Source organism: Schistocerca nitens, chromosome 3 (assembly GCF_023898315.1).
Source record: "Schistocerca nitens isolate TAMUIC-IGC-003100 chromosome 3, iqSchNite1.1, whole genome shotgun sequence".
Taxonomy (NCBI): Eukaryota; Metazoa; Arthropoda; class Insecta; order Orthoptera; family Acrididae; genus Schistocerca; species Schistocerca nitens.
In genome coordinates, this window is record NC_064616.1 from 63,008,654 (window position 1) to 63,080,742 (window position 72,089).

A 72,089-nucleotide genomic window follows, 5' to 3' on the forward strand; every position below is an offset into this window, starting at 1 on the left:
GGACTCGCATTCGGGAGGACGACGGTTCAATCCCGCGTCCGGCCATCCTGATTTAGGTTTTCCGTGATTTCCCTAAATCGCTCCAGGCAAAGGGCACGGCCGACTTCCTTCCCCGTCCTTCTCTAATCCGATGAGACCGATGACCTCGCTGCCTGGTCTCCTTCCCCAAAACAACCAACCAACCAACCAACAACATAGGTCCAACGCTTCGTGGGGTCTGTGCCACCCTCGAACCCTACCATCACCTCTAACCAACTAAAATCGGGACTTATCTGAACAGGCTACAGTTTTCCAGTCGTCTACAGTCCAACTGACACGGTCACGAGCCCGTCAGAGGCATTGCAGGGGATGTCGTGCTATTAGCAAAAGCACTCGCGTCGATCGTCTGCTGCTATAGCCCATTAACGCCAAAATTTCGGCGTGTTGTCCTAACGGATACATTCGTCGTTCGTCCCACATTGATTTCTGTGGTTATTTCTGGCAGTGTTTCTTGTCGGTTAGAACTGACCACTCTACACAAACCCAACAGCTCTCGATCGTCCAGTGAAGACCGTCGGCTACTGCGTTGTCTGTGGTGAGAGGTAATGCCTGAAACCTGGTATTCTCGGCACATTCTTGACACTAGATCTCGCTATATTGAATTCCCTAGCGATTTACGAAATGGAATGTCCCATGCGTCTAGTTCCAACTACCATTCCGCGTTTGCAGTCTGTTAGTTCCCGTCGTGCCACCATAATTACGTCGGAAACTTTTTCACATGAGTCACATGAGTACAAACGACTGCTCCACCAATGCACTTTCCTTTTATATCTTGTGTACGCGATACTACCGCCTTCTGTATATGTCCATATCGCTATCGCATGACATTTGTCACTTGAGTGTACATGGCAATGACAACCAGAATACAATAATGCTGCCGAGAAAGCATACAGCATCATATCTGGTGTTATGTGTTTACATTTGTCTTCCTCAGATTATTCGACAGTGTTACCTTCTTCCTAAGCATAGGTAAATTATGGTTCCATATGCTGAACATTCTTCTATATCACTCTGTGGGGAGTAGCAGAAATGTTTTATCTTCGTCTTCCTTTTTTTATAAATGAGCAGCTATACACCGCACATTAACATGGTTAATTTATTTCTGGCAAAGACTTTATGATACAACGTAAGGAGTCTTCAACCGACCGAATCTTTCATTAATAACACAACTGAAAATTACAGTTACAATAATAAAATCATTTGCAAGTATGGCTGTCATTCTCATCTGTCAGAGAGTACAGTAATGGGATGATGAATAACATTTCTGCTTGTGGCTTGGGCAGGATATTGCTCCATTAGGTAGCTTATGGCATGTAGCGTGCTTCTTCCTTTTCGGAGGCCGAATTGATTCTCTGGTATTTGGGACTCTATCATTTTGTGAGTCTGTTGGTTAAGATTTTCACGAATATCTTCAAGGATGTATTTGATAGTGCTGCACTTCAGTATGAGTCAGGATCGCAGGTTGGGCAGCATCTTAATACTTAGTCTAAGAGATATAAACTTCTCCGAAAATTCATTCTGTACTCGTTACTATGTACTCTGTAACCAGTACCTGTAAGGTGGGTTTCACGGGCAGTGTTCACCCGACAAAGGATACGCTTGACTAAGTCTAACACATTAATTCCCCTTAATACTCTAGATCCACAACGTAACGGTAGTGCCTCTCTGTGATTCTGAACGAACGATAAGGAACTAGTACTAAGTACAAGATTGTAGTCCGATCGTGAGACAGTCCAATCTGTAACATCAGGATTTTACGACTGTACTAACGTTTAGCATCAGACATGTTTTAAAATGTGTTATAATAGAACGAGAATTACTATTACTGACAAAATACTGGGACTGCTCAAAGCAAAGAAAGTAATACTATCTGACAGAATTTGTTATATAATACAGTGAGTTCGCTACGGATTAGCCCTTCTACTCACGAGAAGACGAGGTCGGATGTCAGTGCTCCTTCGTTCACATACAAACCAACGTCGTGCATCAAAATCCATAGACCCGTCATGTCATTCTCTGTGACAGGTTGAATGGCCACCAGGTAGTTTACTGTTGTCCGTGATTAGTGTTGCCAGAAGGATTGGTAGAATATTTAAGGGGCGTGAACAGTGTAAGATTTTGACAGATAACTGTGAAGGACACAGTGATTCCGTGTACTCATCTGAGATGGCGTTATCAGCACTCGACAGACTGTAAAAGGGACCTGATTGTGGGTCCCCATTTGGCCATTTGATCGCAACGTGCAGTACACAATGGCCCAACGTTACACTGCATGGGACGGGAGGACACGAATACTCCGGGCGACCACGTCTGGGAGGATCGCCGTATTGCGCACCAAGCACATCGTGTCACCTTCACATCTCCCGATAACAAGTCATGTACTCCCTGCACACATCTTTGGTCGGAGACTTGAAGCAGGGAATTACCGTTCCATGCTGATCCTTCCTTTTCAGAACGGACAAAAAATGAGAGGAGTGACCGTACTTTTTAAAAATCATTACTAATTATTACATATACCAGTTACTGTAAAATAAGACACTCTTCATACAGTTATCTCTTAAACGTTTACTAGATTTAGAGTTAGATTTCGGTAAGTTTCCACTATTTTCCTAACGCGATAGTTTGTCTCTCGTGTAACTCATGAACTTCATATTGGATTTGAGTGATCTACGTTTCGTTTTGAAGCTGGATGTCTGTTGCTGATGGAGGTATATAACAATAATGTAAAAATACCTATTACGATTTCTAAGCTCATTTTATTCATAGATTAAAAGATTAAACTTACACAGGCATGAAACTTGTTTTTACACGTTGATTCCCGTTTTAAGTTTTATGAGGACCGTTGTGTGAAGCGTGGAAAAAAGTAACCAAATAACAAATATTTCCACTCGTTATGTACTTAGGTTGCGAAGGGCTGCCGTCTAAAATTCAACAAGGGGAGACGCATCGAAACTAGTCAAGGTCGCCAGCAGGCCTCAAGAACTGATTGGTCGCGTCTGCTCACGTATCGTTATCTCTGCCAGCATCTCGTGGTCGTGCGGTAGCGTTCTCGCTTCCCACGCTCGGGTTCCCGGGTTCGATTCCCGGCGGGGTCAGGGATTTTCTCTGCCTCGTGATGGCTGGGTGTTGTGTGATGTCCTTAGGTTAGTTAGGTTTAAGTAGTTCTAAGTTCTAGGGGACTGATGACCATAGATGTTTAGTCCCATAGTGCTCAGAGCCATTTTGAACCATTTTTTTTATCGTTATCTCTGTGCCCTCTGTTTCAAGTGAATATGTCGTTGTCAACATTGTTCACTTCGAATGTGTAATGCAAGCATGTGTTGTTAGGGTCTCTGGAACTACACGTGCGTGTTCGAACCGAACACTTGCTCTCCAACATTGTACTCCTCCTTCCGAACGTAATAGTTACAGTTGCCTAACTCGATGCTGCCCACTGATACAATTTATAAGGTATGGTTAGTCGATCTTGTCTTGGAAATTTGTGGTATGGTCTTATGGGACCAAACTGCTGAGGTCATAAGTCTCTAAGCCTACACCCTACTTAATCTAACTTAAACTAACTTACGCTATGGACAGAACACACACCCATGCCAGAGGGAGGACTCGAGCCTCCGATGGAGGCAGCCGCACGGACCATGACGAGGAGCCTCGGATCGCGCGGCGCGGCTACCCCGCGCGGCTTGTCTTGGACGTTAGAGACTTGTTCAAGCTGCTAGTCTTTTGGCAGTTCCCCCCAGCCCCATCTCATGGCCCTTTTTTATGAGATATTGCAAAAAATTGCCATTCTGTATCTCTTCCAAAGTCTTCTAGGTGGCTGCATACATTTTTAAAGTTTTTATAATTGGATGAAACATCATTAGTAAAGGTTTTGAAATTTATCTTTGTTGTACATTATTATATATCTCTGAAACTGTGAAATCTCACTGTATCCCGCTTCAAACACTAAGAAATTGCAACGCATCACAGGAAATTGACAGAACCGCCATCACTGTAGTAGATAAAAAAAGAATGCTGCATGACCTGGTTGATGTTCCTGTGAAACCCGGAAAACTCTTCTTGTATTAAAAATGAGTAATTTTGCGAAAAGTGCATTAAAACGCGAATTTCCGTTGCTTTCAGGGTGATTTTTGTTTCCCGGTAGTATAAATTTCGCTGCGACGCTATAAACGAGTGTTTTCTTCAGTACTATCAATTTCTCCAGTAAGACGTCAATAAATTCACTCCAGAGTGTATTGGAAAACAGATTCCATATGTAGTTCAAGTCTTGATGGGCCAGAGCACATTTTACACTTATTAAAAAAAGCAGAATGGTTGAGGTGGATTACAAATCATTCTTTCAATGCAATGGTGGTTCGTTCTTAAGGGAAGTTTTTCATGGTGAGTTAAATGTACTAGTTTTGCGCCAGCCACCCTAAGTTCAATATTTTGATGAAACACACACATATATACTCACGAAATGCCTTTCAAATCTCTAATTCTGTATTTATGTTCACCGAACAACGAATAGTCATTGTGTGTGAGGAGAAAGAGGAGAGGGAGAGAGAGAGAGAGAGAGAGAGAGAGAGAGAGAGAGAGAGAGACGGCTTGGGTGCCACCAGCTTCCCCTATAACACGTAGCACAGTTCGAAGTTGTGCAGATTTTGAGAGACCTATCTTCCTGGTAAATTGTGAGTAGATTCACATTATTAATAACTTCTCTTGTAAATAGTTTTATTGGTTCAAAATCCCGACCGGTTTCTGGTAGTTACAAGCCCATTTTCAGATGTACAAGACGGCAAAATGGAAAATGAAGAAACTGTAATTCAAGACTGTATCAGACTTAGCACTTATTTGTTATAATAATAGTGAAAATTCACTGTCCATCTGTAAATATGAGGTTCGTACGGTCGGGTTAGTCAGAGTGAAAACACGGGTGTTGCACCAGATAGCCACAAAATAACCCATGAGGATCGACCAACCAAAAGAATGGAGAAGGGAGATGAATACTGAGAGAACTTCATGGAACAACGTAAGATAACTTGCACGGTGGGGCGTGTGGGCGCTACACACTAAGAACACCACGCTGCGGGCAGGTGACAGCCGCACGTGATGCCGAGATACAGAATGACGCGGTGGTTTTGTTTGTTCTTGAAATGACAGAGTTCTTCTTGAGTTCACGGTATGAGTTTCTTCTGCACTTGTTCTCTTTTACCGTGCTTGTTAACTGTCACGTAATCTTTTAATCTAGGCATTTGTCGGCTAACTTCTTGCGACTTGTAAAACACGGTAACTAAATTTCTAGTTTCGTCCAGAAGGGTATGACCTGTCTTTCTTCTCAATGTACACATTAGTAACCCCTTTGACGCCAAGTCCTTTGCCACTGAAATCTTGTATTTTGCTGCATTAAAATGATTTTTTTGTTTTTGCAGCAGATCTGTGTAGCGGAAGCAGCGTAAGGATCTGAATTTTAGAGTTTGTATCCTGAGCAGAAATAAATGCTTTTTTTAGATTTTCTAAAACGCCTTTGTTATGTTCAGGTATCTGTGATTCATCTGTGGCTGACTGCTAAATAGCTTAGCTTTTAACGAAACTGCTAGTTTTCTAGCTCAGCTCACGGGATCAAAAGAGGGTTCTTTGTTAATTCACGGTCTCAGCGCCCCATTTGTCGGCATCCACTCACAGTGACACATTAACAGCAGTCGATCGAGAATGGACTCGCCATGATTCATGAGTGCTGTGTACTAGGGCGTAGCGCAGCCAGCGGAATTTATCGTTATTTCTATTTACTTTCCATATTTTCTACAGCTCCTCATAGAAGATACCATAAAATGTTTACTAATATTATTTTCAAATGAAATGCTGCACGATATGGTACAATTTTTATTCCATTTCAAATGGCATTTTTGAGTAAAAATATGACAAATTACGAAAATTACATAAATTTTACGACATAAAAACACCGGATAAATACACCTCAGACTAAAGGGTATTAACTTAACGTCTGCTTTAGATGACAGAAAACTGAAACCCCACAAAAAATTCAAGATTCCTTGCTATTCGAATTGGAGTACCCCATGCGTTGGCTGCCGTTAAAGTCAAAAAACAGAGGACTGCGATTGGAAAAGTTCCTTTGACCGAGAGGCATGGACTACTCATAAATGGCATCGCACTGTGTTCAGCGTGAATCGCGGCTATGCACTACCCCAGATCGCCATCGTTGACGATGATGATGATGATTATGTGTTTAAAGAGACTAAACTACTGGGTCATCACTCCCCATCGACATCGAGGATGATGGCGACCTGGGAGAGCTGTTATTCTTCCAATGTTTTGCAGAGGTACTCACGGCGTCATGGCAGATTATACTGTTGACGAAAAACTGACGACATGAACGTTGGTCGCGAACATCCTGCGTCCTCATATGTTATCACTCGTAGGACAGTGTGGTGGTAACAGTACAACGCTCGTCCACACACGGATCGCGCCTCTGGTACTTCAGTGGCCAACAACATTACCAGATGTATCCTCGATAGAACATGTGGTGGAGCAACTCAGATGTCAAGTCCGGCCCAGTGCCTGTGTCCATTTACAACAGTTGTAGGCCAGCTTGCCCCACAAGAGGATACGACGGCTATATGACACCATTCGTTTATTCTTTTCCTCGGGTATGTATCAGCGTAATTCATGCCTCAATTACCATAAATTCCATATCATTCTTCTTCCTCACTCATAGATTCTTACTGTTTGTATCCACATTAGCTTTTATTACGAAATCTCAGTCAATATTACAACCAGCGAGAGGTGAATTTTGTTTTGTTACGTCTTCAGACAATATGAAGCATAAAAAGCTTACTGCCAGATTAAAACTGTGTGTTGGACCGAGACCCGAACTCTTGAACTTTACCTTTCGCAGGCAAGTGCTCTACCTACTGAGCTACCCAAGAACGACCCTCGACCCGTCGTTACAGCCCTAATTCCGCCAGTACCTCGTCTTCTACCTTCCAAACTACACAGAAGCTCTTCTGTGAACCTTGCAGAACTAGCACTCCTGGAAGAAAGGATATTGCGGAGACATGGCTTAGCCACAGCCTAGGAGATGTTTCCAGAATGAGATTTTCATAATTAAATAATACAGAACAACTATAATATAAGTATATATGACGGTAGTATCTGCTCCCGAAAGAACACATACCGTGGATGACCATGCAGCTTTGCTAGAATGAAATGATAATTAATTAGACACCCTAGCTGCAAACAGGCGTTGATATACTTCACTGGGGACATGTTGAAAATGTGTGCCCCGAGCGGTACTCGAACCCGGGATCTCCTGCTTACATGGCAGACGCTCTATCCATCTGAGCCACCGAGGGCACAGAGGATAGTGCGTCTGCAGGGACTTATCCCTCGCACGCTCCCCGTGAGATCCACATTCCCAACATGTCCACACCACTACATTCGTAGTGCGCCAAATAGATGTTTGCCCATCATACTCATTACTCATGGCAGATTAATCTAACAAGTCCCGTAAGAGTTTGGGCATAGCGTGTGCTTTCACACAAGAAGGTCAATGGCCGGGAAGCCATATTTTAACTATATATGACGGTAGTATCTGTTCCCGAAAGAACACATACCGTGGATGACCATGCAGCTTTGCTAGAAATGAAATGATAATTAATTAGACACCCTAGCTGCAAACAGGCGTTGATATACTTCACTGGGGACATGTTGAAAATGTGTGCCCCGACCGGGACTCGAACCCGGAAAATGACGTTTCTAATTGTATACGGGTTCAATCCGAACTCCATAGACAACATTTAGGAAGCTATTCAAAGGCATCTTCGGAGTATTTTGGTAAAAGGGATCCGCTGATCTGCGGTGGTTCGTTACACAGTAACTGCAATCCATTACGCTTCCTACACTGTTTATCTTTGGATTTGTATTGCATTGAATACATCTGGACAACGGTATGTGCTGTGTGACTTGCTTGAAAACAAACTCGTTCGATTCAGTCACGGCACTTGCTGTGGACAACAGTAACGCCCACTTCACTCCACGCCGTCAGACTTGCATTCAGCACTGTCCGGTTTGTTTCTCAAGCAGTGTCAGCTTACATTAGCAGTGTTAAAAAGGAGTGTAGATATGTCTACTGATGAAGGTTTGCACTTTTCACTCGGTGATAGAAACCGCACTGATGTACAGTTCGGACAACAACAGATTGGTCGCAGTGCCGCATGGCCGATCATCAGAAACGAAACCAGTGGACTTCCTCTGGGGCATGTGTTTACGAGATTCTGGTCGATGCACACGTGGACCCGATTGTAAGGATTATCGCAATCGCAGAAGTGGTACACCAAACTCCCGAGCTTTTTCAGCGTGTCATAGAGTCAACGCACGCATCGTTGTACTCTCTGCCGTGATCGTCGTGGTTGACAGTTTGTAGAATTACTGTAAGGGAACAGTTCGACATTTACACACATCAAAGAAGTTTCGCATCACCCCGGTTCCCAGAACTCCTGAAGATTGACGTTGACTGTGGATATTGTATCACAGACACAGTCCCTTTGACTGCTCAGAGATGTCACTAAGCCCGCTCAAAGGTCTAAACAACCATGAATGAGCAGCGCCTATTAGACGGAGGGGGCCGACAGCCCATCAGTTCCGGTCATTCCACTAGGAAGGAGGTACACGGCTCCTGTTGTCTGTAGTTCAACCATGCCTAGACGGTCAGTACCGGCGTTCGATCGCGTCCGCATTGTTACTTTGTGCCTGGAAGGGCTCTCAACAAGGGAAGTGTCCAGATGTCTCGGAGTGAACCAAAGAGATGTTTTTCGGACGTGGAGGAGATACAGAGAGACAGGAACTGTCGATGACATGCCTCGCTCAGGACGCCCAAGGGCATCCATTGCAGTGGATGACCGCTACCTACGGATTATGGCTCGGAGGAACCCTGACAGCAACGCCACCATGTTGAATAATTCTTTTCGTGCAGCCACAGGACGTCGTGTTACGACTCAAACTGTGCGCAATAGGCTGCATGATGCGCAACTTCACTCCCGACGTCCATGCCGAGGTCAATCTTTGCAACCACGCCACCATGCAGCGCGGTACAGATGCGCCCAACAACATGCCGAATGGACCCCCCAGGATTGGCATCACGTTCTCTTCACAGATGAGTGTCCCATATGCCTTCAACCAGACAATCGTCAGAGACGTGTTTGGAGGCTACCCGGTCAGGCTGAAAGCGAGTGCAGTAAGGTGGAGGTTCCCTGTTGTTTTGGGGTGGCATTATATGTGGGCGACGTACGCCGCTGGTGGTCATGGAAGGCGCCGTAACGGCCGTACGATACGTGAATGCCATCCTCTGACCAATTATGTGCAACCATATCGGTAGCTTATTGACGAGGCATTTGTCTTGATGGACGACAATTCTCGCCCCCATCGTGCACATCTTGTGAGTGACTTCCTTAAGGATAACGAAACTGCTCGACTAGTGTCCAGCATGTTCTCCAGATATGAACCCTATCGAACATGCGTGGGATAGGTTGAAAATGGCTGTTTATGGACGACGTGACCCACCAACCATTCTGAGGGATCTACGCCGAATCGCCGTTGAGGAGTGGGGCAATCAGGACCAACAGTGCCTTGATGAACTTGTGGATAGTATGTCACGACGAATACAGGCATGCATCAATGCAAGAGGACGTGCTACTGGGTATTAGAGGTACCAGTGTGTACAGCAATCTGGACCACCGCCTCTGAAGGTCTTGCTGTATGGTGGTACAACGTGCAATGTGTGGATTTCATGAAGAATAAAAAGGGCGGAAATGATGTTTATGTTGATCTCTATTCCAATTTTCTGTACAGGTTCCAGAACTCTCTGAACCGAGGTGATGCAAAACATTTTTGATGTGTGTATTATGTACCACATGAAACACTGACGAGACGGATAAGCACACTGTGGTAAAATTGTACGTGTTTGGTCTGAGGGTTGTTGCAATGCTCTGCATTTATTATGATTGCATGTAAAGCGCTTTTAAGCTTTATGACGGTATTTAAGTAGAGAAAAACGATATTAGGGTAGCAAAACTCTGTAACGAGCTAGCAGAGACCTGGGTGTCTTGAACCATGAAGATCACAGTTAGGGTTCATTCTCTATACTATCATTTCTTTCTTTCGGCTTTTGTCCCGCTCCAGCGAGTGGTCAGCCATGTTATTATGGATGTGGCAGTTTTAGATGCAGAGGGTGGCCGGATGGCCTTCCTGACGCCACCTCAAACCCCCTGGGACAGACTTACTATACACCAGCTGTCTGAGTTTAGCGCTAATTGGGAAAGAGTGTGGAACGTGTTTCTTATGTCTGCGAGTCGTGCAACTGAGGCAGGATGTGGGGACCAGCCCGGTGTTCACCTAGTGGGATGTGTAAAACCGCCTAAAAACCACATCCAGGTCAGCTGGTTTACCGGCCCTCATCGTTAATCCGCTGTGTGGATTCAATCCGGGGCCGGCACACCTACCTGAGTGCAGGAAGCAGCGCATTAGCGCTCTCGGCTACGCTGACAGGTCAATCTGTATAATATCAAAAAATGGCTCTGAGCACTATGGGACTCAACTGCTGTGGTCATTAGTCCCCTAGAACTTAGAACTACTTAAACCTAACTAACCTAAGGACATCACACACATCCATGCCCGAGGCAGGATTCGAACCTGCGACCGTAGCAGTCGCACGGTTCCGGACTGCGCGCCTAGAACCGCGAGACCACCGCGGCCGGCGTATAATATCATATCAAGTCAAAATACAATACTAAATAAAAAGTTTTTAAAGTAAAAAAAAGTGTAATGCTTAGACCCTAATTTTCCCGTCACAATTAAAGTACGATAACTAGTTCCGGTTGTTATCTGCAACCATCTTCACATCGTTCAAAACGTGAAAAAGTGGTGAATATGCATTGGGAAACATTATTAGCTGAAGTCATGCAATTTCATGCATTCGTAAATGCCAAGATAATAACAGTACATACGAGGTGCATTCAAGTTCTAAGGCCTCCGATTTTTTTTCTAATTAACTACTCACCCGAAATCGATGAAACTGGCGTTACTTCTCGACGTAATCGCCCTGCAGACGTACACATTTTTCACAACGCTGACGCCATGATTCCATGGCAGCGGCGAAGGCTTCTTTAGGAGTCTTTTTTGACCACTGGAAAATCGCTGAGGCAATAGCAGCACGGCTGGTGAATGTGCGGCCACGGAGAGTGTCTTTCATTGTTGGAAAAAGCCAAAAGTCACTAGGAGCCAGGTCAGGTGAGTAGGGAGCATGAGGAATCACTTCAAAGTTGTTATCATGAAGAAAATGTTGCGTAACGTTAGCTCGATGTGCGGGTGTGTTGTCCTGGTGAAACAGCACACGCGCAGCCCTTCCCAGACGTTTTTGTTGCAATGCAGGAAGGAATTTGTTCTTCAAAACATGTTCGTAGGATGCACCTGTTACCGTAGTGCCCTTTGGAACGGAATGGGTAAAGATTACGCCCTCGCTGTCCCAGAACATGGACACCATCATTTTTTCAGCACTGGCGGTTACCCGAAATTTTTTTGGTGGCGGTGAATCTGTGCGCTTCCATTGAGCTGACTGGCGCTTTGTTTCTGGATTGAAAAATGGCATCCACGTCTCATCCATTGTCACAACCGACGAAAAGAAAGTCCCATTCATGCTGTCGTTGCGCGTCAACACTGCTTGGCAACATGCCACACGGGCAGCCATGTGGTCGTCCGTCAGCATTCGTGGCACCCACCTGGATGACACTTTTCGCATTTTCAGGTCGTCATGCAGGGTTGTGTGCACAGAACCCACAGAAATGCCAACTCTGGAGGCGATCTGTTCAACAGTCATTCGGCGATCCCCCAAAACAATTCTCTCCACTTTCTCGATCATGTCGTCAGACCGGCTTGTGCGAGCCCGAGGTTGTTTCGGTTTGTTGTCATACGATGTTCTGCCTTCATTAAACTGTCGCACCCACGAACGCACTTTCGACACATCCATAACTCCATCACCACATGTCTCCTTCAACTCTCGATGAATTTCAATTGGTTTCACACCACGCAAATTCAGAAAACGAATGATTGCACGCTGTTCAAGTAAGGAAAACGTCGCCATTTTAAGTATTTAAAACAGTTCTCATTCTCGCCGCTGGCGGTAAAATTCCATCTGCCGTACGGTGCTGCCATCTCTGGGACGTATCGACAATGAACGCGGCCTCATTTTAAAACAATGCGTATGTTTCTATCTCTTTCCAGTCCGCAGAAAAAAAATCGGAGGCCTTAGAACTTGAATGCACCTCGTAGTTTAAAACATCACTATGAGCAAGCCAGGTTGAAGACCGTAATCTGACGGGATGATGGTAATATAGGAAAATGTCCACTTGCAGGTGTAAAAGTTACATCAAAGCGCATTATTTGCAACAATACAGCAGGTATTATCGCGAGAACGATATATACAACGGCGCCAAAATTGGTCAGCAGTTCCGTAGGCTGGCATACAAAAGAACGATTCTACATGGCGTATTAAGTAGTCACCATTATAAAATGTGCACAGATTGAAAAACAATAGGGAAATGCTCTCAGATTGACAAGACTGTCATAATATCAAGCTTCTCCAGAATACAGTAATTAAAGACGGACAACAACAGGTGGAATACAATACTGATTGCCAGTTTAATATTAGGAGAAGCCTTTTAAATTGCGAACCCGGGATTTATGTTTATCAAATAACGAATAGCTGTATTCCATTTTTTTTAACTCGGTTAACTTTTTTGTACGGAAACTCAGAGAGGACCGACAGCAGATTTGGTGCGAAATCGCTGAACGGAGCGAGAAGACCACCAAATGCAACGCTGTAGCCGGCTGGAGGGAGCTGCAACCGGCAGTGAAATTGCTTCAGCAAGCAAACCCGGGCGTCGATCACGACCTGGAAAGGGCACCCCGCGAATGGCGGAAACCTTATTCGGTGAACCTGCCGATGAACCGAACGAGCGGAGGTACAGGTGGCCGAGAAAAGCGTCTGGGCAGATACGTGAAATGAGCGCTGGTGTGGGCCGATGTGGCGCGTCACGGAATTGTATTTGCGCGGCTGAACGCGCGCGGCGGTCGCGGCCAGACGACACTTAATAACTGCGCATGCGCTAAATGACGTACCGCCCACGCCGAGCCGCGCCTCGCACAGCCCCCATTCCAAAATTAAATTACCGTGCTGCTTCTGCTTCGACAGCCAGAAAATCCGTCGACGAAGCAAATAAGAAGATTGCGATACTTCTGTACCGAAATATTTATCGTCAGGCATTCCTAAACGGATCAAAGATCATCTGGCGAGAAGTTATACGGCACGTAACATCAGTATTTTTACCTACATTGCGTGAATTTTCTCAGTTTCTGTTAGATCAATCGTATCAGACAGAAAGAGCGGTGTTGGTTTTGAATTCCATTTGCAAATCAAAACTGGTAACTATTTTCTCACTCTTTCCTCCCTCCTCTTTTTCTTTCTTTCCCTGTGTCTCTGTTACGCTTTCTGGCTTTGCAGTTTTAGGATAAGAGAAGCCTCTTCCCGTTTCTAAATCTTCACATCGGTCTAAGGTAAAGCTGATGTTCAAATGGCTCTGAGCACTATGGGACTTAACTTCTGAGGACATCAGTCCCCTTGAACTTAGAACTACTTAAACCTAACAAACCTAAGGACAGCACACGCATCCATGCCCGAGGCAGGATTCGAACCTGCGACCGTAGCGGTTGCGCGGTTCCAGACTGTAGGGCCTAGAACCGCTCGGCCACTTCGGCCGGCAAAGTTGATATTCTCGTGAGGCATGATACACACTGTGTTGTCCTACAACATATTTATTCATTATCGATTTCGATCATGGAACACTTCCATAGTGGAAAAATATCTATTGTGACGATTTCACGTGGCATGACTTGAAATCGTGACAAAACTGATACTTGACGTAGTAATACAGGCTTAACCGAGGAGAAAAGAACGTTGAAAACATGTAAGAGCAGTAAGTGCCTAAGCAGTGGTGCTTTTCTTCTGCTTGGTTAAACGTGTATTAGGCGTTAAGTATCAATTCTGTTATGTTTTCAAAGTCAGCAATGGTGTATACTTTTCTGGTTCAAAAATGGCTCTGAGTACTATGGGACTCAACTTCTGAGGTCATCAGTCCCCTAGAACTTAGAACTACTTAAACCTAACTAACCTAAGGACATCACACACATCCATGCCCGAGGCAGGATTCGAACCTGCGACCGTAGCAGTCGCGCGGTTCCGGACTGAGCGCCTAGAACCGCTAGACCACCGCGGCCGGCTATTCTTTTCTGGTTAAATAACAAGTATGGCATGTGAAGTTGTCACAATAGATATTTTTTCCACTGTGGAAATGGTCCATGATGGAAACCGGTAGTGAATAAATGTTCTGTATTTTAATGCAGCACAGTGTGGAGCATGCGTTTCTCCAAGTATATGGATGCTGTTGACAGTTTCCTGAGAAACATTTTTGCTCTCGAAAAGATTTACAGTATAAGACTTGTTATTTATTCTAGGTCCCGATCACATGCGGAACATCTTCCATTTATTCATTTTGTCAGCTTTCTCTGTTGTAGATCTGACACCTAACACTGCAGCCTTGCAGATACTGTGGTGCAGCGTTTTACAGATATAAGGAATTTCATTTCTTATGTTTCCATCTACGTAACATAGTTTTCATCGAGAGTAGCAGTCTCCTCCGTACAGTAAGGTGGAAACTGCCATTAGGTTATATATATATATATATATATATATATATATATATATATATATATATATATATATATATATATATATATATGTTTATCCCTTTCCCTTTTTTGTAAAAAAATCTTTATTCTTCATCTGTACAATATACATATGCAACCCACCACCTTACATCACTAGTGGGTCCTAGGATGTTACAATGTCATTATTGTTAGCAGCTGATTACAGTTATTACAAGTGAGCTACAGTACAGTTTTACAATGGGCAATTTCTATTCTATTAATACTCTACTTAATTCTAATGGCTAATTATGACTAAAGCCTTTACTGCATGCAGCGTCACAGGTGTGTCAGTGATTGCATAAACCTCCTGTGCGGCCTTGCTCACGGAGCTAACCCCGATGAGCGTGCCCCTCACACTAGTCAGGCCAACGATGACTTGAATCGCTGCAGGTTCCTATTTGTATTTCCTATTTCTAAACCCTACTAACTAAGATCCTTTCCTACGTCAAGTCCGGTGCATGTCTCATTTCGGTTTGTTGTACCCTATCCTCCTAGTCCTGCACGTGGCGGATCCCAACTGTACTGTGAGTCGACCTATCCATGCACAGGCGGTACTGGATCAGGGTACTGGGACACATTTAGTTATTTGCTGCTATTACCGATTTTCACTCACATATTCTGTTAAAACTTTCCGCGATACCTCGTTGGCTAGGTTGTTCAGAGTTTGAAATGCCTCCTCACGTCTTAATAGGGAGTATGTGCCATTGTCGGGTAGCTGAAGTCATAAAGCGGCAGCTACATCATTGAAAAGGGGGCATTCGTAAACCACATGGGCAGGAGTACCCTCCGGTATGCCACAGTCACACGCAGGTGTAGCCCTCCTCCCAAGCCGACATAGATATGTTGGATAAGGCCCATGACCAGTAAGAAAATGGAACAGTCCCCGAGTTGGCTCAAAATACTTCATTCCTAGCCTTTCTTTCACACCCGGCAGAAGTTGAAATGTTCTACAACCAGTATCATCAGCCTCCTACGATTCCTGCCACAGTTCCTCACCTAACTGCACCCTTGTCTCCAGCCCGAACACTTAGAATGTCCTCTGTATTCTCAATATTCCCTTTCTTGGCCCATAACCATGCTGCCTGCTCTCTAATCTTGATGTCCAGAGGGCATATTCCTCTACACCCTTCTCACTGACATGGCAGGCACCACCGTCGTGAGTAGTAGGACAGAGTATGTTCTTCGCCACTCTGCATTGTTGAAAAATTTATTAAGGATGGGGGCGATGACGTCATCCAAGATGGCGGATTTTGGCGGAAAAATAGGCCAATTGGGCTACCTCCACTATTCTAACCCCCAGAAAATTGGCGCGAAATTTGAATTTGGCGGGAAAATAGGTCAATTGTGCTATGTCCACTAACCTAACACTCCAGAAGAAATGGCGCCTAATTCAAATTCCAACAGGATAATGGCTGCAAACCTGTACTTGTCTTTAATACTATTCATTATTATCCATTATCACTTATTATCATTCATTATCATATATTATCACTTATTATTATTTATGATTATTATTATTTATTATTATTGGCTTACCTCCACTAGTAAATTGCCCCAAATTCAAATTCCAACAGGATAATGGCTCCAAAACCGTACTTCTCTTTATTATTATTCTTTATTATTCACTATCATTTCTTATCATTCATTATTATTTGTTGTTGTTGTGGTCTTCAGTCCTGAGACTGGTTTGATGCAGCTCTCCATGCTACTCTATCCTGCGCAAGCTTCTTCATCTCCCAGTACCTACTGCAACCTACATCCTTCTGAATCTGCTTAGTGTATTCATCTCTTGGTCTCCCTCTACGATTTGTACCCTCCACGCTGCCCTACAATACTAAATTGGTGATCCCTTGATGCCTCAGAACATGTCCTACCAACTGATCCCTTCTTCTGGTCAAGTTGTGCCACAAACTCCTCTTCTCCCCAATCCTACTCAGTACCTCCTCATTAGTTATGTGATCTACCCATCTAATCTTCAGCATTCTTCTGTAGCACCACATTTCGAAAGCTTCTATTCTCTTCTTGTCCAAACTATTTACCGTCCATGTTTCACTTCCATACATGGCTACACTCCATACAAATACTTTCAGAAATGACTTCCTGACACTTAAATCTATACTCGATGTTAACAAATTTCTCTTCTTAAGAAACGCTTTCCTTGCCATAGCCAGTCTACATTTTATATCCTCTCTACTTCGACCATCATCAGTTATTTTGCTCCCCAAATAGCAAAACTCCTTTACTACTTTAAGTGTCTCATTTCCTAATCTAATACCCTCAACATCACCCGACTTAATTCGACTACATTCCATTATCCTCGTTTTGCTTTTGTTGATGTTCATCTTATATCCTCCCTTTAAGACACCATCCATTCCGTTCAACTGCTCTTCCAAGTCCTTTGCTGTCTCTGACAGAATTACAATGTCATCGGCGAACCTCAAAGTTTTTATTTCTTCTGCATGGATTTTAATACCTACTCCGAATTTTTCTTTTGTTTACTTTACTGCTTGCTCAATATACAGATTGAATAACATCGGGGAGAGGCTACAACCCTGTCTTACTCCCTTCCCAACCACTGCTTCCCTTTCATGTCCCTCGACTCTTATAACTGCCATCTGGTTTCTGTACAAGTTGTAAATAGCCTTTCGCTCCCTGTGTTTTACCCCTGCCACCTTTAGAATTTGACAGAGAGTATTCCAGTCAACATTGTCAAAAGCTTTCTCTAAGTCTACAAATGCTAGAAACGTTGGTTTGCCTTTCCTTAATCTTTCTTCTAAGATAAGTCGTAAGGTCAGTATTGCCTCACGTGTTCCAGTATTTCTACGGAATCCAAACTGATCTTCCCCGAGGTCGGCTTGTACTAGTTTTTCCATTCGTCTGTAAAGAATTCGTGTTAGTATTTTGCAGCTGTGACTTATTAAACTGATTGTTCGGTAATTCTCACATTTGTCAACACCTACTTTCTTTGGGATTGGAATTATTATATTCTTCTTGAAGTCTGAGGGTATTTCGCCTGTTTCATACATCTTGCTGACCAGATGGTAGAGTTTTGTCAGGACTGGCTCTCCCAAGGCCGTCAGTAGTTCCGATGGAATGTTGTCTACTCCGGGGGCCTTGTTTCGACTCGGGTCTTTCAGTCCTCTGTCAAACTCTTCACGCAGTATCGTATCTCCCATTTCATCTTCATCTACATCCTCTTCCATTTCCATAATATTGTCCTCAAGTACATCGCCCTTGTATAGACCCTCTATATACTCCTTCCACCTTTCTGCTTTCCCTTCTTTGCTTAGAACTGGGTTTCCATCTGAGCTCTTGATGTTTATACAAGTGGTTCTCTTATCTCCAAAGGTCTCTTTAATTTTCCTGTAGGCAGTATCTATCTTACCCCTAGTGAGATAAGCCTCTACATCCTTACATTTGTCCTCTAGCCATCCCCGCTTAGCCATTTTGCACTCCCTGTCGATCTCATTTTTGAGACGTTTGTATTCCTTTTTGCCTGCTTCATTTACTGCATTTTTATATTTTCTCCTTTCATCAATTAAATTCAATATTTCTTCTGTTACCCAAGGATTTCTACTAGCCCTCATCTTTTTACCTACTTGATCCTCTGCTGCCTTCACTACTTCATCCTTCAAAGCTACCCATTCTTCTTCTACTGTATTTCTTTCCCCCATTCCTGTCACGTGTTCCCTTATGCTCTCCCTGAAACTCTCTACAACCTCTGGTTCTTTCAGTTTATCCAGGTCCCATCTTCTTAAATTCCCACCTTTTTGCAGTTTCTTCAGTTTTAATCTACAGGTCATAACCAATAGATTGTGATCAGAGTCCACATCTGCCCCTGGAAATGTCTTACAATTTAAAATCTGGTTCCTAAATCTCTGTCTTACCATTATATAATCTATCTGATACCTTTTAGTATCTCCAGGGTTCTTCCATGTATACAACCTTCTATCATGATTCTTAAACCAAGTGTTAGCTATGATTAAGTTGTGCTCTGTGCAAAATTCTACCAGGCGGCTTCCTCTTCCATTTCTTAGCCCCAATCCATATTCACCTATTACGTTTCATTCTCTCCCTTTTCCTACACTCGAACTCCAGTCACGCATGACTATTAAATTTTCGTCTCCCTTCACTATCTGAATAATTTCATTTATTTCATCATACATTTCTTCAATTTCTTCGTCATCTGCAGAGCTAGTTGGCATATGAACTTGTACTACTGTAGTAGGTGTGGGCTTCGTATCTATCTTGGCCACAATAATGCGTTCACTATGCTGTTTGTAGTAGCTTACCCGCATTCCTATTTTCCTATTCATTATTAAAGCTACTCCTGCATTACCTCTATTTGACTTTGTGTTTATAACCCTGTAGTCACCTGACCAGAAGTCTTGTTCCTCCTGCCACCGAACTTCACTAATTCCCACTATATCTAATTTTAACCTATCCATTTCCCTTTTCAAATTTTCTAACCTACCTGCCCGATTAAGGGATCTGACATTCCACGCTCCGATCCGTAGAACGCCAGTTTTCTTTCTCCTGATAACGACATCCTCTTGAGTAGTCCCCGCCCGGAGATCCGAATGGGGGACTATTTTACCTCCGGAATATTTTACCCAAGAGGACGCCATCATCATTTAATCATACAGTAGAGCTGCATGCCCTCGGGAAAAATTACGGCCGTAGTTTCCCCTTGCTTTCAGCCGTTCGCAGTACCAGCACAACAAGGCCGTTTTGGTTATTTTTACAAGGCCAGATCAGTCAATCATCCAGACTGTTGCCCTAGCAACTACTGAAAAGGCTGCTGCCCCTCTTCAGGAACCACACGTTTGTCTGGCCTCTCAACAGATAACCCTCCGTTGTGGTTGTACCTACGGTACGGCTATCTGCATCGCTGAGGCACGCATTTAATATCATTTATTGTTATTATTTATTATTATTGGCCTACATCCACTAGAAAATTGCGCCAAATTCAAATTCCAACACGATAATGTCTCAAAAACTGTACTTCTATTTATTATTATTATCACGTATTATCATTTATTATTTATTCAAGATGTCTGATTTTGGTGGGAAGAAACCCATTTGCGTTACATCCATAACAAAAATCTCTCACAAGTTCAAATTCAAACACCATAACCGATCACACGTATGAAGTAGTCCACATCCTACGAACTCTGACTGTCACTTATGTTTTTTTACTGCTAACCTATCAAAATCGCGTCAAATAATAAACTGCACTTGTTCTAGCCTAATTTACATGCTCTGATTTTGCAAAGAAAAAGGACTGAAGTTTTTATTTCAAGCAGTACATTCATCACTTGTTCTCCAACAGTCTTAGTACACATCTTCGACATGGCGACACCCAGTGGACTCGCCACTAGGTCCCGACTCCAACTGACTTAGTTCAAATCGTCGCTAGCAGAGGCGGATACCCCTGGCACCACCGATCAGCGGTAGCCCGCCACTGGTCCAGCGGCCACTCACACCTGGCGGGTCCAGCAGCGTAAACATGTTTTGCTCGTTCGAACCTGCCGATTCTGATGTCACAACAGTAGGTTGTCCGTTCACCATGTGTATTTGTCCCTCTCACACGTTTCGTTTCAAAATTGTTCGCCTGAGAGTGGAATCTTCCCCCAACGTCACAATGGTCGGTTAGCGATCCGCCACATGGTTTCGTGGTGGACAAAGATCACGCTTGGCGCCAAAATTGTTTTCTGGAGAGTGGAATCTGCCCTGGCTTCACACAACCACCGGTACGTCACGTGGCGTGCTCGACAGAGAACGTTCTCACTAAGTTAACTGACTCAAGATCGTCTGCTCTCTTGCACGCGCGTTATAACCGGACACTCACCACGCCACTGTCCCGCGATTGTCCGACTGCTTATGTCACACACCCTCGATCGTCACCTCCATACACGCGCCAGACACAGTCTTCTGTAAATATGCTAACACCCACATCGTGCATGTATGCTATCAGTTGCCTAAGTACTTAATTGCATTTCAATTTTAATCATATTAAATAATTCAATTTACAGTTTCATATAAGTATGAAAAGCGGTTTAATTATTTCAACTAGTTTCAAGGTCCAGACCGCCACCTGTTCCTAGGCACCAGCGCCGAGTTTGAATTCTGGCAGTAAAGAAAGGTCACTTGCGCTTTCTCTACCAAACTAAGAAAATTGTTGAAAAGAAAGGACACTTGTACTAACCTCAGCCACCCGATCGCCACTTTCTCCTAGGAACCAGCGCCAAGTTTGAATTCTGCCAGTAAAGAAAGGCCACATGCACTTCCGCCACCAACATAAGAAAATTGTTGCAAGCGAAGCTCATCACCACTAACCTAAGTCTCCAAGGCGCAACCTCTTCCTACAGGTTTCTGGTAAAAGGACTCAGCCTGCACTAGGCCCACGGATGGAGGAACGAATGTACTTTATTTAGGGATGGAATATATGTATCACAGAACACACACACTGACATGTCCCACATCATACAGACCTGCAAACAACTCCTACATAACTCATTTATAATGCTCTACATACAAGCTTCCCAATTGTAAACAGTTAAAAATAACGCATCGCACAGCCTACTGACATGTGAACCGCTTGTAAATAAGGCAAAACATTTACGTGCAAATAGCCAAACAACTCCTAATTTTCCGAAATAATTTCAGTGCACACCTGCAAACTGCTTCTAAATAATACAGCACAATGATGTGTAGACACGCTAAGTACTCGTAAACTATTCAAATAGCGCATATGAAGGCCTACAGACCTGCTCCCAAAATAATGCAATCAATGCGTACAAGCACAGTCCACAGCCCCCCCCTGTCCACTGAGTACACAGGAGGTAGCGATAAGTGATGTCAAACAGCGCACAGACCCTGCTCAACTTCCACAAGCATGAGATGGCGGCACCTCCCATTCATATGTAAGACCTGGTCAATTCCTATCGCCGGCCGAAGTGGCCGCGCGGTTCTGGCGCTGCAGTGTGGAACCGCGAGACCGCTACGGTCGCAGGTTCGAATCCTGCCTCGGGCATGGATGTGTGTGATGTCCTTAGGTTAGTTAGGTTTAACTAGTTCTAAGTTCTAGGGGACTAATGACCTCAGCAGTTGAGTCCCATAGTGCTCAGAGCCAATTCCTATCCAAATACGTGTTCACCTACACACACATGCTGATGTGATTTGGCGAGAGCACAACCGCAAGCTGCAGCTGAACGCAGGCCAAAGTTGTATGTAGGCGCCGTTAATGACGAGGCGTTTATTTACACACAACGTGTACTCCCATCAGAGCCGTGTGCGTTCGGACTTCCTCGCTACTTCACTCTAACCGCAGTCCGGCAAAGACGCTTCAGAATTTCATTCCACAACAGCAGAATCTGCTTTCCCCCCTTAGTGATTCTAACACACCATACGTGACGACTGACTGCCATTTGACCGCGTGCGCCACAACCCCCGCGAAGTGAGGCAGCCGCAGCTCGGGCCCTGCACGCTCCGTCGCAGCCGACAGCTGCTGCCGCTGAACACCGGTAAAGTTGCATTCCAAGCAGCGATCACACCGGTCTCATATTCGAGGCATCTTCAGATGCCGCTTGCCTCTGCTGGTGAATGCAAAAATGGTTCAAATGGCTCTGAGCACTGTGGGACTTAACATCTATGATCATCAGTCCCCTAGAACTTACAACTACTTAAACCTAACTAACCTAAGGACATCACACACACCGATGCCCGAGGCAGGATTCGAACCTGTGACCATAGCGGTCACGCGGTTCCAGACTGAAGCGCCTAGAACTGCACGGCTACAGTGGCTGGCGGTGAATGCAGGGCGTGTTGACACACACACACACATTTAACCATACTTAACTACCCAGCATGGCTCTCGCCTCGCCACGAAACGTCTGCGTGACGACTAGCCATCTAAATCGTTATTAAGTACTTGTAGGGCTCTTTGGGTTGCAGTTTCAATGTACTTCCCAAAGTTCCACCTTTCGTCAATGATGATTCCCAAGTAGTGGTGCCCCGCGTCACCGAAGTACTGGTGAGCCCTCATTTCTTACTGTGGGGTTCTGTATGAGTGTTCCCTTTAACAGAAGGTATTCTGGAATTATTCCGTGAGATTGTCATTTTTGTGTTCCTGCACCATAGTTGTAATTTTTCCATTGTCCTTTCTGTTTTTGGTTTTATGTCTTCGCGGCTACAGCCGCCAACCAACAGGAGGAGATCATCTGCATAGGCTATCACCTTTAGCACCTCTTCGTTCTGCTGTAGATTAGCCAGTAGTGGCTCCATATGGATGTCCCAGAATAGGGAGCCTAACAAAGAACCCTGGGGGCATCCCTTTGTTATCGTTTTTCCAATTTTACCGCTAGGAGATGATAGTCAGACCTCCCGATTCTCATAATAGCTCCTCAGGCAACCATATAGCGGCCCTAGACACTGTTTCTCCCGTAGACAGGAGAAGATCGAAGGCCACCACAGGTTGTCGAAGGCGCCACTGATGTCCACCATGTGGCTGACCACGTACTTGTATGGAGCTGAGTCACAGACCCCAGCCACCAGGGCTATCGCATCAGATGCAGACTGCCCCGGCCTAAAGCCCAACTGCCTGCCTCTCAGCCCGCACAGATCTCGATGTGCAATCAGTCTGTCAGCCACCAGTTTCTCTAGCAATTTTCCAAATAAGTCCAACAAGCAAATCGGCCTGTACGACTTTGTTTCAACTGGGTCTTTATCGGGTCCTTTTTTGATGATTCCAATGTTTGCAATTTTCCAGATTTTAGGGAATTTTTGCTGTCTACGGCATTCATTGAATAATTGGGTGAGTGGTGTTACCAGCTGAGGGGCTAAAAGTTGCACCACCTCCACCACAATGCCATCTGGCCCGGGGTCTTTTCTTTTCTTTAGTAATTTAATGTGGGCAGCCATCTCCTCTTCAGAAAAGGGGTTAACTGGCCTATCATTAATATATCTGTCAAGGTCATCATTTTTTAATTGGTGCTGGCTTTCGCTATCCCCATTCGCATTGTTGTCAGGCAGTAAATACCAGAGCATGACCTCAGCAGTTTCCTGCCAGGTTTCCATTATCCTGTACCCATGCTCTACTGTTGCTATCACCATTGGAGACCTAATCTTTTCCCAAAATAATTTGTATGGTACTCCCCATGGGACTATAGCTAATTGGTTACACACATAGCTTTCTTATATGTGTACTCTTACTGCACGAAGTTCGTTTTGGAAACTTTCCTTTGCCTCCCGGTACTGCTGCAGCCATCTTTGCCTTTCCCACCAAATGACACTGCGCTGGTAGTGCCACCTCAGCCTTCTGACATACTGGCGCGTAACCTCTAAATCAGCTGATCTTGATGACGGAAAGGCCGCCATGTACTTCCTCCTAGTTGGTACGGCTGCCTTCACCACTTATCGCACTCACCAGCTCTTCGGCATAATTGTTCATGTCAACATCATGGTGTAGGTCACCTTCTGGTAATGCAGGAGTGTCGCTTTCTCGCTAGGCGCTCCCAATCTGCTTTGTTATAGTTAAACTGAACCTCCCAGCCCATGGTCCAGTGGCACTCTCTGTCACCAAAAGTAAAAATGATGAGATTATGATCGCTTGTGGTGACATTATCCCTGACCTTCCAATTTTTATGATGTTGACGCGTTTGGTGTACTTAACGTTATGTCGATATTTGTGCCTTGTCCCCCTCCCGCTGTGTAGGTGGGAGGGTTACCAGGCTTGTTGGCAACCACAAGTTGCAAATCTATGATCGATTCTTCTGCTTTCCCTCCATTTGTGTCTCTTGTGCCACTGTACCATAGGGGGGACTTCGCATTTATATCTGCAGTTACAACTACATTCGTCCCCGCAACGCCGTGATTGTTCTTGTGAGATGGTCTAAGTGTAACTCGATATTGTCTCCATACTGAAAGTAAATGTTTATGAGAGTTATTGCTCCTGCTGGAGAGTGTATTTTCGCGACATTGTAGTGACTGTTAGTGTATCGCCAGAGAGTCGTTACCCACAATGAGTTATTCGTGATTATTATTGCCGCTTTGGGGTCATGCCCGCTGCTAACAATTTGCCATGTTGCGGTTGTGAAGGCTATTCTCCCAGCTTGAAAGTACGGCTCCTGCAGACAGTCTACATCTAGTCTCTTCTCCTCCACCACCTTACGTAGCTCCTGCATCACCAGTCTGCTGTTGTGAGTGTTTAATTGGCTAATGGCTATTTCAGGCATTATGAGAAATATGTGTATATGAGCATCTGGCCAGTTCTTACTCCAGTCGAAGGCAATGTGACCATTTGCCACGACTGATTGTGTGTAAATGTCATCGAGATCGAATTTTTTGCCTCGTCTTTCAAAAACTTTCTTACGGAGATCTCGCAGGGCTCCAAAGTCAGTGGGGAGATTCATCGACTTGAGCTGTATCTTGTCTGCAGCCTCCATCACCGAGAAGGTGACCTTTTTACCATATTTATGCCCCACCCGGACCATATGTCTCAAGGCAGTGGTCAGGGTAGCCGTCTGCTCCAAACTTGACAATTGTATGGCGTGTTCTATATTTGGATACATCCTAACAGGGTCATCAGGCGGCAATCTGACCAGAGTGGTGTCCTGTGTAGATGGAAGCACACTTGTGCTTGTTACTATATTTTCTTGGACTGGCTGGTGTTCCACTCTGCGCTCTGCAACTGGTGGGGCCACTACCACAGGATGCCTTTGCCACTCTAGGTCTTTTGTCGGCCTAATTCCCCGTCTTTGGGAGGAAGGAGCTGCAATCATCGGGGGAAGCTCCGTTTGTATCCCGCTGTCAATGATTTTGATTTCATGGGTGCTCGAGAGCGACCTCAAAAATGCTCTAAATTTACTTGCTCTCATAGCGACCCTCCTCCTCTTGCTAGGGGATTTTGCTTTGGTATCCTGTTCCCATTACCGTTATCACACATAGTCTGTTCTTGAGAGGAGCGTTTGCTCAAGCATCGTGCATGTAGGGCAATTCCAACCAGTGGCTCCGCATGATCGTTTGCCTCTCTCCTTGCGTGGGATACATACCCCTGCTGCCTTGAAATCCTTGCTGGTATGACCTTCCTCACCACATTTGGAGCACGCCAATACCCTGGTGCAGTGCCTGAGAATGTGGTCAAGGTCACCACAGTTGTGGCAACGAGGTACTACGAGGTAATTCCTAATATTGATCGCGTGGAATCTTATATACAGCTTGCCCATTGTCATGACGTTCTTCCACATTTCTCCAGTGACCTCAGCATCGTGATGGACGACATCACGCTCCCGAGGCCCCGTTTTAAATCTCAAATTAAAACTCTTTTTGAACTACTCATCTTCCATGTCTTCAAAATTATGTCTTTTTATTGTCTCTTACAGCCCTTCATCCTTCATTACGGTAGGTACATCGTACAGAATGACTAAGGGATGTCTTTCCTTAGATGGCTCACATTTGACTACCTTACTCAGCTTTTGATTATTTAAGAGTTTTCCTTTATCTTCCTCAGTGGCTACGTCTACAATTACTACATTTTTACTAGGTTCCACTTTAGTAATCTTTATTTTGTCTCTAACAGGGTTGATAATAGTTGTGAATGGTCCTTAGACCTTTTTGATGTCTTATCCAGGCAGGGGCCTGAGAAAGACCGCCGTGTCGGGCCGCTTCGTTACTTTTGATATTGTGTCTTTAGTGGTCTGCGGCTTGGATGGCGCTTGCGCGACCACTCCCTCCCAGGTCTTGATCGGTTGTTTCCTCAGTCTCCCGTTTCTTTTTTTATAATTCTTCAACCCGGCCCTCGAGTTTGGCATTGGCAATAGCCCATGCAGCCAACTCGTTTTTGACAGTTAACAATGCCGCTTGACTGATTTTCCTATTTTTGATATTTTGCTCCAAGAGCAGTGTAATCCTAGCATGCCTCTGCGTAACATTTTCAACTGTCGCCTGTACCAACGCGTCCTGTGGAGAGGGGATCAGACATCATAGATGTCTGTGAAGGCGCATTCACATCACTCGTTTCTATTTCAGTCATATTTGAATAACGACTGATAAAAGGTGGGAGCCCGTCTATTACCCCGAACCGGCTCCTCTGGCATGGGAGAGGGGGGGGGGGGACAGATGCAGTCTGCAGCTCGCTCACCGACCTCGCCCCTAGGCCAAGGGCAGTCCCGAGCTGCCGGGTTCAGCACTGGTCCCCCTCTATGGCCCCGTCGTGAAGATCCCGTTCTCCGGAGAAGCGGATGCACTCCTCGTCCTTCCCCGCCTACTAGCCCGAGCTTCCACCTCTCGACCAGGGACCCACTAGTACTCAGCTGGTGGGCCGGTCACCCAGTTGTTCAGCGGTCTGGACCCAGTTAACCTGGCCCAGGCGATGTCACCACTCCTGGGTTCAGCAGAACACGCCCCAGGTACCCACGGGCGTGGCGAAGCGTCCTTGTCGACTCGCGCCGTATCCCACGCCGACAAATGAGGTCGCCGGCATGCAGAGCAGCTGGTGTTCTGTGCTCTGCGCAGAGAGGGAGAGGAGCAGCAGCCTCCCAGCGCACAGGGGTCGCACACAAAGTGAGCAACACCCCCCACAGCCTAGCAGCCCCGCTCAACCCTCCCTTTCCCTTTGAGGGTTCTGGCAACTGCCCACATATTCTCTGACGTGAGTGAGTTTTATGTTTAATATCTGTATTCTCTTGATAGGATATGTCGCGGTCGAAGTACTGGAAATGGGACTTGCTCCAATGCTGTTCCAGAGATACATACTTCCGATCCAACTGTTTCCTTTCCTGGAAAGCAATTGCCTCAGCAGGCCTAACCACTGAAATGTTTAAGTTACATGACAAGAGATATAGCTTATATGCAGCAATCTGTAGTTTGTCTTAACTTGTTTGAATAATTTTCAGCATAGAGTAAAATGTTCATAGTGAGGATCGTAGAATTTCCAAGTTCTTAACAAGCCACCTGTGTATTCTCTTTCCTGTCACTACGAAACGTGTTCGAGGAGTGCGCATAATGAGAACTTGCCTCTACTGAATTGTACAGTTTTGTGGACATTTGTGGTTCCTATCGTTACATCGCCATTTAATATAGAAGGAAAGAGGTGTGTACCATCAATCTGCGAATCGAGATCTCCGTGTATTTGCAGTTGAACTGTTTCTGTGCTATGTTCCTGAGACGGAAAAGCGGAATCACTCGGAGCTTTGCATTACCTTGGTCGAGACGGTATCCAGTAACCACATTCGGGCTCTTCCGAGTGTCTGGCTCAGTTCCTATTCGGCGAACTACCAAACTATTCATCATGATAAACAGGCAAGTAAATTGCACACTGAAGGGAAAAAAAATCGCAACACCAAGAAGGAGTTGTGATACATAAACAAAAGTTGGCAGGCCCGTTCCATATCTGAGAGATGATGTCTATTAAACTTTCATACGACTCGCGTAAGATTGGCGCTAGTAGCGCCAGTATGAGGGTGCAAATCAGGTTTGATTAAATACACGAAGTAACGGTCGAGAGCGATACTTACCCATGAGATTGGACGTGATGAGTTGTTGTTGGTCAAGAATGCCTTTCAGGCGAAAACACCTTTTTGGTGTTCTGATTTTTTTCCGTCTGTGTTTACACAGAATTTGGCAGATCCATGAGATGTGTTGGCAGCGTGCATTTATCAGTCATCTATCATTTTTGTACCGTGTGTAGCCGAGAGTACTTTTTCTTTTGTAGCATTTTTTCACCTTTCTCGCCTTTTATTCATAGGCAGGATGTTGGGATAACAACCGTCGTTATTAATCCTCATGTACATCATCCGCAACTCCAGCAATATGTAGGGGACTGAAGTACAGGAAGTTTCACAACTGCCCCTCCCCTCTCCAACCACGCTGCATGCTAACCAATACTCCCATCACAGCATGACTCAACGCCCCTTTGCTTGGTGTGTGGCAAGTGGCGTGCCTGTTTTATGTGAGAAGGACCTAAACTAGTTGGGAGATTCCTTGCAAATAAATCTGGGAAACTTTCTGCACAATTTATCATTTAAGACTAGCCTTTTAGAGGTATCAGCTCACAGAACAGAACTATTTAGTGGTTCTCTGAAAGTGGACTCATCCTTAATTTTGGGGAAACACACTACATTCAGTGCTGTACAGCAGGGCCATACCAATAATTGACACACCCTAAAACTATTTCTTCTGGACAGCTCTTTCTATTTCACAGTGGATTTTTATTTAAAACTTTTACTCTCTGAAATCTTAGTTCAAGTGCAGCGACATGAGGAGCAATGAAAAATACCCTATCGTCATACTTGCTTGCCCACTTGCTACATTACTTGTGATTTCCTTCAGATTGCCTGTCTTTTCTTGAATAACTTCCCTTTTAACTTTTCATTTCCGATTTTAATTACAGAGTCTATTTCAGCATTTGTGTGGAGTTCAGATTTCCTGCACTACTTCTGTGCTTCAGTTCATCCCCCAAGTTCACCTTCTACAGTCTCCACTTTGGTTCGTAGCTCCTTTTCTACTTTGTCTATTTGTTTACTGACCCTTCCACAGTTTTTTCATAAGTTTCTACGTTATTTTCAAGTTATTCAAATGTGATCTCCAACAACTGAAACTATTGATTTACTGTATTTATTTTATCTCCAAGTTCAGTTTTTAAATCCCCAATTTGAGATTTTATTCTTCGATCTAGCTCAGTTTTTACGTTATCTAGTGTTGAATCTAAACTTTCAACTAATTTCTCACTTAGTTTGTTCAATAATTGAGTGAGTTCACTTCCTGGTAGCTAACGATGCTCCTTTGGGATACCAGGGCTACTACACTCACAGCTAACATCCTCCGATCCACATGAATCACGTTGAAACTTATTTACCTATCCTGTAATGATCTCTACCTACTTCATTTCAGTTAAAAAAATGGTTCAGATATTGTACCTAAAATATAACTAACTAAGAGCTCTACCCAAAAAACAAACTGAAACTTTACATAGAAATGGTAGCAAAAATGGTTCAAATGGCTCTGAGCACTATGGGACTTAACTTCTAAGGTCATCAGTCCCCTAGAACTTAGAACTACTTAAACCTAACTAACCTAAGGACATCACACACATCCATGCCCGAGGCAGGATTCGAACCTGCGACCGTAGCGGTCGCGCAGATCCAGACTGTAGCGCATAGAACCACTCGGCCACCCCGGCCGGCGAAATGGTAGCGTATCGACTGACCATTTCAGATACAGATGCTCGCCAATACTAATGCAATTGACTATTACAGTAGTACATGATACAGAGATTGATCCCGCAGTACTCTTTTTTTCTGATGAAGCATGGCTGCATGTATGGGGATACTTCCGTTCGCAGAACAATCTACGCTGGGCTTCTGAAAATCCTCATACGTCAACAGCCTGTGCATCACTTGGAAACAGTAGCCTGGTGCAATTAGTGCAACAAGAGTTATTGTACCGATCTCTCTCCATCAAAGATCAGTTTTCATAGGTACGTGAACAACTTACTGCAACCTTTTTTCAGAGAACAAACAGCTAATTAAAATACCAACTGGCATTTCAATTAGTACCACGCAAGATCACCCATTTTATATACGTCAGTAGTAGTATCAAGAGATTTTTAGGTGATAGGGAAGTTCAGTGTCTGAGTTCATTCAGACCGGAACACTAGCCAGTGGGCACCAGTGTTGAAGTAATCGGCCATCGCCTCGCCGGATGAACCTCTTTCGCCTTTCGCTTGGCGTAATTTGGGGGAATGAAAAGCAGGATGACTGGAAGGTGATTTGGACCCTAATTTCTTAACTCTGATTTCAGTCTACTGGAGCACGGTGTGGTGGTGCAGACACACGTTCAGAAAGTGGGTGTTCAGATACCCGGCTCACTCACACTTAGCTTTTCCGTGGTGTTCCTACACCGATTAAGGCAAATGGCAGTATGCTTCCTTTGGTAAGGACAAGGCCGATTCCTCCTCATCCGTGCTTGTGCTCCTTTCTAATGACATCATCGTCAACGGGGCGTTAAAACAGACCTTTCTTCTTTTCTTAAAGTGCTGTGAGTAGAAGAAGTACCGAAACGCAAAAACAACAGTTAAAGTGCTAACACGTTTATGGAAGACAAGGCGGTGTAAGAGGAAGGTCGAAGACAAGGGCCGTTTCTGTTGAGCACGTGCGGAAAGGACCAGCTCTGGTGGTGGTCACTTCACCATCATCTCAAACTATGTCGGAATCATTTCGTCAGTGGTTAGTAGCGGTCCCTGGACGTGAGTTAAGAAGGTTAGGCATTTCATGGTATATATTAGTGATTTGTAGATAAGGGACAATGTATGAAATGACAGAATATAAACTTCTTGACGATTTTGTTTAAGACGACGAATACGCGTAAATAATATCTTGGAGAATGGCTGCAGAAATCATTATTTGGAACGACGGTCGATTCGTGTATAGACCTTATCTGCATTACTGACAGTAATACTTTCCTAACGATGTCCGAAATAACTGTCCCTGAGCATATAAGAGAGGTTTTCAATAAGTAATTGAACACATTTTTTTCTCAGGCAATTTCGGTTGCAAAAAATGTGGAATTTGTTGTGGAGCATCGTGGAAAATACCTGCTTCGGCCAAATAGTACCATGAAGTAACGATAGGTGGCGGCGCTATACGTAGACTTCAAAATAGCGTCTGTAACGGAAGTGCGTTCTTAGCAGACAGCTGCCATTGAGCCATTGAGTTTCTTTTGGCGGAAAACTAGAGCATCACAAATACTCATAGGTGTTTGCAGGATGTCTACGGACAGCTGGCAGTGAACAAAAGCACGGTGAGTCGATGAGCGAGGCGCCTGTCATCATCGTAACAAGGTCGTGCAAACCCGTCAGATCTCCCGCGTGCCGGCGGGCCGCGCAGAGCTGTGAGTACTGCAGCGTTGGAACGTACGGACACTCTCATTCGAGGTGATCGACAGAGCACAGTCTGACACAACTGGACGTCTCTGGTGGTAGGACTGAGACGCTCGACCACCAGTTGGGGTATTCAGAGGTGCCCGCTGGGTTTCTCGATGCCTAAAAGAAGACCACAAAGAGCAACGAAGGATCATTTGCGGAGAACTGCTTGAGCGTTACGAGGCTGATCGTGACAATTTCTTGTCGAACATCGTCACAGGTGATGAAACATGGGCTCATCACTCCGAACCCAAACGAAACGGCAGCTCATGGAGTGGTGCCACACCGCCTCCCTTCCGAAGAAAAAGTTCAAAGCCGCACACTCAGCCTGTAAAAGTCGTGGCGGCGGTCTTCTGGGACTCTCAACGGATTATCCCGATGGATGTCCTCCCTCATAGTGCAACGATCAACTCGGAAATGTGTTATGCTACTCTCAGGAAACTGAAGAAATGACTTCAGCGTGTTCGTCGCTAAAAAATGCAAACGAACTTCTGCATGACAATGCAGTGCTTCACACAATTCTATACAACCGAGAGGAGCTCTCACATTTTCATTGGACTATTCTTCCTCATTCACCCTACAGTACGGATCTCGCAATCTACGACTTCCAACTGTTTGGCGCAATGAAGCATGCACTCCACGGGAAGCCGTACGTGGATGATGGGAAGGTAATTGATGATGCAAGACGTTGGCTCCTACGTCGACCAACAGAGAGGGTAACGTGGGGGTACACAGGTCTTCCGATTGAGGTGAAACAAGGCCGTCGCACTGAACCGAGATTATGTGAAAAATAGGGTTTTGTGTCCAGAAGAATGGCGAATAATATGGTGCATTGGAGCCCTGAATAAAACCAGCCTGCTTTCAGAAAAACATGTGTTGCATTACTTATGAACGCCCCTCTAAAATCGAAGTCGGTACCACATTTTCCTGTATATGTTACTGCTAATTTCAGGAACAACTGTATGGATTTTGCTGTAATTTTCAATAGGTACATTATTCCCGAGTAATATTTCTGTATATAAATCTTCCGCCCGTAGATAGTATGTCATAACCGTGCGGAGATAGCACAGGTCGTTTGTACTTAATAAACTGTACAAATAAGGATCTTTCGTATTTCTCTGATGTTTGCAACCGAGACAGAAAATTTTAACATGAAATACAATAGAAATAATAGCTATTTATTGGATGCGATGCAAATGATTTCTCTGACAGTCCTAAGATTTTCCAGAAAGTGTTGCTGCGTGATTCTGACAGTAATTACTAACAGAAAATCTGAGACCAGATCTTGTTATCCTGTAACTATTAGCCGCTGCATTGTAAGCCTGATTTCTGTGACCTAGTTGTCAACTAATGTCAAGTTGGTTTAACGTGTCGCTATAAATCTACCCCTAATGAATCTAAGTACAGCTACTATAGTAATTTGCATTAAATCTTCGTCCTGAAAACTACTTAATTTTTTTCAAAAACCTTTCCTCTGGTAGGTCTATTTATATCAACTATGACTTTTTAAAAGTGTCTTACATTGACAGTGGTACATTACTTGACGACAAACAGTATCTAAATACACTCCTGGAAATGGAAAAAAGGAACACATTGACACCGGTGTGTCAGACCCACCATACTTGCTCCGGACACTGCGAGAGGGCTGTACAAGCAATGATCACACGCACGGCACAGCGGACACACCAGGAACCGCGGTGTTGGCCGTCGAATGGCGCTAGCTGCGCAGCATTTGTGCACCGCCGCCGTCAGTGTCAGCCAGTTTGCCGTGGCATACGGAGCTCCATCGCAATCTTTAACACTGGTAGCATGCCGCGACAGCGTGGACGTGAACCGTATGTGCAGTTGACGGACTTTGAGCGAGGGCGTATAGTGGGCATGCGGGAGGCCGGGTGGACGTACCGCCGAATTGCTCAACACGTGGGGCGTGAGGTCTCCACAGTACATCGATGTTGTCGCCAGTGGTCGGCGGAAGGTGCACGTGCCCGTCGACCTGGGACCGGACCGCAGCGACGCACGGATGCACGCCAAGACCGTAGGATCCTACGCAGTGCCGTAGGGGACCGCACCGCCACTTCCCAGCAAATTAGGGACACTGTTGCTCCTGGGGTATCGGCGAGGACCATTCGCAACCGTCTCCATGAAGCTGGGCTACGGTCCCGCACACCGTTAGGCCGTCTTCCGCTCACGCCCCAACATCGTGCAGCCCGCCTCCAGTGGTGTCGCGACAGGCGTGAATGGAGGGACGAATGGAGACGTGTCGTCTTCAGCGATGAGAGTCGCTTCTGCCTTGGTGCCAATGATGGTCGTATGCGTGTTTGGCGCCGTGCAGGTGAGCGCCACACAGGGCCAACACCCGGCATCATGGTGTGGGGAGCGATCTCCTACACTGGCCGTACACCACTGGTGATCGTCGAGGGGACACTGAATAGTGCACGGTACATCCAAACCGTCATCGAACCCATCGTTCTACCATTCCTAGACCGGCAAGGGAACTTGCTGTTCCAACAGGACAATGCACGTCCGCATGTATCCCGTGCCACCCAACGTGCTCTAGAAGGTGTAAGTCAACTACCCTGGCCAGCAAGATCTCCGGATCTGTCCCCCATTGAGCATGTTTGGGACTGGATGAAGCGTCGTCTCACGCGGTCTGCACGTCCAGCACGAACGCTGGTCCAACTGAGGCGCCAGGTGGAAATGGCATGGCAAGCCGTTCCACAGGACTACATCCAGCATCTCTACGATCGTCTCCATGGGAGAATAGCAGCCTGCATTGCTGCGAAAGGTGGATATACACTGTACTAGTGCCGACATTGTGCATGCTCTGTTGCCTGTGTCTATGTGCCTGTGGTTCTGTCAGTGTGATCATGTGATGTATCTGACCCCAGGAATGTGTCAATAAAGTTTCCCCTTCCTGGGACAATGAATTCACGGTGTTCTTATTTCAATTTCCAGGAGTGTACTTTGGTCATTAGCGACAAGCACATTTGGACAAGGTTGAGGAAGGGAATCAGCCACGTCCTTGTTGAAACACCCATGCTAATTTTCGCCTCAGGTGATCCATGTAGTACGCGGAAAATAAATCTTCAGGGGCCAAATGGGAATTACAGCCCCAATTTCTGAGTAGCAGTCCAGTGTCACTTCTCCCTATACGTCTAATTTAATTTGTTGTTAAATAAATCACTCAGCCTAAATTTATATTCTACACACGCTTTTTATCAGTAGTTTTTGTAACTTTATAAATAAAAAAAATATTCTTATGTGGTTTGCTTGTGACCATCGCCTGATCAACAAACGATGGAGCCAGGCTGTATTCCCGGTTTCTACCTAGACTTCGCTTTTTCGAAAGAGTAGAACAGTCTTCTTGCTGTCATGTGAAGACAAATAAGGAAACTATGGCCTCACAAGACTGCTGTAGACACCTCCAACATTTGGGAGGACGACGGTTCAAGCCCACGTCCGGCCATCCTGATTTAGGTTTACCGTTATTTGCCTAAATCGCTTGAGGCGAATGCCGGGATGGTTCCTTTGAAAAGAGCACGGCCGACATCCTTCCTCAACCTTCCATTAATCCGATGGGATCGATGACCTCACAATTTGGTCCTCTCCCCCAAATCAACCAACCAACGAACACCTCCTACACTAACGGCCATGAGAACAACGTGCATCCCACAACACCACCAGCCATTGACGCTTTATGCCGAGTAAGGAGCATCTTTCTGCAGCGGCCCAACAGAGTCGCGGATATTACACTTTGTAAATAATACACAGCTGCAGTATTACACATTACTCCTCGCATGGAACAATATGTAATGTTGTTGTTGTGTCTTCAGTCAGAAGGCTAGTTTGATTCACCTCTTCACACCAGGCTTCTCCTGTACGCCTCTTCATCTCTGAATAACCACTGCAACCTGCATTAGTTTCAACCTGCTTACTATATTCATCCCGTAGTGTCCCTCGACAATTGTTACTCCACACACACATGCTTCTGTTACAAAGCCTCAGCGTATGTCCTATGAACCGATTCCTCCTTTTTTGTCACGTTGTGCCACAAATTTCCCTTCTCCCCAGTTCGATTCTGCGCAGTACCATCAAGTCTTCATCATTCTTCTGAAGCGCAGCATTTGAACAGTTATTCTTGCCTGAGGTATTTATCATCCACGTTTCACTTCCGTGCAAGGCTGAACTCCAGACAAATACCGTCTGCCAGTCTGCTTTTTACATCATTTCTACTTCGGCCATCGTTAGTTAATTTGCTGAAAAAAATACAAACCTCATCTACTGCTTGTAGTGTCGAAGTTCCTTTACATTCATCATAACTTCTTTCGCGTTTTATGTTTCTCTTTGGTTACCTTCACAACTTGCTCAATATACAGATTTAATAACATGTGGGATTGGCTACAAGTCTCTCTACATCTGCATTTCATACTTAAGTGCCTGGCAGAGCGCTCATGGAACCACCTTCAGACTATATCTCTACCGTTTCACTAACGAACGACGCGCTGAAAAAAAGATATCTTTCCGTATGAGCTCTAATTTCTCTCATTTTTTATCTTGATAATTTTTCTCCATTGAGTGGGCATCAAGCAAAATCTGTTCGCATTCAGAGGAGAAAAATGGTGATTGAAATTTTGCGAAAATATCTCGCCGCAATGAGAAACGCATTTGTTTTAATGATTGCCATCTCAACTCGCAAATGATATCCGTGAAACTCTCACCTTATTTCGCAGTGATACGCCTTCTTTGTACTTTTACGATGTCCCTCGTGAATCGTACCTGGTAAAGAATCGTACCACTCAGCTGTTCTCCATAAGAGGACGGTTTGTTACACCTTCCGTGTTTTGCCAACAAAACGCTGTCTTTGCTCCACGTCTCCTCCTAGACCACAAGACCGATATAAACTAAACTTGGTACACATATCACTCGCTGTCTGGAAATCATCGCTGTGGCGGTAAGAACCACCAACCTACCAAAGACATGGAGGTGGGGGAAGCAACGTAGCCCTCGACGCGCGAATGCCCTCACTTTAGTCGCAGCACTTAGAGACTTGCAGGAAACTTTACACACGACTGCAAACCTTTACGACACTTTTTGTCTCCGTTGACATATACCACTGAATGTATCACATAAATTATATCGTTCAGGAGATAAGACGTTATAAATATTGACGGGAGTGGAAAACTGTCGTATCATGTAAGATGTTAAAATTTATTACTTCGTTGCTACCAATTGTATTCGCAACACTTTTCACAGACAGTATCGGCATCTACCGCTGCATGTACCTACAAAAAGATAGAACTGTAGGACACTTAGTTCAGATAAAGAAATGCGTGAAAAACTGCCGTATCGCGTATGTCGTTTTAATTTAATACTTCTTTACTATTAACTCTGTTCACACAGCATGTCGCAGTAAGTAGCCGCATGTACCTGCACAATTGTATCATTGTATAGCTCGTAGTTGATGAGGTACGACGTTATAAACTGTAGTGTACCACACAGATCCAAACGCCAGCTCCGGGAGCGCGCTACCGATGTCTGCAGACGCAGCTGGAAGTTCGACAATCATCAGAGGCCGTCACTTGCGGATGCGCGCACAGCTTTCCATCTGCGCACTCTACCGGCCCGGCCGACAGCTTTTAAAGACACGGCTGACTGGCTCTAAATCAGGCACATGTTATACCTCTGCAGATGTGTTATCGGAATGTTGTTGTTAGCCATTTAAGTTGTTTTATGGACGTAATAAAGGTTGTCATTCATCGTGTAGTTGGTTATCATTCATCGTGCGGTGTTCCTTTGTGGGGTTAGAGCACATTGGAGACGAGGAACGTATTTGCATGTGTTTTTCGTTTTGCCGTTGCTTTCCCCATTTTGTTGTTGCACGGAGTCACTGATTCAAACGTTTGTGTAGCAACAGGACGAAGGCATTTCGGTTGTGCAACAGGCTTTGCCAGCGTTGCTGTCCAAAAATTCATCTCCGGCTCCGTTTGCTCCTTAGTCCTCGTCGTCCGACGAGGTGGCGGAAGGTTGGGAGGCGTACAAACAACGCCTACTGCAGTATTTTCACGCCTTCCAAGTTACGGACGCGACGGTATCTAGTACATTGTTTTCGTCGTAGATTTTTCCCACCTGATATCAGGTGTTGCGGCAGTTGGCCCTTTGCACGAACTTTCCCCGTTGTCGTTTGACACCTTACGTTCGTTGTTGTCTTCCTATTATCGCCACCGCACGCACGTCGTGGCCTCCAGGGTAGAATTGCAAGAAGCAGCTCCATCAGTCTTACCGTGCCTGGGCCGCGATCCTTCCCGTCCCCAGTCGCAAGTGCCACTTTGTCACGGACAAGACAAAAAAGTCATACGCAGACGTCACGGTTTGCGACGGTATCACCCGATCCGCCCCTGATAAGAAAGTCGAGGAAAGGGCCCTCCAGTTAGAGAAACCCTCCCTCGAAGTAGTTTTTTCAATTGCCCAGTCGTATGAGGTCTCAGAAGTAGTTTTTGAGCAACTGGAAGCGTGGCGGTACAGGGTGGCCCGGGTGCGCCAACTGCGTCCGGGGAGGACGCCTTAACGGCGGTGCAAGTCACGGATACGGCAGCTCCCGCACAATGCGCCTACAGCGCTGTTGCCGTCGTGAGCGTCGAGTTACTCCAAATATGACACATCAGAGTGTCCCCAGCGTTGGGCAGTCCGTCGTAAGTGTCGGAAAAATGGCCACATTGCGGTAGCCTGCCACACAACTGCACAGCACGAGTATCAGAGACCTCGGATACAGATATTCAGGAAGTGTCGTCGTCAGGGCCTGCTCCCGATACTGACTCCAACAAGCTTTTTATCGTCGTTTTGGCTCTGCGCCTGCAGGTAGCCACCTGCTCAATGCCCAGACATGTCTTCGCTAGTCATTAGGGCTGAGTTCGAAGCGAGACAATTCTTATCTACTAGATGAGATTCCGTGTCGAAGACGTGTCTGGATACGCCCTGGACGGTGGTGGGATACCAACCCGACAGTCGCCTAGCATTCGGCCCGACAACCAGGAGTGATTGTCTGGGGTGCCATTACAATTCGTAGCAGCACCCATTTGGTTGTCATCCGCGACACACTTACAATACAGCGGTACGTTTACGGTATTCTACACCCCATTTTGTTGAAATTGATGGAAAGCCACCAGGACTTACATTTCAGCAAGATAACGCATGCCCGCACACGACGAGAGCTTCTACTGCTTATCTTCGTGCTTGACAACCCTATCTTGGTCAGCAAGTTTGCCAGATCTCTCCCCAATTGAGAAAGTTTGGAGCATTATGGGCAGCGCCCTCCAACCAGCTCGGGGTTTGGACGATATAACGCACAAATGAGACAGATTTTGGCACGGTATCCCTCAGAAGGATATCCAACAACTCCATCAATCAATGTCAAACCGAATAACTGCTTGCGTAAGGATCAGAGATGGACCAATGATGCGTTATTGACTGGCTCAATTTGTAAAGCTCTTTCTGAATAAATCACCTATTTTTTATGAAATTGTAATCATTTGTTTGTCGTTCATATACATTGTATCTTCCGATTTCCGTCCCATTCAGGTAACTTCTTTATCGTGTGTTCTTTTCTTTTTGTCCTAGAATGTAGATGCTCCAACATCCTCCTGAAAATCGATGTCAGTGATATGAGTCTGTAACTCCGCGGTTTACTCCTATTTCCTTGCTTGACTACTTGCATGACCAGTGCAACTTTACAATCCATGGTACGAATCTTTCGTTGATGGAATGGTTATGCATGATTGGTACAGGCTGACAATTATTGAACTATATGAAAAAAACGTAAATTAGTTAAAAACTACGGCGTGCACACACTTAATGCAACATGTAAACGTCGCTGTAGATATTCTGATTTAGGTTATAAGATGTTCGATATAGCTGTCATCCTTGGCGATGATGTGGCGCAGACAAATAGCGAAATTCTGCATGACTCGCTGAAGTGTTGGAACAACGATGCTTTCGATGCCCCTCTGAATGGCTGTTTTCAGCTCAGTAATGGTTTCGGGGTTATTTCTGTACACCTTGTCTTTAATATAGCCCCACAAAAAGAGTCTCATGTGTTCAGATCCGGAGAACATGGTAGTCAATCGAGGCCCATGCCAGTAGCCTTTGTGTACCCCAGGGCCAGAATTCGGTCCCCGAAGTGCTCCTCCAGGACGTCAAACATTCTCCTGCTTCGATGGCGTCGAACTTCGTCTTGCATGAACCACATCTTGTCAAAATCAGGATCGCTTTGAATAACTGGGATGAAATCATCTTTCAAAACCTTTACATATCGTTCGGTAGTCACTGTGTCATCAAGGAATATGGCACCGATTACTCCGTGACTGGACACTGCACACCACACAGTCCCCCGTTCAGAGTGGAGAGACTTCTCTATCGCGAAATGTGTGTTCTTCGTCCCCCAAATGCACCAGTTTTGCTTATTGACGGACTCATACAAGTGAAAAACCCATCAAAACAACAAGGCACGTTCGCATGCGCATACATATTCCCATCACACCCCCGGCCAACTGTGCAGTTTGAACGTCCTAACGCAAGCCGTTCAGAAGTTTTTATTTCATATAGTTCAATAATCGTTAGACGGTATTTGTGGAGCTGTTTCATCTGCGTACTCTGAGAAGAACCTAATTAGGATACAGCTGGACTGGAAGGCTTGCCTTTATTAAATGATTTAAGTTGCTTCGCTACATCGAGAATACCTATTTCTAAGTTACTCATGTTGGTAGCTGTTCTTGATTCTTATTCTGGGATCTTTACTTCGTCTTCTTTGGTGAATGGATTTCGGAAAATAGTACTACATAACTCTGCTTTTGTAACATTACCATTGTTATCGAGCGTGAAGGTGTTTACTGTGTCTTGTCGCAGGTATACTTTACATATGACCAGAAGCTCTTTGGATTTTCTGCCAGATTTCTCACTCCTTTCTAAACTACTGATTCCCTTTCATGTCCTCCGACTCTTATTGTTACAATCAGATTTCTGCACAAATTTTCAACAACCTTCCACTTCCTGTATTTTGTCCCTGCTAAATTCGGATTTTCTAAAACTGTCTTTCGCTCAACATTTCCATGAGCTGCCTCTACATGCAAAAATGATATAAGCTTAGTTTTGCTTTCAGTAACCTATTTTTGAAGTCCTCGAGTCGGTACTGCGTCTCGTGTTCCTACATTTCTCCGATATCCAAACTTATCTTCCGCAAGGTCGGTTTCCACCAGTTTTTTTTTTCATTGTTTTGTTCAGTAATTCGTGTCAATATTATAAAACCATGACTCATTAAAATTATGCTCCACATTGCAGAAATGCTTTATGTACTCAAAAGTCAAACTGGAGTCTAAGCATTATTCAGCTTGGAAGCAAGTTATAGCGGGGAACTGAAGGTAACCAGTATGTGTTATCTATTACTATATTGTTATAGCATTGCATCACTTAATTTTCACGTACTGCGAAAATTTCATGAGTTTCTGCACATAAGTGCATATGCTCTCACAAACGTATCAACCTTAGGAACAACACACACACACACACACACACACACACACACACACACACACACACACACACACACACAGACTGATCTGACACGTACGGAAGGTACAAGATTATATTAATGTCACAATACACAATGAGAGAAAAAATTACCGCCTCATTATCCCCGCATTCAATCATATGGTATGTGGCTACAAACAATGTCTGCCCCATTTGCGAACTTAAATAACGGTTTTGTTGAGTTCTGTAGAAGTTCTCAGACTACTAGCTTTGTACAGCAAAAATAAAAAGAGACGTGTTTACCTGATCAATTCGAACACTGCCTCACATCCAACTGTCGTTCGATTTATTCCCGCCTTAGTTATTACTTCTGTCATCAGTTTACTTGGTTCACTGTCGGGAAAGTTATCATTCTCATTCTGACTGTTATACTACACCAACGGTTTCAGCGAAGCACGTACCTGCCGAGCGATTAAAATGGTACACAGAAGATAATTAAGTCAGAGTAATGTAGCACTGTGTAGATTGGGATGTATAGGTATGAGAAAATAATGTTCGCATTCTTACGGCTGAGTGTTAATAATCACGTTTCTTGATTCATACCACTACAAAATAGTAGTGACCCCTAATTCATGTTTTTTTCTGTAAATCAGCTAAATTCTCCTCCTTGCCATTAAAACAATGATTCATTTGAAGGATGCAGATGGATCTTACAGCTCCCTCAAGCATATAATGGGCCCATATGTGCAGCGCACGCTTGGTTCAAAATTATAGCATCCACAGTGATTTAAATGGACGACCGACATGAGCTGAGGTGCAGAGAGACACCGGTATAAATTCGCCTCCCTTTACGATCTCCTCCCCACTGACCTTATATCCTTAACCTTCCTACTCATGTAAAATCACTTTAAGCGGCCTCCTGCCGTCCTCCCCCAGCACACCAGTACTACCCTCCCATTTATCTCTCTGTTATACCATACCACTGGGACCAGCTGCTGTCCTGCCGTGCTCACTAAAACCATTCCATAACAGCCCACAAGCAGCGTCAACAGCCCGCTACATCCGCCAAGGGCTATTTCTAACCTCATATTATCAGGGCTTCAATACTGTATAGAGGCAGTAATTGAGAACGGAGTGAGACAGGGCAGCAGCCTATGTCACTTGTTACTTAACCTGTAGACAGAGCAGTCACTAAGCAGTTCGGAAAAGGACTGAAAGTTCACGAAGGAACAAATTAAATCTTTACGGTCTGACGCGATAATTCTGTTAGAAACGGCAAGGAAGTTGGAATATCATTCGAACGGAATGGATAACACTTTGAAAAGGATGTAAAATGCAGAATCGCGGTAGAGAATAGAAGCTTTTGGTATAAATAATACAGAAAACCGCAACAAGTAATTTTTTGAAGTATTCATGTATTTCACTAACTAGTTTTCGAACCTTTTCAGGCTCATCTTCAGATGGTTAATATAGAAGTTTAATTTTTATTTCCATGGCGTGACACTGGGTACTCGTTCTTTGGCAAGAATACAGTAAAAAGATGTTAGTCTATCACCATGACTAATGTTTACACGGCGAGTTGTACCGGAAAATGAGTTCTATTACTGCGACGGTATGGGCGGCTTTTTAATTGGTATACACCTGACAGCTTGCACTGTGATAGGCCATGGATTCTCACTTTTGAGTACAAATGCAAATTTATACCGAATTTTGCGATAAGTCGCCAGCATCCAGAATTTGTTACAAACATGTTCACACAAAAATATGGCATACTTCGCAGACAGACAGTTATTTGGGTTTGTATGCATATAATACAGTCGATTTATGGGCTAAAACATTGATCTGAACTGGGGTTACCAACAACAGTTAGAGAGAATTGTTGCTGTTTATTATTTACATTCATAGTGAAACGTTAGTGGTCTATAACCAGTGGCAACCACAATGTACTCTGCCGGGTGGATATTATTTAAAAAGCCACGTATACTGTCGCAGTAAGTAACAGATTTCATCTACGATACAATTCGCTGTATAAATATTTGTCGTAATACAGTGAAGTCTTTTCATCTATTTCTTGTAACAAAGCTAGTACCCAGTTTCACGCTGTGGAAATTAACATGTATCTTCCACTTGCACCATCTGAAGATGAACCTGAAAAGATTGAAATACTGGTTAATGGAATAAACGAATATTTAAAAAAACTGACTCGTTGCTCTTTTCTGTGTTTATACTGAATACGTAGCCACAGGTTCTAAAACAGAGGTAATGGACAAACTTAATCAGAAGGGTTTGAAACGTCGTGTTGCAGCACAGTGCTGAAGAGTAGATGAGTAAATCGAAGGTTAAAGAAGAGGTACTGAACTGAAGTAGGGAGATAAGTGATTTATGGTGAGAATTGAGTAAAATAAGGGATGAGTTGATAGGAGACATCCAAAGGCACCAAGAAATAATTAATATACAGGGTGTTTGGAAAATACCTTCACGAACTTCTAGGACTTATAGAGAGGAGTGAGTATATCCACTTCTGCTCGAGGAACTGAATTAGGCGCCAAATTATTAGGTAACAATTCGAAAGGAAACGTAACGAAACATCCATTTATCAGTTAAGCACATTTGTTTGACTTAACACTTAACCATTACGTGTTTATATTATTCAAAAACAAGAAAGAACCCAACATTCTGTATGTGAAGAACAGTACTGATACACTACAATAGCGACTCGATGTGGCGACCACTAACGTTGCTACAGCCATCATTATACCTACGAAGCATGTTCAGTGGTACGAGAACTACATTGGAGGAGTTCTCCTGGGTTTTGATTTGTAAAGGAACATTTGAAAACTGTGTTAAGCATTTCAGATTTTGGTTTGCTATCCTCAATTTCAATTCCTGTGTCATTCGCTAGGGACTGGACATTAACTTTGGTGCCACTAACAGCCTTTGCATACGACCGGAATTTCTTTGCGTTCTGTGAAATATGACTTGACAATATTCTGATACGGTAACTATTGAAGGCATCACTTATTGCTCTCTTGACAGCCACATGCGTTTCATTCAGCATCTCTCTATCTACAGCCCTATGCTTTGTTTTATACCTATTATGCAGTCATCTCTGTTTCTTTACAGTGACTGTATACCATGGAGGTTAGCTACCATTACACTATGCAACAACAAAAATTTTCCCTGCTACTGGGTTCAAAACACGTTCCTTATAATAATTCGTATGCGCGGAATACAGAACTGCTGTTGGATTTGCTCTGGCACGACAGGGAAAAAAGATATGTACGTGTAAAGCTTACCAAGGATAATGCTATTAACCACGTTGAAATGTGAATGGGAGAAATTTTAGGGAAATTAATTTGATTACATTGGGATAAATACACTAAATATTGTAATTAAGAAGTGAATTATAAACGTTTATTTACCTGTGTAATGAGTCAGGGGCCCTTAGTTACACTAAGATTGACAATGAGTTGGTTTAAAAGTGTGTAAAGCGCGTACACTCTCGATCCCAGTAGAGCGGCCGGGACTGCGCCAGCAGATCTTACACTGTCTCTACAGGTGACCGTCTGACGTAATACACGTCGTCCTGTCTACCCAGAACAAGCAGCTCTCAGACTTTTCTCTTTCCCTCAGTGAACGTGGACGCGTTACACGTCTGAACTGAAACCGCCGTAGAAATGCAACGGACATGGGTTCCTATTCAAAATATCATGTACTCACTCCCCTCTACAAGTCCTAGAAGCCTGTAATGGGAATTTCCGAACACTATGTATAAGTGGAGGGAAGAGTGGGGATAAAAACTGCAGGAGGCCGAGGCTCGAATACAATAAGCAGGTTCAAGACTATGCTTGCTGCAGTAGTTACGCACAGATTTGCTTAGGGTAGAATTTGCTTAGGGTAGAATAGCGTCTAGAGAGGCATCAAGCCTCTCTACCACCACCATCACCACCACCACTAACAACAACAGCAACAACAGCACCAGCGGGAAACGCCAATGCGGTCACACATGGAAGCGATAATGCTCACGTACTGTCACCAGTTTTGATATGCTTTGTACTATAATATCGTATTATTATTATTATTATTATTATTATTATTATCTGTATTGCTGCGGCGAAAACAACCACCTGTTACCACCTTAAAATGTGGAAATTAAATGATAAAAGGAGAGGGCCGACGTTGTTTGAAAGAATGTATGAGTCTCTCTACTACAAGACTTCGGGCAAATTTTAGAAATGACGTTCATTAACGGTTGATGTAGTGGTGACATAGAAACATCAGACACTTATAAGAAGTTACGCTTGATCCGACTTCATATTTTCAGATGCTGTCAAAGTGTGGTGGATCCATGTTTGTAATTTCGTCGGATTCCAAGCCCAAAGATACTTGTGACTGCTGACAGTACATCTACCGTTAGCTAGGAGATAGTTACGCTTTTATTTGATGTGGACCTGTACCAGATGCCTAAGATTCAGTTAACAGAACTTTGGCTGCCCACGGCATTCGTGTCTTTCATCGCCCGCCAGAGAAGAGAAGACTTGATGTGCATTGCGTGGAATGACTTATTTGGTTACTCCTCGTGGCAGTGCGATGAACGCCTATGCACTTGGGAATGTTAAGTGAGCGGTGCGTATCGGAGAGCATTAGCACGAATGAACCACTGAACGAGGCCACAAATGCGTCTCTCGCATCTCATTATCATTTACAGCTACTGTTCCACGTCCAGTGACCTGGATTCCGACGGCCCTTTCCCCGCTTCCTTTCCATCTTTAATGACCTCGTACTCGACGGAACGTTAAACCCTAATCTTCCTTCCTCTCCATTTCTCCTTCAGAGAGAGTTCTTTAACCTGTAAAAATAAGGCTTAAAAAGCATTACGCTAAAGGGTCTTTGGTCGTGTTCCTGTATTTTGTCAACTATTTTTAGTGTGTAGAACTGTCAATGGCAAAGCCTTCCAGGCAATACTAATAGATTTATTATTAGGTAGAGTGTTTAAGCAATTCTAAAACAGCATTTATCAAATTTACTATGAGACAATTTCAATTCAGTCTGACAAATAAAAGTTGTATCAAGTCGAATTGCTTGTTCAAAGGTCCAACCTTACCCGAAACAAGAATGGAGTGAATTATCGCGTTAGTTGAAAGCCACATTCAGGTATTAATGCACTATGTTCCGGAGTTAATGGAATATACATAGATGCCGATACTACCAGAACACGCGGAAATCCATTTCTGAAACCGGAAATGCTTATCATCGAAATCAGAACAACTTCATATGAGAATTTATTCATATACGTTCTATCAATAATATAATTGTGGCATCTACACGTAATAGATAAGGTGTACTACAGAATCTACATTTTAAAAATCTATCTAAAACGTATCTAGCGTTAGCGGTTAGTTCGAAATAGCTATGATTCCACTTCAGTAGGAATTTATACCTAATAAAAAAGAACAAGCTTCGTAAACACTGGAATAGGTATACTAACGTTATTTTAAACATTCACACACCCCACACACGACGTGCCAGGTGGCTGTTCTTTGCAGACGAGTGTTGGGGAAATACATGTGGAGTACTCGTCACTCTTTGTCACCAACAAAAAGGGGCAGGGAGAGAATATGATGCTATATTCAGCTTTGCTGCTGCTCTCCTTTGCATCGTGCATCAACACAAGGAGAATCGAAAGCTTCTTCATTTGTTCGCTCCTCCGATATAATCTGAGCCTACACAACATGTACTTCTAATATAGGTAGCTAAATAGTAAAGGCACTGGATTCGTACTCAGGAGGAGAAGAGCTTATATCACCGTTCAGTCATACTGATTTGTGTTTCTCGAGATCTTCCTGTCACCAGGCCGGCATGGTTCCTTTAGTAAGGTCATGACCGACACCAATTTTTGCCCAACTGAGAAACTGCTCTGGCTTCGACTTCGAAAATGACGGGACGTTAAACTCTAAGCCCCGGACTTTTATGAAACACGAAGTCATTCTTTTGAATAATCATCGCGCCATTTGTTAAGTATAAAATAGAAAGATGTTGCTTTGTAGTGTACATGAAGTGCATACATATACGTTTAAGGCGTCTACAACAAACGCTATGAGAGAAGCGCGCACTTCACGAGGAGGCTTACGGTTCGTCCAAGGAAGAGTTAACCACTGCTTCACTTCCTCCTACATAAATCTGACGACATGCCAATAACGGTATAGTCACACGCAATTCAGTTCATTCCCTGGACTGCCTGCAAGTTATATGCACACGAGCTATTCGTGACTGGGGCGGGGGAAATATGGGTCAGTGACAGTGCCGCATGATGCTACATGTGCCTAAAATTCTAAAATGACTTGTAGAGTAAACGTAGACGTTCATATAGAATTTTGTTCACTCTTTGTATCTGTTGACGACAGGTGTAACCATACAAATAGAAGAAATAAAGGGAAGATCTGTCACATCATATCTAAGTCAAATCGCCATCTCTTGCTTCTTCCCTTAAATACACCATTACATTTAATTTAAAGTGCATCAATAACATTTTATATATCTTATTTACTATCATTATATGAGTTATCAACAAGTTCAAACGAAATCGTATGTATACATTTCTACTTTTTTACACATATTTATTTGTTATTTTCTTTTTTAATCTTTCGTAAAATTCTCAAAAAATGTGCTAGTAATAAAACAGACTTTGTATGATATAACATGTAAGATCACACAATGTACGACCTACTATATAACATCAGGTAACAGGTCTTTACTTGAGAAACACATAATAAATAAATAAAATCTGTTGACGATATGTAGAGCTTTATGACTTTTACTGACATTGAGATATGCTGCTACTTCGAGATGATCGTTGTCACATGACAATAAATAGGAAATAACTGGCGAAGTACAACTTCATATTTTGTCCAGTATTTACGACATTATCTATAAGCAAACGAAATCGCAGACTGGCAGTAACTTAGATATTAGATTCTTGTGCCAGACGTCATGAGAACGCCCTTAGCAGGTCTCAGTACTGAAGCTGGTATTGGAGAAACTAGCTGTAACTGGTGGTGAATCTGCGGGAAGCGGACTAGCAGCTGTCTTGATGGCAGCAGTGAGGCCAGCTTGTCTGTCTGGCTGTCACGCGACAACGAGCGACGTCAGCTGCCTGTGGCATCACCTGTTCCGCCCGTCTGCCCTACAAGATTCCAGCGTGCGAGTGCTGGTATTAGGCCAAAGCGTATCTCACTAATCGCTATCTCGTGTTCACTCTCCAGAATTTAGTTGCAGCGCCTCATTGAAGAGCCCATGACAGCAAATTTAGTTAGGAACACATCATAAATATACCGCTTGTAATTTATTTGCAACACAAATAGCAAAACAAATGGTTCAAATGGCTCTGAGCACTATGGGACTTAACATCTGTGGTCATCAGTCCCCTAGAACTTAAAACTACTTAAACCTAACTAACCTAAGGACATCACACACATCCATGCCCGAGGCAGGATTCGAACCTGCGACCGTAGCAGTCGCGCGGTTCCGGACTGAGCGCCTAGAACCGCTAGACCACCACGGCCGGCTAGCAAAACAGACTGAACTATTTAGAAGGTGGTGCCGTTAGGGGAATTTGCTCGAGACAATACCCAGTAATAATTGGAGCTACGTTACGTAGAATGAATTGCCACAAGAAGTCGGCATCTGGCGCACGGGCCTGAGGAAACTACCCAGAGCCTACGGACGACCACCGTGTCAGACACTTAAACCTCACCCTCGAAGCTCGAGGATGTAAATGCGGCGCGGGACTCAGGTAGCAGAATTCTCATCGAGAATAAACTAATGTTTCGAGACAGAGCCATAATGCATACGACTGAAATGAACTTCACAACACAAGATAGTGTATCTGGGAACATGTCACTATGTTCTTTCTCGGTACTTAAGTCTAACGACTGATTTCAGAATCACTTGAAGGAATGCTCACTAGAGACCGCCATAAGCAGTTCTGAGAAGCTAGCTTGTTCGTCGCAAAGCATGTTGTTAACTATGTTATGAAGTTATAAAGATGCCCCCACGTAATTAATATTGCAGTAATGATCGCAGATATCACAACAATGAATCTGGTAAGTGATAGTACGCAAACGCTTACTGTTAATAATGTTCGCCATTTTGATACTGAAACACTTATTACTTTCAGTCGTGATGCATTTAGAGAATTCGAGAGCTCTTAAAAACGAGTGCAGTTGTGCAGTGCGAGTCAAAGTTTTAGTCAAAACTTCTCGCAATACTAGACTTAAGACTCGATGAAAGTGAAAGTAAAACCCGGTATTCCAGCCAGATACCGGTGGTTGTGACCGCCGGCTGGTACACGTTACGACCCAAAACACACGCCCTAAACGGCGCATCACGACGGAATTATCCAAGTGCGACGGAAATAAGTAGACGTGATGCATATGAACAGACAAACAAATGATTACCATTTCAATAAAATGGATGATTTATTCAGAAGGAAGAGCTTCAAAAACTAAGCAAGTCTATAACGCGTTCGTCCACCTGCGGCCCTTATGTAAGCTGTTATTCAGCTTTGCACTGATTGACAGAATTGTTGGATGCCTCCTGCGGGACGAGACAAATTACGTCCAATCTGCGCGTTAAATCGTCAGAATCCCGAGCTGGTTGGAGGACCTGCAAATAAAGCTCCAAATGTTTTCAATTGGGGAGAGACCCAGTGGGCTTGCTGAACGAGGTAGCGACGAGAAGCGGTAGAAGCTCTCACCGTGTGCGAGTGGGAATCCTCTCGCTGTTATACAAGTCTGCTATGGAGGTAAAAATACGAGGTACAGAATATCAAAATTGTTGAGGCTTTCGTGGCCACTTGTTGACAAACTGCCTATTGGCTTCTGTCTCGGGTTCTTCGGCCGACGTTCATCTAATGATTTTTCTGACGTTTCGCCAGCACGAGTGGCTGGCATTGTCAAAGCTTCACCCTCCATTGCCGGTGGTGAACTGGAGCCGAGCTCGCGGGCGCAGACTATATGTACCTGGCGCGCCAACGTCCGAGGGCTTCTCCGCGGTCATTTCCGGTGCGGTTCTCCTCTTGCTACCTGCGACGGTCGTTCGCTGCAGTACGGGAAGCCAGGATCCGTTGACCTTAAGGCTTTCCTCTTTCTTGTTCAAACTGTTCGCGTGTTTTTGTATTTCTACAGCTTCTCTGAACAAGCGCGTGTGATAGTGGTTCTCTACAGCCAGAACTTCCGTGTCGGCGAATTTTATTACGTGGTCGGTCTCATTCAGTGCGTGTTCTGCCACGGCCGATTTCTCCACCTGCCCCAACCTGCAATGTCGCTTATGCTCCTTGATCCTGGTGTTAATGGATCGTCCAGTCATCCCGACATAAACTTTTCCGCATGTGCATGGTATGCGGTATATTCCCGACATTGAAAGTGGGTCTCTTTTCTCCTTCGCCGATCTAAGACACTCTTTGATCTTCCTTGTCGGTTTGAAGATCGTCTTTACGCCATGTTTGCGCAATATACGGCCGATTCTGTCCGTCACTCTGGGAATGTATGGCAGAAAGGCCGTACCCGACATTTCTTTTTCTGGTTCCTTACTTCGCCGAGTGTTTGGCTCAGTTACACTTCTAATATAATTTGTGGAGTACCCATTGCTCCACAGGACTGTTTCCAGGTGTTGCATTTCTCGTTTGAGGTGTTGCGGCTCACATATTCGTCCTGCTCTCGTTACGAGCGTACTAATCATGCCCCTTTTCTGGCTCGGGTGGTGGTTTGACAGTTTGTGCAGGTATCGGTCCGTGTGAGTCGGTTTTCGATACACGCTGTGTCCCAGGTTTTCGCCGTCCCTTGTGACCAGCACATCTAGAAATGGCAGTTTCTTGTCCTTTTCTACTTCCATGGTAAATGTTATGTTGGCATGGAGGCTGTTCAAGTGTCTTAGGAAGTCACCGAGCTGTTCTTCACCATGGCTCCACACCACGAAAGTATCATCGACGTACCTGTACCACACCTTAGGTTTGCAAGTCGCCGAGTCCAGTGCCTGTGCTTCGAATTGTTCCATGAAGAAGTTGGCCACCACTGGACTGAGAGGACTACCCATGGCGACGCCTTCCAGCTGTTCGTAGAAGTCGCCATTCCACGTGAAATAGCTCGTGGTGAGACATGCATGGAAGAGCTTTCTGATGTCTAGCGGGAAAATGGAACCGATGTGCTCCAGAGCGTCACTGAGTGGCACTTTCGTAAATAACGAAACAACATCAAAGCTGACCAGGATGTCGTTTGGTGCAAGTTTCAGTTTCTTCAGCTTCTCAATGAAATGTCCTGAGTCCTTAATGTATGTGTCGGTCTTCCCCACGTGTGGTTGGAGCAGAGAGGCCAAGTGTTTTGCCAGCTTATATGTCGGTGATCCAGGAGCGCTAACGATCGGTCTCAGTGGAACGTTGTTCTTATGGATCTTGGGTAATCCATACAGCCGAGGTGGTAGGGCTTCTGTGTTGCGCAGGTTTCTCTGTATGTCCGCCGGCAGAGAAGACGCCTTGATCAATCGATTCGTATTCCGTGTGATACGTTGCGTCGGATCTGCGCTTAGTTTTCGGTACGTCGTCGGATCTAATAGGTCTCGGATCTTTTGCTCATAATCTTCGGTCTTCATTACGACGGTCGCATTCCCCTTATCGGCAGGCAGTACCAATATACTCTTGTCGGCGTTGAGATTCTTAATGGCTTGTACCTCTTCTTTCTTCAGGTTGCAAGCTGGCGGTTTTGCTCGGCGCAGTATCCTGGCTGTTTCCGTGCGTATTTCCTCTGCCCTTTCACAAGGAAGGGCACGGATGGCTGCTTCGGTGTTGGCAATGATGTCCTCCATAGGTATGGTTCTCGGGATGATAGCGAAATTCCCGAGAACCATACCTATGGAGGACATCATTGCCAACACCGAAGCAGCCATTCGTGCCCTTCCTTGTGAAAGGGCAGAGGAAATACGCACGGAAACAGCCAGGATACTGCGCCGAGCAAAACCGCCAGCTTGCAACCTGAAGAAAGAAGAGGTACAAGCCATTAAGAATCTCAACGCCGACAAGAGTATATTGGTACTGCCTGCCGATAAGGGGAATGCGACCGTCGTAATGAAGACCGAAGATTATGAGCAAAAGATCCGAGACCTATTAGATCCGACGACGTACCGAAAACTAAGCGCAGATCCGACGCAACGTATCACACGGAATACGAATCGATTGATCAAGGCGTCTTCTCTGCCGGCGGACATACAGAGAAACCTGCGCAACACAGAAGCCCTACCACCTCGGCTGTATGGATTACCCAAGATCCGTAAGAACAACGTTCCACTGAGACCGATCGTTAGCGCTCCTGGATCACCGACATATAAGCTGGCAAAACACTTGGCCTCTCTGCTCCAACCACACGTGGGGAAGACCGACACATACATTAAGGACTCAGGACATTTCATTGAGAAGCTGAAGAAACTGAAACTTGCACCAAACGACATCCTGGTCAGCTTTGATGTTGTTTCGTTATTTACGAAAGTGCCACTCAGTGACGCTCTGGAGCACATCGGTTCCATTTTCCCGCTAGACATCAGAAAGCTCTTCCATGCATGTCTCACCACGAGCTATTTCACGTGGAATGGCGACTTCTACGAACAGCTGGAAGGCGTCGCCATGGGTAGTCCTCTCAGTCCAGTGGTGGCCAACTTCTTCATGGAACAATTCGAAGCACAGGCACTGGACTCGGCGACTTGCAAACCTAAGGTGTGGTACAGGTACGTCGATGATACTTTCGTGGTGTGGAGCCATGGTGAAGAACAGCTCGGTGACTTCCTAAGACACTTGAACAGCCTCCATGCCAACATAACATTTACCATGGAAGTAGAAAAGGACAAGAAACTGCCATTTCTAGATGTGCTGGTCACAAGGGACGGCGAAAACCTGGGACACAGCGTGTATCGAAAACCGACTCACACGGACCGATACCTGCACAAACTGTCAAACCACCACCCGAGCCAGAAAAGGGGCATGATTAGTACGCTCGTAACGAGAGCAGGACGAATATGTGAGCCGCAACACCTCAAACGAGAAATGCAACACCTGGAAACAGTCCTGAGGAGCAATGGGTACTCCACAAATTATATTAGAAGTGTAACTGAGCCAAACACTCGGCGAAGTAAGGAACCAGAAAAAGAAATGTCGGGTACGGCCTTTCTGCCATACATTCCCAGAGTGACGGACAGAATCGGCCGTATATTGCGCAAACATGGCGTAAAGACGATCTTCAAACCGACAAGGAAGATCAAAGAGTGTCTTAGATCGGCGAAGGAGAAAAGAGACCCACTTTCAATGTCGGGAATATACCGCATACCATGCACATGCGGAAAAGTTTATGTCGGGATGACTGGACGATCCATTAACACCAGGATCAAGGAGCATAAGCGACATTGCAGGTTGGGGCAGGTGGAGAAATCGGCCGTGGCAGAACACGCACTGAATGAGACCGACCACGTAATAAAATTCGCCGACACGGAAGTTCTGGCTGTAGAGAACCACTATCACACGCGCTTGTTCAGAGAAGCTGTAGAAATACAAAAACACGCGAACAGTTTGAACAAGAAAGAGGAAAGCCTTAAGGTCAACGGATCCTGGCTTCCCGTACTGCAGCGAACGACCGTCGCAGGTAGCAAGAGGAGAACCGCACCGGAAATGACCGCGGAGAAGCCCTCGGACGTTGGCGCGCCAGGTACATATAGTCTGCGCCCGCGAGCTCGGCTCCAGTTCACCACCGGCAATGGAGGGTGAAGCTTTGACAATGCCAGCCACTCGTGCTGGCGAAACGTCAGAAAAATCATTAGATGAACGTCGGCCGAAGAACCCGAGACAGAAGCCAATAGGCAGTGTACAGAATATCGTCGGCATACCGCTGTGCCACGGATAACAACCAAAGAGGTCTCGGTGTGGAAAGAAAAGGCACCCCAGCCCATCACTTCCGGCTGTCGGGGACGGTCAGGTTGGTATCCTCCACCCACGACTTCGGCCTGGAATCTCGTTGAGTGGAGTAGAATTGTCTTCAGTGTTGAGTCCCGCTTCGAACCAGCGAAGACGTGTCCGGACACGCCAAGAGCAGCGGACCTGGCCCGACGGCCCGACGACCAGGAGTGATGGTCTGGTGTGCCAGTAGCAGGACCCCTCTGGTTGCATCCGCAGCACCCTTATAGCACAGCATCACGTCCAATTTATTTTACGCCCCGTTTTGTTGCCCTTGAGGGCAAGCCATTCTGGGCGTCGACATCGGCAAGATAATGCCAGCTCGCACACGGTGAGAGTGCCGACTGCTTGTCTTCCTGCTCGTCTCCTGATGTCTCTCCTACTGAGCAAGTTTGGAGCGTTACGGGCGGGGCCCTCCAACCAGCTCCGAATATAGACGATCTAACGCCCCAGTTGGACAGAATACGGGACGAGAAACCCTCAGGAGGATATCCGACAACTCTGTCAACCGATGCCGAGCCGAATAACTGCTTGCGTATAGAACAGAGATGGCCCAATGTGTTATTCACTTGCACAGTTTGCGAAGCTTTTCCTACCACTCTCAGTAGCATTCGTGTAACCCGAGAGAACTTTATCTAACGCTTGGCCCCCAGTGGGTCTTCAATCATTTATAACTGTACTGTACGTGTATTACGCTGAATATGTTTATAAACTGATTTATCCGCTCTGAGGATTATTTCGGTTGTATTATACTCGCGGCTTTTTCTAACCGATTGTAGGGAGAAATTCTATTGGTTGTAATTCACTCTACATTACCAGCAATCACTAGTGCTAGTCACAGAGAGAGTCCCTTTAGTCAGCTGTAGTGCCAGTACTGGCAGTGTCGTCGTAACTGCCGTCTACTTCATGTCTCCTGTGCATCGAGCTACGTAAATTTAAGTATTAACTGTGTTTTTCTTACTTGTCACTTCTTTTTCCGTGTGTTTTTGCTTTTAGGAAGCTTTAACTTTAGAGTACTAGTAATAGTGTTCCATAGATTTCGTGTTTGTTTAAAATACAGTTCAAAATGTTCAAATGTGTGTGAAATCTTACGGGACTTAACTCATAAGGTCATCAGTCCCTATAAAATACAGTCCATAGACAGTTAGTGCTTATTTTCATTGTTTCCAACAAGAAGTGTCTAGTAACCACAGTTTAGTCAACTATCAGTCGCCTTTAGTGAATTAGCAGTCTAGTTAAAAGTTGATTACTTAACTCTCTACAGTAAATTATTGATTTCTTAGGATGGATAGGATGTGTGACTGCTGTGTACGGACGTAGGAGGAGCTGGCCACTGTTCGCGAACAGCTGAACGTGCTGATGCCCACGGTCAGCCGTCTTCAGGCTGCTGCCTCGGAGTGTAGCGGCAGTGGGGGATCTGGTGCGTCGCATGGTACACCCCAGGTGTTACATGCTCCGCCCTAGGTCCCTGCTGTCGACACATCTTCGCGGATACTGGGCGCGGTTGGTCCACCCTCTCCGCAAGGGGAGTGGCGGGTTCAACGGCGTTCGGGCCGCACGAGGTGGAGGGTCAATGTGGAGGCTGGCCGTGTGGCATCGCCCGCTCTGCCTGTGAGTGGACATGTGGCCGCCCCTTCAGCAAGGTCTGAGCAGGCACACGGGTGGAGGGGTTTATTAGTGATTGGGATCTCCAATGTTAGGCGGGTGATGTAGCCCATAAGAAATAGAGGAAAGGTCGGGGAAGAAGGCCAGTGTTCAATCTGTCTGCTTGCCGGGGAGGTCTCATCCGAGATGTGGAGGAGGCCCTGCCGGCGGCGATAGACAGCACTGGGTGCACCCGACTACAAATTGTTGTTCCTGTTGGCACCAATGACTCATTCCGTCTGCGTTCAGAGGTCATCCTCAGTTCATACAGGCGGTTGGCGGAGTTGGTGAAGACGGAAAGCCTCGCTCGCGGGGTTGAATCTGAGCTAACTATTTGTAGTATCGTTCCCAGAACCGATCGCGGGCCTCTGGTTTGGAGCCGAGTAGAAGGCTTAAACCAGAGGCTCAAACGATTCTGCGGAGATGTGGGGTACAAATTTCTATACCTCCGCTATCGGGCAGAGAAATGTAGGGTCCCCCTAAATAGGTCAGGCGTGCACTACACGCAGGAAGTGGCTACAAGGGTAGCGGAGTACGTGTGGAGTGCAGATGTATGTTTTTTAGGTTAGAGAATTCCCTCCTTAGGCCCGATAGGTCGCCTCCTGAGACGCGGCAAGGTAGCAGTAGGCAAAACGCAATAGGTACTGATTATATTAATGTGGTAATAATTAACTGCAGGAGCGTCTATAGAAAGGTCCCAGAACTGCTCTCATTAACAAACGGACATAATGCCCAATAGGGACGGAAAGTTGGCTGAACACAGATGTAAACAGTAATGAAATTCTAAACCCAGATTGGAATGTATACCGCAGAGACAGGCTGGACAGTGAAGGGGGGAGGCGTTTTTATAGCAATAAAAAGTGCAATAGTATGAAGGAAATTGACGGAGATCCGAAATGTGAAATAATTTGGGTGAAGGTCACGGTTAAAGCAGGCTAAAACATGGTAACTGGATGTCTCTATAGACCCCCTGGCTCAGCAGCTGTCGTGGCAGAATACCTGAAGGAAAATTTGGGAAATATTTCGAGCAGATTTCCCGACTATGTTATAGTTCTGGGCGGAGATTTTAATTTACCAGATGTTTATAACGGGTGGCACGGACAAAGAACCCAGTGAACTTTTTTAAGTGCATTATCTGAAAACTGCCTTGGGCGGTTAAACAGAGAACCGACTCGAGGCAATAACATATTAGACCCACTGGTGACAAACAGACCCGAACTATTTGAAACAGTTAACCCAGAACAGAGAATTAGCGATCATAAAGCGGTTACTTCATCAATGATTTCAGCAGTAAATAGAAATATTTAAAAAAGGCAGGAAGATTTTTCTGTTTAGCAAAAGTGACAAAAATTAGATTTCAGAGTACTTGACGGCTCAACACAAAAGTTTTGTCTCAAGTACAGATGGTGTTGAGGATCAGTGGAAAAAGTTCAAAACCAATGTACAATATGCATTAGATGAGTATGTGCCAAGCAAGATCGTAAGAGATGGAAAAGAGCCACCGTGGTACAACAACCGAGTTAGAAAACTGCTACGGAAGCAAAGGGAACTTCACAGCAAACGTAAACATAGCAGACAAACAAAAATTACATGAAGCGAAACGTAGTGTGAGGTGGGCTATGCGAGAGGCGTTCAATGAATTCGAAAGTAAAGTTCTTTGTACTGACTTGGCAAAACCCTAAGAAATTTTGGTCTTATGTCAAAGCGGTTTGGTGGATCAAAACAAAATGTCCAGACACTCTGTGACCAAAATGATACTGAAACAGAGTATGACAGAATAAAGGCTGAAATATTAAATGTCTTTTTCCAAAGCTGTTTCACAGAGGAAGACTGCACTGCAGTTCCTTCTCTAGAATGTCGCACAGATGTCAAAATGGTAGATATCGAAATAGATAACAGAGGGATAGAAAAACAATTAAAATCGCTCAAATCAGGAAAGGCAGCTGGACCTGATGGGATACCAGTTCGATTGTACACAGAGTACGCGAAGGAACTTGCCCCCCTTATTGCAGCGGTTGTACCGTAGGTCTCTAGAAGAGCGTAGCGTTCCAAATGATTGGAAAAGGGCACAGGTCATCCCCATTTTCAAGAAGGGACGTCGAACAGATGTTCAGTGCTATAGACCGATATCTCTGACGTCAATCTGTTGTAGAATTTTGGAACACGTATTGTGTTCGAGTATAATAATGACTTTTCTGGAGGCTAGGAATCTACTCTGTAGGAATGAGCATGGGTTTCGAAAAAGACGATCGTGTGAAACCCAGCTTGCGCTGTTCGTCCACGAGACTGAGAGGGCCATAGACACTTGTTCTCAGGTAGATGCCGTGTTTCTTGACTTCCGCAAGGCGTTTGATACAGTTCCCCACAGTCTTTTAATGAACAAAAGTAAGAGCATATGGACTATCAGACCAATTGTGTGATTTGATTGAATAGTTCCTAAATAACAGAACGCTGCATGTCATTCTCAATGGAAAGAAGTCTTCGGAAGTAAGAGTGATTTCAGGTGTGCCGCAGGGGAGTGTCGTAGGACCGTTGCTGTTCACAATTTATATGTAAATGACCTTGTGGATAACATCGGAAGTTCACTGTGGCTTTTTGAAAATGATGCTGTAGTATATCGAGAGGTTGTAACAATGGAAAATTGTACTGAAATGCAGAAGGGTCTGCAACGAATTGATGCATGGTGCAGGGAATGGCAATTGAATCTCAGTGTAGACAAGTGTAATGTGCTGCGAATACATAGAAAGAAAGACCCTTCATCATTTAGCTACAATATAGCAGGTCAGCAACTGGAAGCAGTTAATTCCATAAATTATCTCGGAGTAGGTATTAGGAGTGATCTAAAATTGAATGACCATATAAAATTAATCGTCGGTAAAGCAGATGCCAGACTGAGATTCATTGGAAGAATCCTAAGGAAATGCAAAAAAAATTGTTCCAATGGCTCTGAGCACTATGGGACTTAACATCTATGATCATCAGTCCTCTAGAACTTAGAACTACTTAAACCTAACTAACCTAAGGACATCACACACATCCATGCCCGAAGCAGGATTCGAACCTGCGACCGTAGCAGTCGCGCGGTTCCGGACTGAAGGGCCTAGAACCGCTCGGCCACCACGACCGGCTAAAGAAATGCAGTCGGTAAACAAAGGAAGTAGGTTACAGTACACTTGTTTGCCCACTGCTTGAATACTGCTCATCAGTGTGGGATCCGTACCAGATAGGGTTGATAGAACAGATGGAGAAGATCCAACGGAGAGCAGAGCGCTTCGTTACAGGATCATATAGTAACCGCGAAAGCGTCACGGAGATGATAGACTCCAGTGGAAGACTCTGCAAGAGAGACGCTGAGTAGCTCGGTATGGGCTTTTGTTGAAGTTCCGAGAACATGCCTTCACCGAGGAGTCAAGCAGTATATTGCTCCCTCCTACGTATAGCTCGCGAAGAGACCATGAGGATAAAATCAGAGAGATTAGAGCCCACACAGAGGCATACCGTCAATCTTTCTTTCCACGAACAATACGAGACTGGAATAGAAGGGAGAACCGATAGAGGTACTCAAGGTACCCTCCGCCACACACCGCCAGGTGGCTTGCGGAGTATAGATGTAGATCTAGGTGTACATGTAGTGCTTGTTGCTGTATAATTATGTTCTTACTGGTGTCCAACATCGTATTTTAACAGCATAATAGTGCGCAGAAAGGGTCACCAGTAGTAGTTCGTTTCAAATGGCTCTGAGCACTATGGGACTTAACTTCTGAGGTATCAGTCCCTTATAACTTAGAACTACTTAAACCTAACTAACCTAAGGACATCACACACATTCATGCTCGAGGCAGGATTCGAGCCTGCGACCGTAGCGGTTGCGCGGTTCCAGACTGCAGCGCCTAGAACCGCTCGGCCATTCCGGCCGGCAATAGTAGTTTAGTGGCACAATTCAGTTCAACTCTGCATGTAACCGAATGAGGTAGCGCAGCGGTAAGAGATTGGACACGTATTCCGGAGTACAGCGGTGCAAATACCAGTCCTACCAGACTGATTTAGGTTTTTACTGTTCTCGTAAATAGCTTAACGCAAATGGATCCTTTCCCATCCTTCTCCAAGACGACAGACTCTCCCTTCGGTAATGATCTCGTCGTCATCGTGAGGTAAAATCCTAATTTTCCTTCCTTCCTGGTTCCTCTCTATTGGCACGTGAACAACGCGTGAAGGATCAAGTACGGATGACCAACACGTTTGCGAAACATTTCACGGCAAGCATTACCAGGAGTTACATAACGGTACTCATTTTTTTTCCAAAAGCTATCGAACGCCATTAAAAAGTTTATAGCTCCATCTAAGAAAGTCATAGCAAGTCCTATTTCTCCACCAGGAAAGTAATCACGGGCACCAACTACAAGGCGAAATACACATCCCTTTGCTAAGTGCACTACGCCTGCAGTATAGACTAGCCGTTTTGCAGCCACGTGTTCACACCTTATCACCTGACGTTCTGCCCGGGGGAAAATAAGCATTAATGGGTTGCTGTTGCCACCTTGTATCGATATCTCAAATAGTTTGTGAAACATTGCTCGGGGTTAACGTCTTGTGTGGTACTGTGTATAAGGAATATAATTATATGCACTGAAATGAAATGACTATACAGGGAGTAACAGGGATAAGGGCAGGTATTTTTATGCGTGGTACCGTAATACGTGGACGGAAAGAATCGCAACATTAAAAAAAATCAATGTAGAGTGATGAAATTTCGGGAACATATTTGTCGTAGTATCATAGTTAGCTGATTAACACTGCAAGATCACAGGTTCATGTAGAAGCGAGATGAGCCATTGCAATTCTGAAATGCTGGTACGTCAATAACTGGTTTAACCGTAAGAATGTTTAATACAAGGATGCAAACGTGCTTGCATTGTGATGTACAGGAGCCGAATGTCAGTTTATTGGATGGTGTTCGATGCTTCTTGCACTTGATCGGCCAGTACAGGGACGGTTAATGCTGTTTCTGAATGACGCTGGAGCTGTCCTCCGATAATATCTCACATGTGCCCGATTAGAGACAGATCTGGTGATGGAACAGGCCAAGGCAATATGTAGACAGTTTGTAAGTCACGCTGAGCTACAACATCGGTGCGTGGACGAGCGTTAGTCTGTTGTAAAACACCCTCTGGAATGACTGACAGCACAACAGGTCGAATCACCAGATTTGCAGTCAGGGTGCAGAGTCCGCCTGTTGTCATAAGAAATCGTACCCCCGCCCATAACTCGAGGTGTAGCTCCTGTCTTTCCAGCAAGTAGACAGGTTGGTTGCATGCCCTCAACCGGCCTCCTGTTTTCCAATAATGGCCGTCACTGACACCTAGCAGAACCATCTTTCATCAGAAAACACAACAGACCTCCACCCTGGCCTCCAGTTAGCTCTCGCTTGACACCACTGAAGTCGCGGTGGTTTAGAATCGATGGAATGTACGCTACAGGGCGTCTGGCTCGGAGCTGTCTTTGAAGTAACCGATTTGTAACAATTCAGTGTATTACTATGGTGCCAACTGCTCCTCAAGTTGCTGCTGCAGATGCAGTATGATGCACCAGAGCCATACGCCGAACACGATGGTCTTCCCTCTCGGTGCCGGCCTGGGTGGCCGAGCGCTTCTAGGCGCTACAGTCTGGAACCGCGCGACCACTACGGTCGCAGGTTCGAATCCTGCCATACATTCTTGTGACTACCATTTCCGGAAATGATGTGCAGTGGCTGCATTCCTGCCATGTCTTCCAGCAGTATCGCTACGTCATGACATTTTTCAGTGAGGTGTTGCTAATCGCGTCTTTGTCGCCTTAAAGGCATTCTTTACTAGCACCAACTCACCACATCCAATCTCAAAGGTAAGTAACGGTCAGGACTGTTACATCGTGTATTTAAAGCAAACCTCATTTGCATCTTCATAGTGGTGCTGCTACCGCAACTGTAACGCGACTGGCGTGAAATTTGAATAGACATAATCTTTCAGGTGTAGAAACAAGTCTATCAACTTTCTTTTATGTTGCATAAGTCCTCCTTAGTAATGTGATTTTTTTCTATCTGTGTATGTACACAAATCAATGTGTTGGATGATTTCTCTCTGTGTCATACAGTCTTCCAACAAAGACATTACTTAATTTACTGACCGAGCGTGGTGGCGCAGTGGTTAGCACACTGGTCTCGCTTTAGGGGGGACGACGGTTCAAACCCGCATTCGGCCATCCTGATTTAGGTTTTCCGTGACTTCCGTAAATCGCTTCAGACAAATGCCGGGATGGTTCCTTTGAAAGGGCACCGCCGATTTCCATCCCCATCCTTCCATAATCCGAGATTGTGCCCTGTCTCTAATGACCTCGTTGTCGACGGGACGTTAAACGCTAATCTCCTCATCCACCCCCTCAATTTACTACCTGACGTTCTTTGCACAATTATAACTCCACCACTAAGTGCACTGCGCCTGCAGTATAGACTAGCCGTTTTGCAGCCACGTGTCCACACTTCATCACCTGACGTTCTCCCCGGGGGAAAATAAGCATTTATGGGTTGCTGTTGCCACATGTACTTGAAGGTGCTAACCAGTCTAAAAACGTACTACTCCTAATAGCCACAATTATTTGTCTGCTAATCAACAAATACTGATACAGTGTTGTTCAGTACACTTTCCTCACCCACCAATAAAACTATGTGCACTTACACCTGTATGATGAGGATGAAATCAGTGAACAGACACTTGGAAAAATGATATCAGGGCAAACCGTTCACCTATGTGGAATCTGCAATGTAATTACTATGTCGTGACGGATGAAAGTTTGTGCTGTACCACGCCCCGAACCCAGATTTCGTGTCTGGAGGCGTACACGGATACTCTAATGATTTAGGCGACTGCTCCAAAAAAGCAACGAATACAGATTCGAGTGTACCACAGAGTTTGGATTGTCTGTACGTGTTTATCACTGTATGTGGGTAGTCTACGCAGGACGCGTACTTATGCTCATATCCTAAAGCAGCTCTCAAATCAGTGGCAAACAGCCTAGCCAGGTTCAAAAATGGTTCAAATGGCTCTGAGCACTATGGGACTCAACTACTGAGGTCATTAGTCCCCTAGAACTTAGAACTAGTTAAACCTAACTAACCTAAGGACATCACAAACATCCATGCCCGAGGCAGGATTCGAACCTGCGACCGTAGCGGTCTTGCGGTTCCAGACTGCAGCGCCTTTAACCGCACGGCCACTTCGGCCGGCTGCCTAGCCAGGGAAGCTGCTGTTTTGCTGTTCTTCTTTTCTTCAGCTCTTCATTTTCATATCTTCGTATCCGTTTTGCATATGCTGCGTCTACAGCTACATGACTGTTCTTCACTTTACACTCCATAGAAGTACTTTCTGACTTTTTCTCAACAGTTCCACTATCGAACAGCAGATGGGTAAAATGACAACTAAAGCTCTACGTGCGAACCCTGATTTCTCTTACATTGTTACAATTGTCATTTCTCCCTCTGCAAGTGGGAATAAACTAAATAGTTTCACATTCAGTGGAGAAAGTTGGGGTTGCACTTCGTGGAAAGATCTCGGCACAATGAAAAACGCCGTTGTTTTTATAATTGCCACCACAACTCTCGTATAATATCCGTAAAACTGTCTCCCCTATTTCGCGATAATACAAAACGAGACGCCTTTCTGTGAAATTTTTCGGAGTCCACTGTTAGTCGTATGGGTTTAGAAACCCACACCGCGCAACAGTATGCCAGAAGAGGACAGACAAGCGTAGTGTAGGCAGTCTCTTCGGTAGACCTGTTGCATGTTGTAAGTATTCTGCCAGTAAAAGGCAGTCTTTGGTTCTATTTCTCCACAGCATTATCTATGTGATCGTTCCAGTTTAAGTAATACGTAATTGCAATATGCAGGAATTCAGTTGAATCAGTGTGGTTCATCGTGAAACCGAAAATTAAGGGGTTCCTTTTAGTACTCATACGGAAGACCTCACACTTTTCATTATTTAGTGTCATGTGCCACTTTTAGCATCATACAGATATCTTGTCTTAACCATTTTGCAGTTGATTTCGAACTTCTGAAGGCTTTATTAGACGGTGAACGACAGTATCATCTGCAAAAAATCTAAGAGAGCTGCTCAGATTGTCTACAAAATCTTTTACATAGATTAAGAACAGCAGAGCGCCCATAACACTTCCCTGAGGAACCCCAGACGTCACTTCTGTTTCACTGTGTGACATCGAGTTAATTATTACCAAATGCGACCTTTCTGAAAGGAAATCACGAATAAATCGCGCAACTGAGACGATACACCGTAGGCATCAATTTGATTAAAATCTGCTTGTCGAGAACGCTATCAAAACCACTCTGTAAATCTAGAAACACAGAATCAGCTTGAGATACCTATACCAACCGAAAATTTCGTTTTTAACTATCTGTTTACAACTTTATGTTTTAGAGAAAACAATATTTTTGGAACAATTACTGGTTGACAGCTTTTTCTTGTATTTAAACTACTTATTAAGAATTTTGTGAATAAATCCGTCTAAATCGCTGAATCTATTTTTTATTTACAATGTCGTTTCGGCTATTTAAATCTGATGATCTGTAATAAAGATTAAAGAAGCATTAGAACTCGAAGTGTTTTTATGCATTATCAGGCTACAAAAAGTGAAAAAGCAAAAACGTTTTAAAGAAGTCACTCACCAAAATTTAGAAGTTACAAAACAACACTCAGTGTCAGTACCAATAAAACCTGTGCCTAAGGAGACTGTCAGCTGTCAACATGGCTCAAAAAATTTCAAAGAAATGCAGTCTAATGTTAACGACTTTATAATTCGATTTTGCGTTATCTAGACGATTTTATTCACAAAATATTTGCAGTGTTGCGGACTCATTCGAGAACTGTATTTGTTTTATTGTACTCACCGGCCGGCCCATGTAGCCGCCTTCTCCGTCGTCGGGGGCTGTGCTCGACTCAGACCGCGACCGCTTCCAGTCTTCCAGGTCGACCGCGTCGTCACTGCAACACAGCGACGCGCCTTTTCTAACAAGAGTCTGTACTCTGCAGCCTGAAGGATTCTCACTCTACTAGTCGATCCAGTACGATTCGGCTTACCTTACGTGTCTTCATCTACAGCTACAACTAGATCGCCGCGCGCGATAGCTGCGCGGTCTTGGCGCCTTGCCACGGTTCGCGCGGCCCCTCCCGTCGGATGTTCGAGTCCTCCCTCGGGCGTGGGTGTGTGTTGTTCTTATCGTAAATTAGTTTAAGTTAGATTACGTAGTGTGTAAGCCTAGGGACTTACGACGTCAGCAGTTTCCAATTTACAACTACATCGATTGCAAACCTCTGTGAAGCGCATGGCAGAGGGCACGTTCCATTGAACCAATCACGACTGGCTCGCTGGAAGAATGTTTGTTTAAACGCTTCTGTGTGCGCTGTAATCAGCCTGATCTTGTCCTCTAGATCCCTACGGGGGCGACACGTAGAGTGATATGACACAGGGTGTAACAAAAATATACGGCACAAATTTCAGAACACATTACTCAGATGTAGGTGAAGAAATTATGTTGCATGAACAAGGGGCTGGAAACGCTTCGTTTCCATGTTACACCTCATTTCTCCAGTTCATTAATCGTGGGAGACACACACCAACAGAGCGTAGCAGCATACAACATGCAACTCTTTCTCACAGGAGACGTCCTCCCTGGGAATTGATACCCGCCTTCGTAGTGAATCTCAGATGCGCTGATGTATCTCTAGAGTACTGGGGATGGTTTCGCAGTCTTCGGTATTACGGGCACGGAGACTCTGAACATCTTCTGCTGGGCTTGCGTACACAACAGCTTGCAAATGCCCCCACAAATAAAAGGCCAGTGGGTTTAGGGCCGGAGAGCGTGGAGGTCAGGCAGTTGGTCCATCTCTACCTATACATCTCTCACCGAATCTGGCACTTAGACGACGACGGACGTTACCACTAAAATGAGGAGGTGCTCCATCGTGCATAAAGTACATTTTTTGTCGTACAGCTAAAGGCTTAAAATCCCCATGTTCCCTGAGATGATAATAAATGGCTTCAAATTTTTTCCTGTCGGGACACCTTCATCGTGGAAATCTCTCCCGGTACAAACGTTGAGAGCGCCAGTGCCGTCAGCTAATCCATATATCAATTGGTCATCTGCCTTCTCTGCATTTGTGTACACTGCCATTGGACGAGTCAAGTCTGTGATTATCTCTACGTAGTAACCTGTGCTCTTGCAACGGTCGTACTGATCGATGGAACGGTAACAGGGACAGGTAAAAAAAACCACTGGCGGTGCACAAAGTTACCTGACGTCACCAGGAGTATATGCCCCCATGGTCCTAATGCTCTGTTCTTGTGTATTTCTCGTGATTAATGACTTGGAGAAAATCAGTTGTAACATGGAAACAAAGCGTTTCCAGACCAATGTCCATATAACATAATTTCTTCGTTTACGTGAGAAGGACATGTTCTACAATTTGTGCCGTACGTTTTTGTTACACCCTCTATATTCCTAAATTCATCATGAAAAGGCGGTAGCGGTGAATTTGTAAGCAGGCACTTTCGGGATGGATTGTTTCTACCAAAGCGTGCTGAAAACTAATACCTCCGGTTTCTTTCTGATCTCAATATCGCTTAACGTATTACAAGTCACACATGTTACTCGGTCGACTTTCCCGCTTCGCTGACGCAAATTACAAGCATCTGTCCCTAGAGGGCTCCGAATTGTAGCGTGTAGCCTGGCGGTGTGTAACGCAACTATGTCGGTGCGATAAAAACCACGTGCTGTAATTGAGTTTCGAATTCGCAGGTTTCGTCGACAGATGGAGCATGACAACGCCAGACCACACACGAGCACTTCGCAATGCAGCAATCTGACGCTTTGGGTTCACTGTCGTCACTCATTCTCTTTACCGTCCCGACTTGGCCCCATCCGATTTTGATCTCTTTCCACAACTTAAAGAACACCTTCGTTGACTTCACTTTGGTAGTGATGAAATGGTGCAAGCAGAGGAGGGGTTGTGATTCCGCCAACAAATTCAAACATTCTGCAGTGATGGTATCAACAAACTGATTGGGAAAAATGTACTAGTCACCACGGAGACTATGTTGAGAAATAAATATGTCGATACGAATATTAAAAATGTAGGATGTCAATAATGTTTGTTTAATTTAAAAAGATTTGAGAGTTTTCACATTGGCAATTAGGAGACATTACTTTTCAGCACGCCCTCGTATCTTCAAACATCTGCCAGTTGAGCTCCATCAGAACACCCGTAACACTCTCCATGGTTCTAGCAAACTTTTGACCATTTGTGCTGCTCTTCTCTGTGTACGTCGAATACCCATTAATATACCTATTAGGTACGGGTCCCATACACCCTAGAAGTTTTCTAGGACCGGTCGCACGAGTGTTTTGTAAACAATCTTCATTGTAGACTGATTGCATTTGTATAGTACTCTGCCACCTGACTTACGACTGAACCTACACGATCGTTCAAAGTGCTCCACCCAGGTATTTGTATGACTTGACCCATTACAGGTGTGACTCGTTTACATTGTACTTACTGGATAATAGATTGTTTTTCTTTACATATGTAACAAATCGCCATAGTACCCTTATCAAGAGCAGACTGGATATTTTTGCAGCTCTTTTCAGACGGTATTTCCTTATAGAATGCTGCATCGTATGTGGAAAGTCCGAGGTCACTACTGATCATCCTTCTTTCGTTAGACTGACGATAATTTTCTAATATAGTCACATGAAGACGAAGGTTTAGCACAGTTCATCGAGTAGTAAGCACCCCAACATCAAATTTTCATCGAGATGGAAACAAAAGGAAAGGGTCCAACATTTTCTTTCCTTTTCTTTTTCTTATCTGAATGATAATCAGTTGCATTACCTGTAATTGGTTGAATTAAAATATCCTTTTTATTTCGTATCCGATACTATTGCGCACTTTCAGCTGTGTACCCATTTTCAGGTGGTTGAATACTCAATCAAATGCACATTCTTGCGTTGCAATCGAAGTGTTCGTGGAATCATACAGGGGGGAAAATTTCTGGGCATAAGTACAATTACAAACCTGAACAATGTCTCAATATCATCTCCACTATGTTATAAGGAGGAGTATTATGTGTGAATCTGAGGATGATAAAGTATTTTACCCTGGAAATAAATGTTCTGTTACAACCTGGAGTGACAATTTGATTGATCTGAACGAAAATGAGAGCACTGCAAAAGGCCAGCGACCTCGATATTCCTAGCGAACAATTAAAAATTTGGCTGAGGAACTGTTATTTGAAAAATGACAGAAAGAATTTGCTAAGCATTTGGGACGTAGCATACCACGCAGAATAGTAACGACAAAATATTCTGTGAAAATTAATAAAAAGAAAGAAAAAGAGTCCGGGCAGTGACTGGCAGTACCTTGTAGTACAAAAAAGTCTCACGAGTAGAATGGTATTTGATTTTTTAATAAAAGCTCTACCGCCTAACTTCGTTGTGGGCTGCTGACTGAAACCTACAGAAGTCATTCAACCACGAGGCAGCTAAATCTCTACCAGCGAATTATAGGAACAGAACTTGGTCCCATACTAGGGACTGAAGTACGAGCCAAGTTTTCTGTAAACGGACACTGCTTACTCATATCAGTTCTCCTGACTATCTGTCCAAGAAAGTGGACTATAGAAAAGCCACAGCAAAACATGGGTATTCGCACAACAGCCACATACGAAAGGGAAATATGGAGTCTCGGTGCCTAGGGGGTAAACGCTAATGCCAAAAGTGTTTGTAAAGTGTTTTTAAATTCGTATTTATTACAAATCGGTTATTGTGATCAGTGAAACTAAAAAAACTATTAAGTCTGGAGGTAAGCATTAAACTTAATCCTGTATTCGCTGGACAGGTGGAGGTGCCATAGTGTATTTTCGAAAGTTATTTAATATAATTCAATATAATCGATAATAATGAGTACTTCTTAAGTCAGTTAAACTAACAGCCATGTGTATTTGTTATATGTGGTTTTCCTACATTATTTTATACAGCATATCAAATGTTTGCAGTTTCATTTTAACTCCACCAAGTTGGAAAAAGGAGAAAACCGTGAAAGAGGCTATTAGGAGACTCCACGTGTAGCAACTAGGCAAAGACCGCTCACATTTCAAGCTGGACGGTTTTCCATATACTCTACTTGCTGCGTCGCTGAAGTGGCAAATGGATTGACCTAAAATGAATGAAACAACGAACAAATTGCTGAGTCACTATGTTTCTGTAACACCATCTACAGATCACGGTGCCACACCCACGTTGGGAAAGGAAATCAATACCACAGACATTAGCAACATCACGCTGCATTTCACGACGACGAATGGGTGACGCGCAGCGCTATCGCTCGGAGGTCGATACAGACACGGGTATGGAGTCGATCAGCTCCAGTTCCTGACCCCCGATGAAGCAGTCATCATCTAGGGTACCAGTGCTCTTCAAGTCTCAGATGGAAGTACACTATTGTAATTGCTGTACTTGTACTTCAAGGGTAGGGTTTGCATCAAGTAATGCTTAACTGTTCAAAGGCAGATGTAAATACTCAACAAACGCTTCTGGCAATGCATTGTATAAGGTTAAGTAAATCTTTTTCCATTCTTGTAATAACGTGAAATAATGTTTCACATGCTGTAGTTCTGCTCAGCCACCTTCTCAGTCATGACTGCACGATTATAGTTTCGTCAGGTCATAACAAATGGTGACTAAGTTGATATCCTTTTTCGTTTGCCTCCTGAACTGTGTGCGATTTTCACACGTCTTGCAGCTAACTGTTGTTGCCCTAATCTTTCTCATTGCCGTTTCCCCACATTTCTTCTTCACTATGCTTGAGCTGCCACAGGAAATGTGTCTAACCGAAACTGCACAGATTAAACGCTTGCTGCTCACTGTAGGCCAGCTGACGTCATTTCTCAGTAAGCAAGCAACACCGCTGCCGGTAGCTGTTCCAAAATTTCACCCGTACCACAGTCAGGACGAAGAATGGCAGCGCTGTCAGGCGCAAGTGGAGATCAACTTTGCTGCCGACAAAATAAGAGGTATGGAGCGCAAGTTGTGTGCCGAAACTGTTCACGAGAAAGTCACGTAAGATCTTTTTGTTAAGTTACTGGATAAACGTTTTGACACTCTAATCCGTAGCAACTGCGCGATTTAAATTTTTTTCGTCTGTAGCAGCAGCCGACACAGACAGTCAAACAATGGGTAGCAGTACTGACAGGTCACTCCTAGTTTAAGTGCTGTTGTGGAATAAACTTTAGTGATGTCATGGTGTGATGCTATAACACAGAATGTATCAAATGCACTCGTGGGTGCTGTAATTCTAAGACTGCCACATCCTGTTTTAAGAACAATTCTGTCTATTGTGTAATCTCACACAAATGTGGACTCAAAAGATTTTGATTTTGGAGCTCCATGTATTTCAGTTGTTGACATTGCACCAGACGCTCAGTCTCTAGTACATCAGAGTGTTAAAGTGTATCAGAATAAAGCTCAGACAACTAGTAAGAGCAGTAATAGCAGCAGAAGTAAAAAGTTTCAGTCTCGTGGCACATTGTACGTGCTAGAAAACTCTGTAAGGGAATCGTCTCCTCAGTGCTTTTTGATCCACGATTGGAAGCATTGTCCTTGTCATACTGCAAATTGCTTTCAATGTGGACGTACGTGGAAAATAAGGCCAAGGCATGAGCCGCCGTGGTGCGGGCTCAGCTACACCGTGAACAAGTGCATACCGTGCCACTTATTCAGGAACGAGCCGATACCCGCAGTTCCGCATCGCGGAACTCTTCCGCTGCAGTATGCAGGCAGTCGAACAAACTTTTTGTTCAGTTACGAGTGGAACAAAAGACAGTTAAGTGACAGTTGGTAACTGGTGCTTCTCTTTCCCTGATAAATACAGCAACGTATGACGGAATCGGTAGCCCACCCCTGCAGCAGCCTACTTCTATTTTGCCTGCTAACAATGGGTGTGAAGCTCTAGCTCTTGCCGTTTGTAAATTGCCGGCAACTTTTCAGGGAGTGACAAAATGTATTTTATTTTACGTACTCAATTCTAAGAACAATGAAAACATTTTTGGGTTATATTTGATTTGTTCAATCTGTGCATTCTGTGGTGTCACCGCCAGACACCACGCTTTCTAGGTGGTAGCCTTTAAATCGGCCGCGGTCCATTAGTATACGTCGGACCCGCGTGTCGCCACTGTCAGTGATTGCAGACCGAGCGCCACCACACGGCAGGTCTAGAGAGACTTACTAGCACTCGCCCCAGTTGTACAGCCGACGTTCATAGCAGTGGTTCACTGACAAATTACGCTCTCATTTGCCGAGACGATAGTTAGCATAGCCTTCAGCTACGTCATTTGCTACGACCTAGCAAGGCGCCGTATTCAATCGATATTTACGTATATTGAAGCATGTACAGTCAAGAGCGATGTACTCCAAATATGGATTAAAGTTAAGTATTCCAAGAACTACGTTCTTTTCTTATTAGACTCAACTCCTTTAATTGTTCCAGACCTCACGCCAGTCTGCGTGTAATTAAACGCGTGCATTTCGGCCTCCTCTAGCAACACGGTGTTGGCTCTTCTGCCAACACTACACATTCAAAACAATGTGTTACGAATCAGTGTTTCTGCTCCTCACACAAACTTTTCTGACCTGTGTAGTAAGTACAAAGAACCATTTGAACCAGGTACAAGATGGGCTAAGGACTCTGAAGCACACATAATTGTGAAAGACAACGTGCAGCCGCGATTTTTTCGGCTGCAATCCGTCCCACGTTGGTTACATGAGCAAGTTAATCAGGAATAGCAAAGACAGGAAGGCAGTGGGGTTATCCAACCCATTTCTGCTAGCCACTGGGCATTACCCTCTGTCATTCTGAAGCCTTCGGGTGATTTACGTTTGTATGATGACCTTTAGGCAACAGTAATCCCACAAACTGTTGCGGATTCTTTCCCTCCTCCACATCTGGAGGAGTTGATGGATAGACTGGGACAGGACAGATACATTCAGAAATAGATTTAACAGCGCGTGGTAGCCGCGCTGTCTAGGCGCCTTGCCACGGGTCGCTCGGCTCCCCTCGTCGGAGGCTCGAGTCCTC